Genomic DNA, 71010 nt, shown 5'->3' with positions numbered 1-71010 from the left:
TGTACATGGATGAGACCACTAGCAAACCAAGAGTTAGCCTGTGCTCAAGTTGGGGCCTCCTAGTCCAAAGTTATTCCTTCTTCCATTAACGTTGAATTGCATGCATGTATGTTGTCACCCACATCTCTTTTTCTATTGAAACCCATCTCAATGCACGACTTGGACAAAGCTTGGGCAACTATGACCCCTAGCGTTGTAAACACTAAATTTTGCACTTAATAACTTAGGTTTGCAATTAGTTTTGGAGACTAATGGGATGATTTTAAAAGTTTAAACTATTTTTTTGACAAATTCAAACTCACACCATAATCATGTCTTAAATTACTTTAAAAGCACCTTAGAAAACTTTTGCTTCAACTCTACAAAGGTATCTTGTTTCGATCTTTATAATTTTTTTAAATATAAAGAAATTGTACATAGTTTTATATGATTGAAAAGTGAATTCAAATATCTGTTATATATATACATATTATAGACTCAAATACAATAAATATTTAAAAAGATATAACTAAAATATGGAGCATGTGTTGAAATTTGACATACTTTAAGTATTTTTAGAATATATGAAAAATACTTGAATTTTGAGTGAAACTAGTTTCATTTGAAAGTAAACTTTCTAATGGTTTCAAAAAATATTACACAATTCCTACATGTTAGGGAAAATTCATGCAAGCTTATTATAGGCACAGTGGAAATTTAAAACTTTTTCCTCAGATAAAATCATATCTTGGTTAATTAATGTAAAAGAAAACTAATTAAAGGAATAAATTGTTATACCTTCAAGATCTTGGAATCGAAATCACAAGGTTCTCAAGTACAAAAACTAAATCCTTTAAGCACCAAGCTGGATTGTAGGAGACTACAAGCTATCCAAGTGACAACTTCCAACAGTAATCCACATGAATGATGATTGCATACAACTCCAATGAAGGACGGGGATGCTTGTGCTTGCACGACCTAGTGCTAGCAAAGGGAGAGACCGTTAGGATTAATCACTCTTTCTCAAAAGGAACACAAAAGGTCAGCAAGGAGGAAGAGGGAAGAAGAAGTAGATATTTAGGACAGGTAAAGAAGAAGACGACACTCAGAGTTTCTTCTCCAAACCAATATCCAGGGCTAGCAACCTTTGTCAATTTCTCTTCTCTCCTTTCTCAAGGTTTCAAATGTGAATAGTGTCTCTCATGTGCAGCACAAGCATTATATTTATGGAAAACGTATTAATTTTAACCCTAATAATATTTGCATAATTTTTATGTTAATCGCAAAATTACCTTTAGACTAAATTGAAACTTTCAATTTAGTCCTTTATTTTAGATATATGCTTTTATTATTTATCATTGGTTAATGGAGTAAAGGGTCTTTTATTTTAGCAAAACTTTTATGTTTTTTGGTTTATAAATTACCTTGTTCAGATGAATAAACAACAAAAGTTTAGCTTATTTTTCTTTGTCTTGTAAGTGCTCCGTGTTCTACCATTTATGTTTGTTAAAAATCTTTTGAGAGTTATCTTTTTTAATTACAACTGGTCATCAAATATTTTCAAGAACTTCAATCAAAATTATATGTCAAATTTCTAGCCAATATCATCTTGCATTATCATTTACAATTGCATCATTAAAATTTTGACAAATGAGTTGAAAAATTACCTCTCCTGTATCATTAACCTAAGCTAAAGTTGCATTCATTGATGAGAGAAATCTAGTTGACAATGTCTTAATGGCTTAAAAATTGGTCAAAGGATACCATAAATCTAATCTTTCACCTAGACGTGCTTTGAAGATAGATCTTAAAAAGGCTTTTTACTCCCTTAATTGGAGGTTCATACTCAATGTTTTGGCTGCCTTGGGATTCCTAAGTATCTGTATCTCTTTGATAAATGCATGTCTTGTCTCTTTGTTAGGATTTTGAGATCAAATTGAATAAACTTTTGCCATCATTTTGTTGTGAATGACAACACGTGAAAAATATGGTTTTAAGAGCAGTCATGCTATCGATAATGCCAAGCTATCTTTTTTTTCTTTTTTGTATTGGCTTATCAAGCAGACTTAACTTATATATAAGTTGTGATTGGCTAATATAGGAGTTAATTTTATCTTTTGTTCTCTATATGTAAAAACCAAGTTGTAATATATATGAAAAATGGCAATGAAAACCGTGGTGTTCCCCCTGTTTCTTTCTTCTCCCTCGTTTAACAATTCTCTCTTTGTATAACTCTCAATGTTTATATAAATCTACATGGTATCAAAGCTTCTCTAAGTTCTTAAAGGGTTAACTAAGCCTCATCTTCCTCCTCTTAAGTCACAAAACAAGCTTTCTTCATCAAAACATGGTTTCAAGTGGTAGCACTTCATCTCTTTCACCACCGATCTTCAGTGGTGACAACTATGCTATTTAAGTAATTTAAATGAAGGCTTTCTTAAAAGATTTTGACCTTTAGGAAGTAGTAGAGCAAGGAAGGGAGCCTCGCGTACTAAGAGCTAACCCCACCATGAATCAAATGAGACACATAGTGAGGAAGTGGCCAAAAATACAAGGCCTTGTCATTTATTCACACTGCTGTGACAGATACAATATTCACAAGAATCATGCCTTGTGAAATAGCTGAGGAAGCTTGGGACAAGCTCAAGGAGGAGTTCCAAGGGTTAGACGAAACTTGAAAGATGCAAATTTTAAACTTAATGAGACAGTTTGAAGTGTTGAAAATGAAGGAAGATGAAGTTATGAAAAACTATGTTGATAAGCTAATGACGATAGTCAATTAAGTTAGGCTTTTAGGAGTTGAGCTTTCAGATGCTAGGATAGTGGAGAAAGTGTTGGTAAGCATTCTTGAGAGATTTGAGTAAAAAATCTCAGCTCTTGAGAAATCAAAAGACCTAACTGCTATGTTTTCATAAGAGCATGTCAATGCGCTTCAAGCCTCAGAGCAAAAAATAGCCATTAGATGTAATGATAACTCTATTATGTAGAGTTGTTTTGACACATTATGGGGACTTAAGTTTTTAGACCTTTGAGTTTTTAGGTTCATATTTTAGCATTTTAAATGGTTTTCTAATTTAAGTTAGATTACATGTTGAATACTTAAATTAAGTTATTTTAGTTCAATGTTACTTTATTTTGTTTTAATTTACTATAAGAAGAGTTAATGTCGATTTCTCTCATGGTTTTGTGCAGGATATGTGATGAGCAAGGTGTAATTGAGTCATAATAGCGTAAGTATGGTGAAGGCTTCACTCATATATATTGTAGTAATTTAAAGATAACTTGAGCTACAGAGGTCTAATTGATGTGGTTTTTGATCCATTGGAAAGTTAAGAGAATGAGATAAAACTTTCATGTTTACCACATTGCCCAGTTCAGACTAGATTGAGGTGAAATCATGTTCGAAGATGATAGATAGATGTAGTTTTGCACAAGGCAGCATGATGACCGAGGTCGTTGCTTTGAGTTACTCATGGCTGCAGTGCTGAAGGAGCTACCGCCTCAGCACTGGGAGGATCATGGTCGCGACGTTGAGCTGGTGGGGTTCACTATACAAATGACAGAGAGCAGAGTGCCGTAGAGCCACCAATGTTGACACAGTGTCAAAGAGTCAAGGCCACAGTGCCATCCTGATTTCCAAAAGTAAAATTTTGATGGAAAATTGGAAAGTAGGGCACCTTGCACTTATTTAAGGGACTTTTTGAGAGCATTCAAAACAGAAGATGGCAGTAGCTTTTCTGGAGAATTAGAGTTAAGAATCATGTAAGAAATCAAGAGCAATTGAGAGAGATTCTAGATCAACCAGGCTTCAACATTAGTTTATTTCTCTCCTTTGTGTTATTCTTATTTTCTTGTTTTGAATTCATGGCTAAATTTCTTTGGATAGTGTTTTATTTAGATATCATGAACTAATTTTCATTTTTAGGATTGTGGTGGATTTCAACATGTTGTCTGAATACTTGTTTTTTTGTTATTTATCATGAATGAGTATCGTTTTACTTATTTAAATATGTTCTTCATTGCCTAATAAACAATTAATTGATTTGTGAATCTAATTAAAACTCAACAAAGAGGTTTTAAGTTGGACTAAGATTCGAATAGTGTATGTTCATATCATTTAAGTAATCTGATTCGCGATTTGGGTAGACATACACCAATTGTCATATATAGCCAAATTAGGACATTTTCTTAATGAACTTAATTTAATTGATTCCTATAGACATATAGTGAACTAATTAAGTTAGATATTTGTGCAAGCATCTCGATGGAGACTTGTCCATAGCTTTGGATTCTATGTTAGTAAAACCACCCAAGAAAGATAATAACAAGGAAAGTTGATATCAAATGAAGTGTTGAATGAACCCATGATCTTAGGTCTTTAATCTACCTTTTTTTCTTAAGATATTTAATTTTTGTTGGTTAATTTAGTGTTTCTTTGAAATTTTGTTTTGATTAGCTTTTCAATTTTCGATTGCTTAAACAAGATTAATTTGTTATACAATTTTAATACTTAGTGAAACTTTATAAACAAATCCTTGTTGAAATGATAATTTGGACTTATTGTCATATTACTTGCTCAATACGTATACTTGCGTGTGCAAAATTGACAATAATTTTTTGACGCCATTGTCGGGGATTTTGTTGTCCTTATTATTTGCTAATATTAAAATTTTATAGATTAGTCTTAATTTAAGTTTTATTCCTTTGTTTTGCAGGTGTGTTCAAATTTGCAATTCAAGTTTTTATACTTAACTTCTCATCAGAAAAATACATATAATATACTGTTGGAAAGGTAATACAAAATTATGCATATCTATTGGAGATTTATTCATAATAAATTATACATTGGTAGTCAAAATTAAGCACAATCATGTTGGGTCATAATCCAAAACATACTTTCAAAATATTAAAACTCAATTCAAAATTCATCAAACTACACCAAACTTTATAGGCAGATTCTAGACATAATATTTTAACATAAACTTTACAATACAAAATTTAAAAATAAAAAAAATACCATTGATGACCCACCAAAAATAAGCAAACGTTCAAACATAAGAATGCATATAAATACTTAATACACAAATTAAAAAGATGAAAGCAAGCCAAAACCTGCCCTAATTTCATTGTTGGGAGGTGGGCCACTTTTTGGATGAATTTGTTCTCCTTTTCGAATCAAAAAGCTTGCTTTATAAATCATCTTTCATATTCCAAACATGTATACTACAACTATACAACAATATCTTTGTTCCCGTTATTATGGAGCGGCTACTAGAATCCTCTATGTTTAATTACAGGTTCTAAAACCCTTAAGTCTCATTGATGGTGCCTCAAGAATGCAAAGAATGAAAGAGTTTATGTTTCTATTTTTCTGACTTACTAAAGAACTAACGTTCTTTATTCTTGTATTTATTATATAGAGATAATATCTCTGTGGATACAGAGATACAATATTTCTGCATCTTAAGTGACTTGAGATTTTATTCTTTATAGTTAAGATATATATTATTATATAGATAATATTTATTTAAATTTAAACAAATTAAATTCAAATTTATATCCTATTTTGATTTTCTAATAAATTTTTTTTCCAATTATTTAATTAAAAAAAATATTATAACAATATTCAATATTAATTAATTAAATATTTATTAATTATTAATAAATAATTAACATAGTTTTATGTCATGTGGACGCACCACATCTAAATGCAACATATACAATACTATTATTGAATTAAACTACAATACCTTATTAGAGTTATATTATAATATTATTTGTTAATTAGAGTTAGACTATGAATAAGATTAGGATTAGTCGTACACACACACACACACACACATACCTATGTAATATACATAATTTAGATTTCTTAATATATAATTTAGATTTCTCTGTATTTTATTCAATTTGATATAATACAAGATTTTCTCATTTTCTAACATAGTATCAGAGCCATCTTGGTTGTTGGCAATCCTTGTTTCACATGTTCTACGAATTGACAACTCATGTCGCATGCTCTAGTTGTCCATATATTGACGTTTTCTACCACTGTAGTTTATGTAACACGTCCGATGCCACTTGTTTTCATAACATCATTTGTATGTCAACTCTTTTTATCATGTTTTGTCATGTCACTTATCACGTGTTTCACTACGTTTATTTTTTATGTCGTATTTCATCATGTCATCCTTTGTGTAGTGTTTTATCATATCACTTATCACATATTTCGTCAAGTATATATTTTATGTTACACTTCACCATATCACTTATTACCTGTTTCACCACGTTTATATTTTATATCGTTATTCATTACATCACTTATCACGTGCTTCACCATATTTTATCTTTTATGTCATGTTTCGTCACGTCATTTTTTGCACTATATTTTGTTATGTCATTACGTCATGCAACCTTTGGTAGATTTTAAAACTTAGTTTATCTTAGCTCTTAAACTCAAGTTGACATGTACCATAACATCTTGAGTTTAAGTGAGAGTGTTAAAAAAATTAAACAAATTATTTAATTAAAGTTATTTTATAATACTATTATCGAGTTAGACTAAAATATCTTTATAGATTTATAGTATATTACTGTTAGTTAATTAGAGTTAGACTATGAATAAGATTAGGATTAGCCATATACATATCTAATATACATAATTTAGATTTCTCAATATATAACTTAGATTTTTTTGTATCTTATACAATTTTATATAATACAAGATTTTCCCTCTTCTAACATAAAATTTAAATTATGTATGCTACATATATAGATAAATATATATAAAACTAATCCTAATCTTAGTCATAGTCTAACACTAACTAACTAATAGTATTATAGTATAACTCTTAACTAGATATTGTAGTATAATTAGTTATAATATTGTATAATAACTCTAACTAAACGATTTGTATAATTATCTAAACACTCTCCGTTAAACTCAAGATGTTATGGTCCATATCATCTTGAGTTTGAAAACTAAAATAAATAAAGTTTCGAAATCAATTAGCAACTGCATGACATAGTGAGATAAATGTGGTGAAATATGACACAAAAGATAAATGTGGCGAAACACGTGGCAAATGATGTGACAAAACATGACATAAAAGATAAACGCGACGAAACACATGATAAGTGACATGGAAAAACATAAGATAAAGAATGATATGGCGAAACACAACATAAAAGATAAATATAACAAAACATGACATTAAAGATAAACGTGGTGAAACATGTGGTAAATGATGTGGCAAAACACGACACAAAGGTTGAAGTGACGAAACATAGCATAAATAGTTGATATTCAAATGATATAACAAGAACACTTGGCAATGGACGTGACAAACAAACTGTATGTGAGACCTTGAATTTTTAATATAAGAATTAATTTGGAAAAGTTCCTTGTACCCAAGCCACATGTCTTGAAAAACTACCTTAAAACCCTTAATTGGAAGACCTTAGACTTATTTGGAAGTGTGAGGATAAATAAGGAGTTAAATGGATGAGTTTTGGAATGAATAAGAAGAATCTGGGAAAAAAGTATCGATACCTACAAGGAAGGTATTTATACTTATTCTTCAAAGTGCCTTGAGGAGCATTTTGTGTAAAAGTATGGACACCTCAAAAGGAAGGATCGATACTTAATACCCTGAATGCCTCAGAAAAGAATTCTATATGTTAAGTATCGATACTTATGCTAAAAGTGTCGATACTTGAGACGTGTGAATTTCAATAAGTATAAATGGGTGGCCACGATTTTGTTACTTCATTTTCTCCTTTCTCCCTCATTGACTCCCAAACCCTTTTTCCCTTTTTTTCCACTCTTTTCACACATTGCCTAATTTCACTTTGATCTAAGTTCATAACTCATTTATGGTAAGAATCCTATCTTTAAAACCTTCAAGATTATGGTTTTCAACTTAAATTCTCTTTTTTGGGAAAAGTTTCATTTTCTTTCATGTGTTAAGGTCTTCTATTTAGATCATAGAAGATAAGCTCACCAAGGTAAGTTCAAGTTGAAAATTGAGTAAAAAGTGTTATGAACTATGTTTAGAGGTAGTTGATGAGTTAAACCCAAGTGTTGGAAATAGGTATGAAAAATGTAAATAAGTTGAGGTAGACCTAAATCTAGAGGAAGAATTACTGAAAGTTGTTAGTTTATTAGCTAAATTTCAAGTTTTAAAAGAATGTTAGATTTTGATTATGAACCTTGGTTGTGTTAGGTTCCATTGTAACTCTTAAAGTTGATAACTAAAAGAGCTTGGCTAGATGGCCTTGGAATTATGTAAGTAACATACAATTGAATAGACTTGCATTGAAAGTTTTTTTATACAAGAAAAAGTATGAATAAATGATTTTAAATGATGAATGTTTAAGGATACGTATTGAATGATAGTGCTCATGATGCTTAAGTGATGTTGGCTCCCAAATGTTAAAAGTATGGTATATGTCATGTTACATACACACACACACATATACGTATGTATGTACGTATGTATGTATGTATTGTATAGGAAGCAAGCTCTTTTAAAAAAGAGTTCTATTAAATTTCAAGTATGTTGACACGTATGAAAGGTTAAAGTTTGATGTGTTGAAATTTATGATATTGTGATAACATAGTTGAGTTACATGTTATATGTTTTGTGCTATAAAAAATGTGAATGAGATGGAATGTTTTAGGAGGACTAGCTTTCACAAGGATGGTGGTGTTGTCCCACCTTTGAGTATCTTGATGGGGTGCACCTTAATATAACCTTCACAAGGATGGTGGTGTTGTCTTACTTGTGAATGGTAAGCAAGGATTGTGGTATGTGGGGATAGTGGCGTTATCCTCTCTGTGATTTTCGCTCGCACTGATTGAATCAAACTTAATGATTAGTGGCCTTACTAAAGGTGTTGAGTGCTTAATATGTTTTTTTTTTTTGAAAGGTGAATTTATTAGCCTCAAAAGCCATTAAATGCCATTGTTAATCTAAGGTTGTAACTGCCTAAGACTCCGTATGGCATTAGAAGATCAGCTCAAGCAAGAGAACTTGTACATTTGGTCAAAAAATTGTCTGTTTAAAGGTTTTTTTAACTATTTTACACAAGTCCTTCAAACAAACTCAAAACCTAAGAGTGTTTGCACTTCCTTAAACACAAAAAGAAATACAAAATAGAGTGTATGCAAATATAACATATCAATCTGAATCAGTCAAAGAGGCCAAACAATATATCATCAAATCAAAATGCATTAGAACCTCTAAAACTAACAAAATGAGACATCCATGAAGATAAGAGATTGTCGATCTAACGACTATTTCTTGATATAAGAGAGAAAGAGAAGTTGGAACCAACAGCAAGCAGTAGCATGGCAATTGAGCAACAAGCGTAGTGATAATCAGCCAAAGGAAACCAATCTAGGGGCAACCAAGACAACAATAGAGTAAACCAAGAAAACCATGATTAAGCTTTCAATTGCACTTCAAAACAAGGCCTCAAAGCCATGATCATAGCATAAGGTCTAAGAACATCATCATCCACACCCAAGACAAATCACCACCCTCCAAAAAGAATTTCGATCACCAACTCTATAGCCACTCACTCATGCTCCCTCATCTCACCCTCCCCCCCACCAAAATAAAAAAATGAAACTACTTCTCTATGTCAAGCAATCCTTTCCCCCCACGTTGTCACGTTTCCATATCAAAGCCCCCCTCCTCCTTACCCATATGACATCTCCCTCACTTTCAACCTTCTTTCAAAAAACCCATACAAACCTCTCCTTCATAAATCCCCCTCAAACCTCCTCACCCCTTCTTACCCCTTCCCACCCATCAACCACATTAATTCACCACAAATGAAAAAAGCAATTACAATTTGAAGTAGGGAAAACACGACAAAAATAATAAAAAAAACTCACCACTAACACTTTATTTCAAATATATTCAAAAATATTTAAATTATCCTTTTTTTTCATTTTTCTATTTCTCTTTTTTCTTTTTTCTTTTTTCTTTTTTCTTTTCTATTCCTTTCCCTTTTTTTCCCTTTTTTTTCTTTATTGTTTTCTTTTTCTTCTTTTTTTTCTTTTCAAAAATGTCCTAATAGGTACTAAAGAACACCCCATGGCTAACAGTGGCAACAGAAAGCTCCCTTTCATATCCTTCTATGATGGGTTGTTCCTAAAGTCCCTAAAATTGTCTTGACTCGTATCCTAAATCCCAAATTGTCTGATCACTCCCTTAAATCTTAGACACCCCCTCCCCCTCAATACTACCTTACAAATAACCCAATCCACATCAGTAAGAACTCTTAAAAAACATCTTTGATTCTCCATTCCTATTGTAATCCCTTCCTCAGCAAAGCACAAACAAAGAAAATCGACTCACCAATTCAAACTCAAGCAAGCAAAACAAAGAAAGAAGAACCTATACCTTTTTTTAAAAAAACCTATACAAACCCAAAATATTCCAACACTCCATTCCTTAAATCCAAAATCCTTCCGCTGCAAAGCATGGTTATCTTTAAAAAAAATGAAGCAAAAACATCTTTTTACTAGAAACAAAAAAAAACTCAATCATAGTCAATATCAGCAAAAACATTAAAAAAGAAACAAAACAGCCACCACCGAAACTTACACACATCCCGACTAGAAAATTTGTTTTCACGACTCAACCACTTCACTGTTGGGTTAATTTCTTTAAATTACTTTTTTTCTTTTTTCTTTACTTTCTTTTTTTTCTTTTATTTTTCCTTTCTTCTTTTTTCTTGCTTTTTTTTTCTTTCCTCTAATACTTACCTTAGTATCATTATAATGGAACCCTCTCAAAATCCTCTACTTTGGTACTCCCTTCGTTCCCTGCCAAACTTGCAAAACCTATTTAACACTAAATCAAAGAATTAGTGAATCATCTATGCAGTAGACAAAAATTGAGGCCCACCTAACCCTAAGAAAGTGTGTTTGATATGTTATTTGCATCTATGGAATGATTCAATAGATTGTTTGGGTAGAATGAGTTTCAAGTATGTTTGTAATGTTAATTACCTTGTAAAAGAATGTTTCTAATAGAAGTTTATGCTAAAGTGTCTTGGTTGAGAGTTTTAAGCTTGAAAAGTTGGTTTTGGACTTACAAATGCAAATTTATGAATGAAGTATCAATACCCTTGCAAGGGATATTAATACTTGTTCTTTAATATAGGCTCCAAAAGTGTTTTGGAGCAAAAGTATCGATACCTCCAACAAAGGTATCAATACTTTCAAGCCAAAAAGGTTCAAAAGGTCACTCTATGGAACATGTATCGATACCTATAATAGGAGTATCAATACCAAGAGTATAATTTCTCAAAATTCATGTGTTTTCAACTCATTTTAACTCAAGTATGCTTTCACACTTGGAGTAAAATCCTAATTGCTTTTGGAAATGATTCAATAACATTTGAAATAATTCGTTTATATGTTGTATTACATGAGTTTATTCATAGATTTCGTTTCAAGACTAAAAGTGCGTGGTTTTAAAGAAATGGCATAGTTTTATAAATCTTCCACTGTATAATTACTTGTTCTCTTCTAATGTCCTTCACTGTTTTCAAAATTTATGTTCTGGTTTTCAGATTCGGAGGTTGCTAGATCATGGCTTGAGGAGGTTTATTCATATCCTCCTTTTGATAGGTACAGTACCATGGCATTCATTAGCAGTTACCCCACACTCAAAGTCACTTTGTTGTGTAGTCATGAGTTATTTTGTATATGCTAGTTGTATAGTCATGAGTTACTTTGTATATGCTAGTTGGGCAGTCATGAACTATTTTGTATGAGTTTAGATGTTCAACATGGATATTAATATAGCCACTAGTTGGTAATGTAATGAGAGTTATGTAGATGTTGTGTATTTTGGTATACAGTTTATGTATATATGTATATACCATTTTAGAGTTGTTATACATATAACCAAACAAGTCCACAATCATGTACAAATGGTAATGGTTTGACAGGTATATAACTAGAGATTTGCTTGGGCTTAATCGGCTTTGTCTATTAGGTCTATGTGTTGATCATGGCTTGAAATTGAATCATGACACTGTAGTGGTAAAAGATGTCAACACATAGACAATTGTAGTATAAGATAGGAGTTGTCGACGCGTGGAGCACGTGATCATTTTTCTAATAGATATGAATCAATTACATTATATGATATGGTGAAAGTTGCATGCCATCTTAAATAAGCATAGGGTAAACACTATCATCTAGTATTGACAATTGATTTTGTTTGAAATACTCATAATCAAATCAAATAATAAAATTATTTAATATTCATTACTCAAAATTTCTTTTGCTAATTAAATACTTCGTAATTGAAAAAACTTTGTGAATACTCAATAGGAAAAAGTGTGTTACTTTTATAATTGATAATTCTATTTTATAGAATTATTTTATTCTAATTTTGTTATTAAATATCAGCTAAGTCCTCAATTTTTAATTATAATTTACTTATTTTTAGTTGTTTTTATAATTAGGTTACTTTTAATTTAGTTATTTTAATTTTATGTTATTCATGTTAATTTGGTTATTATTTATTAGTTTTTATATTTCTTTTGTAGGATTAAAAGTGATTGGGCTTAATTTTGGAAAGTAAGGTGTAGACAGACCCAAAATCTGCTTGCATATGCTTCAGTATTTTGGCCATATCTCGAGCTACAGGACTCCAAATGATGCGATTCTTAGACCAGTGCAAAGCTAAGAGACAGAGCTACAACTTTTATGAAGATCACTTTACTCAGTTCTGCTTTAAAGATAGAGAAAATCGCGTCAAAAAAATAGCTAAATGTACTGTGCCGGGAATTGAAAATTGTAAAAATTGATAATTGATTTTTGGGCCTTTTAGTATACTTTTAAGCCCAATTAAACCTTAGGTCAGCTTAAGGAACTTTAGGTTAAGTTTATTAGTATAAATAGGATATGTTTAACAACATGAGGAAGAGAACTTTTGAGAGATTCAAGAAGTTACAAGTTGAGGCTAAAACTAGGAGATCAAGGTGGAAAAATATTGTTTTGTTTTCTTCCTTAGCTTTTATCTTTCTTGATACTTTCAATTGTTGAATTTTATACAATGTTATTTTATTTTGCAAGTATGAGTAGTTAATTTTCTTTTTCTATGATTGCAATTGAACTCACATGTAGTCTAAGTTTTTAACCTCTTTCTTGCTTATTTTAATGAGATTTGAATTATTTATTTCAATTTGTTCTTACTGCTTTTAATTGCCTGATCACTAATTAAATTGACCTAGGACCCTAAACAAACTTGGAAAAGGGAGTTTAGAGTAGACTAAAATTGGGATAGCATACGATCAAATTAATTGATTTGCGTATAGGATAGGGATATACTTATAGGCCGTATGTAGCCAGATTAGAGCTTGAACTTAAAGAGTCTGTTTTAATTTCAAATCACATAGGGATATAATGTTTTGATTAAAATAGATATTTTTATAGGTTGAGTCAGGAGACCCTTATAAATAATTTAGGACTCTAGGTTAGTAATTCAACCCATTGAAATAAGTTAAGTAAGAGAGGTAAGAATTAGATGAAGTGTGAGGAATATTGTAATCCTAGGCTTGTTTGATTTGATATTATCTCAAGTTATTATTTTGATTTTTCTTATTCGTTTTAATTTTAGTTTTAATTAATTATTTAATTTTGATTATTTGGATAAGATTAAATTGTTCTAATTTTAATACTTAGTAAAGTTTTAGATTAATTCTTTGTGGGATCGATACCTTACTAATATATTATCTATTCGATACGTATACTTGCGTAGTAAGATTTTAACTGACAATAATAAAAAAAATCAAATAATACATTTAGTCTATGTACTCTGTTAAAATGATAAATTTAATCTTTATGCAATAATTTATTAAAATTAAATCTTTATTATTTTTAAAAATTGACAATACCAATCTAATCATTAATGGTGTTAAAATTTCTCCATTATTTATATTGACATAATATTTGTCTATATTAACATAACATTAAATTTGATGGCATAACATCCAAGAATGATGTAATAATTATTATTTAGGAATTAAACCTATTGCTTTGATAAAGCACAAAGATTAATTGCATGATTTGACTTAAAATAAATAAATGTTGAATATCATGAAACAAATATAAATTTGAATAAAAAATAAAATGAAAAAGCGAAACCCAAATGAACATATATTATACTAAAAAAACGAATGAAGGGGTGGGTCCAGAGTGGAGAGAGAGGTCAGAAGCGTGAAGACTTCGAAAGAGGGAATGAAACACGGACACCGACACATGTTCAAATTCTAATGATGCTCCAAAATAATGTGCAAAAATTGATTGCGTTGCAGATCACAAAAAACGGGGACCCACGAAATTTGACATTCGATCTCTCTTCTCAAAGGAATTTCGGAATATCTATCAAATAATGCCACCCAGTTTGGAGATCATCAGCAGCAGCAGCATAATATCATCAACAATTTTCAGTTTGGAGAGCTTGTTGAGATCAAAAGAGAGATGTTTGGGTGCAAATGCTTCTACTGGAATAAAATGGACCAGTTGTTCCCTTGTGAGCCTGAAACCTTCTCGCTTCCAGCCCCGCTTCCCCAATGGCCTCAAGGTACTCAATTTTCCATTTCTAAAACAGTTTTGCGTTTTTGAATTTCGAGTTTTATTTGTTTCCAGTTATTTGGCTGATGACTTCGCTTCTTCTTTTTTCCTTTCTGGGTTTCTTTTTGGTTGATTGGATTTCTGGGCTCAAGTTTTTGTTGCATTTTTCTGTGATTGATGGGTGATTCAGGCATTGATTTTTTACTTATTACCAGAATGAAGAAATTATAACTAAAAAGAAAGAAAATTTGACCTGCAACGGGGCCCTTACATTTGTTTCGTTAAAGATGCAAATTGATGTGTGAGTAGATGGCATTCGTGATCAGTTTGGGTGCTGGAAAGGTGGGATACTGTTTACCCTTGTAGAATGAATTGCAAAATTCAGCTTGTACTTCGGAATTTGAGTATAGTTTGGAGCTGAGTTATAAGTTTTTTTTTTCCCTCCAATACTTGAATGATTTGATTTATTTAAAAGAAAGCAGGAGAAACTTTGCTATAGTACGTAAAAGGAGCAGCAAAAGTAGAAGCAGAAACTGGAAAATACAGCCAACAACAAGATTGAAATGCCTAAACAAATGACAAAGTCAGAGAAACTTCTCAAAGAACAACAACCATTTGCCTGCTAAGATTTAGAACCTAGCTCTACCAAAGAAGTCTGTTTGGCTAATTTGCCACATTTGAAAAGCAATTGCGTTTTACTCTAATGGTATCACCGATGGAATCTTACCATACAGGCATATGCTATTATGCTTCTCCTTTCAATGATATAAGTTTAAGGACCAAGAAATCTTGAGAACTACAGCTTTGAAAGATCTCCCTTTTGAAAAAATTTTATCCCCGTAGAACTCTGCTTCCTAATCCCCTGCTGATCTTTGTATCCGAGAGGCTGAAATAGTCCTAAACTTTACCTCTTTTGAGCAAGGGTGGGAAAATCATAAATGGCTGGTTCCTAGTCTCTTTAAAATTGCTGCAGAAAAAGTAAGCAGTGCTTGTGACAGAAACAACTCAGATATAAAACCTGTGCAGTGTAGGAAGTCTATCTAATATGGTTGGACAGTATAAAAAAAACATTTGATGATTTGGTGCTGGAAACAAATCAGTTTTTTCCTGTGAATTCTTTGTAGCTTATGCTGCAAGGACCACCAAAAGTGTACTCTGATTATTCTTTCGTATTTTGGTTGAACAATAGCAAATCTAATTTCCTAGAACTGTTTCATTTGTTATTTTGTTTTCTTTTCCTTCTCTTTATCTGTTGCTTCTATTTTCTATTTTGTTTATTTATATTTTAATAAGCTAAGCTTTAATAAATCGTGTCTGTCTATGAAATATTGTTGACTTCTTCAATCCTGTATTATGGTCTTCTTTTTTTTCAAAGAACATTTTTCATTGTATGATTGTTACTTCAGTGGCTTTTCTTTCTTTTTTTTTTATTGCATTCAAAGTAAACAAATATGATATGTCAAGTGTTTTTCCACAATTATTTTTGGACTTTCCTCTTATGTTTGAGTAGCGTTTCTTTGTTTCATCATTTTTGACTTGACTCTCCTTCCCTTAGCATGTCAGCTACATATATTAGGGTACATTATTGAAACTTCAGTGTTGATGTGATGTTTATATGCTGCAGAGTAGAGGCTGATAAAATGAAATGTTAGAAGACTTTTGCTTTTCAAATCAAAAATTCACTTGGGCTGATGTGGTTTAGTCTTTTGTTATCCTTTTGAATTTGATTTATCATGTAAATGTCTTAATTGCCTGCCTCCATTTTCAGGTCAAGGATTTGCTTCTGGAAAAATAAATCTTGGAGAACTTGAAGTTGTTAAAATCTCAAGATTTGAGTTCATCTGGAGCAGCAACCTATTACGGGACAAGAAAAAAGGTGTGACATTTTATGAACCAGTTGGAATACCTGATGGATTTTATAGCCTTGGGCACTATTGTCAATCTAATGACCAGCCTTTAAGAGGTTATGTTCTTGTTGCTCGGGAAAAGCCTTTCGAATCAGAAGCTGCTCATTTCTCTGCCTGTGTTGCCTCACCAGCCCTTAGGGAGCCCCTTGATTGTTCTTTAGTTTGGAGTTCAAATGGCAGGAGTGAGGAAAGCTTTGAAGGATGTGGCTTTTTCTGGTTGCCCCAGCCTCCCGAGGGTTACAAGTCCATGGGCTATCTGGTCACTAACACTCCTAAGAAGCCCAAATTAGATAAAGTGAGATGTGTTCGAGCTGACCTGACAGATAGATGTGAAAATTATCAAGTTGTACATAATGGCCATATGAGATTTTCAGAATTTCCATTTCAAGTTTGGAGCACAAGACCTTCTCATCGAGGGATGCTGGGGAGAGGTGTTTCTGTGGGGACTTTTTCTTGTGGTAGCTTTTGGACACCTGGGCAAGAACTGTCTATTGCATGCTTGAAGAATTCAGATCCTACACTACATGCAATGCCAAACTGTGATCAGATTCATGCACTAATCAACCACTACGGACCTACTGTCTTCTTTCATCCTGATGAGATCTACTTGCCATCTTCTGTTTCATGGTTTTTTAAGAATGGAGCACTTCTGTTCAAAAAGGGGGACTTGGAAGGTGAGTGCATTGATGTTAATGGCTCAAATCTACCAAGTGGCGGAAGAAATGATGGGGAATTTTGGATAGACTTGCCAAGTGGTGATAGGAAAAATAATGTCAGACTAGGGAACTTGGGAAGTGCTAAACTTTATGTTCATGTGAAGCCAGCACTTGGTGGGACTTTCACTGATATTGCTATGTGGATTTTCTGTCCCTTTAATGGACCTGCAACACTTAAAATTGGTATTATGGATATTGCACTTAGCAAGATTGGACAGCATGTGGGTGATTGGGAGCATTTTACTCTCCGCCTATGCAACTTTACTGGAGAGCTCTGGAGCATATACTTCTCTCAGCACAGTGGTGGTGTATGGGTGAATGCTTATGATTTGGAGTACGTACAAGGGAATACAGCTATTGTTTACTCATCAAAAAGCGGACATGCAAGCTATCCTCATCCTGGGGCTTACATTCAGGGTTCTTCAAAACTAGGAATTGGTATTAGAAACGATGCTGTTAGTAGTAATTTCTACGTAGATTCAAGTACTCATTACGAACTTGTTGCAGCTGAGTATCTCGGAGATGGGGTTATAGCTGAGCCTGGCTGGTTGCAATTTATGAGAGAATGGGGTCCAACTATTGTCTATGATTCTAGAACTGAGTTGGATAAATTTATTAATATTTTGCCTGTGATGCTTCGATATTCAGTGGAGAATATTTTTTATAAGCTTCCGGTTGAGCTGTATGGAGAGGAAGGCCCTACTGGGCCTAAGGAGAAGAACAATTGGGTAGGCGATGAGAGAGGCTAGTTTTGTGGTGGCCTCCAATCTTGATGAAATATTGTTGTTATTCATCTGCTGCTGTTGCGGTCACACTACAACCAATAGTAAATTATGTTCATAGCAGGTACTATGATTTTGTATATTTGTCTTCTTTTATACGTATTTGAGATGATAGTGTCGGGCTTCTCTATGTGTACTAGTAATCCAGATGGAGGAAAGAGATTGCGGGTTGCTGTGGGTTTCTGTATTTTGAGTATGATGATGGATATGGATTGGAGTTCTGGAGATTTTGTTTGAATCACATAGAAATAGAATTATTAGAATGTTCCAAAATACTATTCCAAAATGTATCTACAACTCTTGTATGATAGCCAACAAGGGCTAAGAAAAGTATATATATATGGACTTTGAAATTCTACAGGATTGCTCCAAGTGATTTCCTCGTTCTTGTCTTAATATTGTTTACTTTTTCTTTCTACAGTGCAGCAAATGTTATTTTGTTTTCTCATATCAGTGGATAGAAGGAAGCCCGTGCTGGAACAAGTTCAACCTTAAAGAGTGTTACAACTTAGGATCGAGAAGCCTTTTTATTGGGTTGATTTATGTCATGTAATTGGGAGAAATTATCTTTCAAGTTATTCTTTACGTGGTAGTTGGGTTCATCTGATGCTGCACTTGATTAATCAACTATGCAAATATAATTAGAATTAACAGTGGTGTCTCCGACACTGGCCAAATGAATTGGATGAGAGGTGCTAACAGCCAAATTTCTTAAATGATATGTATCGTCAAAACTCCAAACCAAAAATCCTACAATAAAAAATTGGTGGACAATAAACAAAGATTGGGTCCTAACTCAGCCTGTTGCAACTAATTTCACAAGCCCATTGAGCAAACAACGACAAGTCGGGAGCCCAAGCTTCCTTCTCTGAGTTTGTACCGAGTCGAGCTATCCATTCGAGTTGACTCCAAGCAACATTCCACACGGTCACACCCAAAACAGAAACAGAAACAGAAACGAAGGACAAGCTTTTGAGAAGGGTTGCTGACCCATTTTGGGGGGCATAACAAAGAGGGATATGATGGCAAGAAGGTTGGTTTCTTTCTTCAAGAATTCTCCATCTTCGAAGGTCTCAAGGTACCCTTTTCGCCTTAGCTTTTTCACTCACTTTCTTTCGTTTTGAGTTTCAAGTTTTAGCATTTCGTTTTTTGGATTGAGTTAGCCATTAATGTTAAGTACCCATTAATCTTCATCGAGTTTTTGTCTGATATTGAAATTGCATTAGTACACAAAACGGGGGAAATCGAGAAACTTTAATTTATTTACACATTGGTTTGTTGATAAAAAGCTTGCCCAAAGTTGCTTTTTAGTCTCAGTTTCATATCCAAGACTGAGAACTAGAAATTCAATGTTCATATAGTTCCTTTTGAATTTTGTGTTGTCACACTGGTTTTCGGTCCATACAAGTTGAACTTTTTGTTCAAGTAACCTTAACATTTTATGTAAGAGATAAGTTAAACTTGATCGTTGGTGACTGCAGCACTGGAAATTCGGTGAATGAAGAAAAGAGCAAGTCTTTTGTTCGTAAAGCAGTGTCTTTTGTCTTGATTACTGTAACGGGTGGTGTCGCCTTGAGTGCTCTTGATGACCTTGCCATCTACCATGGTTGTAGCAGGTATGTTCCATTGCATCTGGAACTGCTATTTAGTTTTATTAAGGATTTTTCCTTTTCAAAGGTGGAAAACAAGATTGTCACATTTGGCTGAGCATGAAACAATGTAGCTTTCACTATGTTTTCTTGGTTAGTGCTTACTGTATTTGTGGTAATTTTAATATGTAGATTAATCAAATATGAATTGCTACAGTGAGAGTTAATCCTTGCAAGACCTATCAATGATCTTTTAGTGGCCATGATGAGATGTTACTGCATTTTCTTTTTAATTTTGCCTTGTGTTTTCTCCCTTGATACCATCTTTGTTGTGAAACTGAAAAACTTGATGGTGCATATTAGGGTTTAGATGCTCAAAAACTCTCATGATTTGTCCTGGTGGCATGTGTGTGTGTGTTTGTGTTTTTCTAATTATGAGTGTTGAGTAATGAGTATACTTGCCCTACATGCTTCTCCTAGGTATTCATTTACATTAATACATTTAGAAGACTTAGGACAGCATGTTGTAATAGTCATTGTTGCTAGTGATTGGTTATAGCAACACTCTAAGCCTTATACAGCCTCTGTAATTCTTGTTACACCTTGTTATTCCTTCATTGTGGATGACTTGGTTTTATTGAAGCTTTTTCCCTATGAGGTTCTACAATATAGTTTTGGATAACATAATATGCTGTTGAGTCATTTGTGGCAGAGAATCAGTTGATGAATGGAGGTATATCTTAAGATTTCCTTCAACCGTATTCTCATTTAGGTTTTGAACTCCCACACTGAACATAGGTTGTGAACCATAACTTGCAGCAATAGACTTGTACATTAGGTTCATACAGAATTTTTTCCTTGAGACTAGCAGAATCTGTCATATTATGGTTGCATGATCTTGAAAAGTGTCAAATTTCTCAGTTCAATTTCCTACTGTAATAAAGTTAAAATAACCAGAGATTTATAATAATGGTGGTATTTATTCCATAATGCAGGAGGATTAGAAATGCCTTATGTACTTATGATGGAGGATTGTGTTCAACATGCTAATTTTTTATTCTCTTCTGGATGTAAACAGAAGAAGAGAGGAAATTCATTTGTGTCTTATCACACAGATTTTATGATATGAAAGGAAGTGTCAATGGTGCACCTGCAAAATTAAGTGTACCTTGGATCTATTGTGGGCTCAGAAAATATACGCTGAATGCTTAAGTACTTGAATGCTGTTCTGTGTCTTAAATTAAGTGATGAAACTATCCAGATGGCTTTGATAGAGATGCCTGCATATAATTATATTACTTTTTTTTGCAGAACAAGGCATCAGTACATTCTTTGAATTAGATAGTATTGTTGCTTATCTTCTTGTTTTATGGCCTTGTTCTGCATAATGTTGTACTTGAGCCCCTGCAACATAGGTTTGGTGGACATAAGATATTGTTACAAGATTGGACAAAGGGATAGTTTCTATTTTCTTATTATTTCTAGTTTCTAATGAAATAATGACTTTGTTCCTTTTTCTTTTTGTAGTAATAACAAGTCCTTTTTCCCTAGTGTGACACCTCTTTGTCTTTGTTTAGCAACCTCAAAGGGTGCATGTTTTATTATTAACTATCAGTAAATTGATGTCTTATATTAGATTTTCTTCACATTCTCACTTTCCATTTTGCCTAATAATTTTTCAGCAAGGCCATGGAGAAAGCCAGTAAGAATCAGGCAATTATAGATGCTATTGGGGAGCCGATTGAGAAGGGACCATGGTACAATGCTTCGCTTGCAGTAGCTCATAAAAGACATTCTGTATCTTGCACATTTCCCGTCTCTGGACCACAAGGCACTGGAGTATTACAATTGAAGGCAGTTCGCAATGGAGGTTAGTATCATCTGCTTCATGAACTTGCGTACATCTTCTGTCTTTTTTTTCTTGTTTAAGCTCTCAAATCCCACTCATTAATTACATGCCTAAAAGCCTAATCCCTAAAAATCACTCACCTTTGATGTATCATTTATTGGTTGGCTTGCAAATCTAATTGGATTTACTCAAATTCTTAGAGGAAGCCTTGTAAAATAGCTTCCAACTGGAAAGTGCTATATTAGCAGTTTGTGTTTTTCTGAGCAAATTGTCAGTTTAAACTCTCTTAGTCCAAATAATTCATTAGTCGGAATACTATTCTGTTTGAACCTGATGCCATTTTGAAATGGGGTTGTTTTGCAGATGATAATTGGTATTCCTATATTCTGCCTCAGGACTGGGAAATCCTAATCATGGAAGCTCTCCTTCATGTTCCTGGAAATGAAGAGAAGCAGCAAACATTACGAATTAGTCTCTTAGAAAAAACCCCTTCTCCAGCTTGCATAGCATGCACTGAATGCAGGCCTCAGCAATCTGAGAAGAAATGAGAACCAATAGCAAGGAAGTAGTGAACTTTTTTCTTCCCTTTGGAGTCCCCTCTCATTGTCATGCTGGTATCATCAGTTGATGAGATATCATAAGAAGACATCCATATCTCATGTGTCCCTGGAAAAAATAAAATTTGTTAAAATTTTGGCATTCTTTTTGTAGCATAAAAAATATGGTAAGAGAAAGACCAATTGATTTTCATCTTCAGACAGACAGAATTCATTAACATTCTTTTGAGAGGGATTCATTTGTCTGTTGAAGGTGCAGTGCTAGTGCCGGGGTCACACAACCCTGAAAGGCAAAATGTTGAGTCCCTTGTGATATTTGAATATGAAAATCCATTTTTTAAACTATATTTGCAATTTTCCATATTCCTCCATTTTTCATTTTCTGGGAAGCTTATATAAATAATGTTTGAATGCAGCGACTGTTACCCTCTGTAACGAATTCTCTCTTTTCTTTCTATTGAGAACATTTTGTTTCTCTCACAGAATCATTAAAATAAAATAAAACAAAATAAAATGGTGGGTATGTATGATCCTTTATTTTAAATTCTATGCAAGTTAATCATGTTCTAATATAAAATAGTATTGAGATTATATGACATGATTTTTTTTTTTTTTAAATGTTAAATATAAATAAATGTAAATGTTCCTTGTAGTTGTATAGGAAATATCTAATCCTATTTTATTTTGTTTATTTTTTTATTGGAAGTTTCATAATTGTGCTTTTTTTTAATACTTAATTTTCTTTTTTTTTATGATTTTCAATTGTATAAAAAATAATATTTTTTATATTAAATAAAATAAAATCGAAGTTTTTGTTTTAAATTTCACAAAAATCAAATGAAAAACAAAATGAAACAGAATGAGTATTAATTTAATATGTAGAGCTAGATATTTATTTTGTTCATAAGATAAGATTCTTAAAAAATAATAATAATAATAATAATATATGTATTTTTCTTAATATTTGTAATTACCAAAATTTTGTCATAAGTAGGGACCATATCTGTTGATTTGTGAACATAAATTCCCCGTTCATATTGATTTCCATAATGACAGAAAACCGCCTTCGCTTTCCAATTAAATCTGATGCTAACAAATACCAAACCCAAGACAGGTGTCACAATCAGAGAACTAAAGCTGTCACGTGGCAGAGAACCAGCAGGAAAGGCGTGGAAACATATAATGATTCGAATGTATTCAATCATGGCTGGCTTAACTCTCTCCGCCATTTTTCCCCCCCGGGTCCCACCCTTTCGAACCGCCTATCTAACATAAAAAAGTAAAATGAAAATCTGGGCCAGCGTGGACTCTGTCTCCTGGCCTCCAGACACGACCGTACGCCGTCAATATCAGACAAAAACTACTGACTCCAATCAGAAGAAAAGCCAGTGTTCGATCTTGCATTCTTATTTTTATGTTATTTTCGGACCTGAAAACCATCTATAAATCGGAACTCAAACCTGGTTTATAAAAAGAAAGAAAGGTCTGTATGGACGTTTGATGTGGTCTATGTCTGTGTCGAGCTGTCCCTGTATTTTTCATTCAAAACCCGTGTGCTTTGCTTTGAGTTTGAGCTTCTCAGGGTTGGCCCTTTTTCGGTGTGGTCCCTTACTTGTGATAAATACGGGGTGGGGTCCCACGCTTCCAACGTGTCGAGCCTTCTGATGTTTGGTCCCACCTTGTCGGCTTGTCGTTGGGTGCTTGTCGGACATGGCCCCATCTTCTCGATGCCCATCCACGGACTCTACTCTACAGTCTTCTCTTTTTCATTTCTCGCGATATGAGATATGCATTTCTTGGGTATATAATATAACCATTATTGATTTTAAAAATAAAAAAATAATACCTTTGAATAAGGAATTTATTCTTTCCGATACAATAGATTGTACAGTTGTTTCTTTAAAATATTTAAATTTTTATCTTATAGGTGATCATATGTGATTATATTTACATTTAATATCTAAATAAATCTCTAAATTATTTTGAAAATTTTAAATAAATTATTATTTTTTTATTATCATTCATCAAGTTATTATTTTTTTTATTTTTAATTAAATAAACGTTTACAATTAATGATTGATTAACCATTGTTAATCAAAATATCACTTGACATATTAATTTATTATAATAGATAATGACGTAGCACGTTAATATAATATTTTGATATTCACTCTTCATATCAACGTCATATTAGTACCACATCAGTATAAAGTAATAAAAGATATTTTGCCAAATAGTAATTAGTTAACTTTTAATTATAAATACTTATTTGGTTTAAAATAAAAATATAAAAATTTAATTAAATGTAATAAAATAATAATGATTTATTTAAATTTTCTTTAAAAATTTAATAATTTTTTCAAGCATTATGTTTTTATTTCTTTTATTGAGAAAAAGAGATTTAACGCAACTCTTTTACTAAGAAATACATGCATTGACTTGAATATTCACATATCAAATTGCAATTTTATATTTATAAATAATTTTTGTTTGGGCTACTTGAGTTTTATTTTACATCAAAATAAATGCAAGTAATTTGAGCAAGTAGAATACATGCTTTAATGTTTTAGGTAATTTGACTAAAAAAAATAAACCCAAAATTGGGGTGAGAATGTGGTGTGATTAATGAAGAGCTATCATTTTGTATGGCTATTTAAGGTTAAGCAAAGTCTATGATGACCATTTCTTCTTATACCAATAAAGGTAGTGTTGAGAAAGAGATCATAATAAAAAAGTGATCTTGGTAATAGGTATGCACTGACCACAAAACACGGCTCGTCTGGCCTTCTTTAGTCATAGTCTGTGGTAAGTTCTGAAGTGAGGTTGAGTTCCACAATCTTCTGCTTTTTTCTTTCCCTGCATATGTACATGTCTAGAGAGAGTGCCTCGAGGTCTGTATCACAGTGTCTTTTGCATGTTACACATGGTGGCTTTATAGAGAGTTGTGCAAGTTTATCTTCATTTATCTCTCCATATTCCCAATGGGAACCACTCATGAGGATTAGAGATTCTTTCATTGTATTCTTTTAATGCTGCTTTTATTTAATCATGATATGGTCTAAGTGTCTTGGGGAAATAATCCCAAGACATTTATGCTTCCAATGAAGGCTAGATATGATCTAGAATAGTATTGTTATGTTGGCATATACACTTTGAAATGTTCTGTATTCTTGATCAAGTTCCCTGATATTGCAATGGAATGATCTGTATGCCCATGCAGAGGGGAATGTGCCAAGCTGGGTGGTTTTTCCATGTGTGACAAAATACCAAGGCTTGTAGAGGATAAATATGACAACATATTTTCTTTTTCCTGCCTCTGATGTGACTAATTCCTTCCAATATGGGAGCAGATAAAACCATGTGAGGAAATCTACAAAGTCCTTTCTCCATGTTTCTATTTCTTCTTTAATTGATTGTTCTATGAATTTCAAAAAATCCATAATGTGGAGTTGGATACCAATGTGATATTTATGGGTCAAGTACTAGAATATCCATTTTAATTTTTCTAAAAGCTCCATGAATTCATAGTAAAAAGGATGGATAAAGGGATATTTTGGGTGAAGACCATAAAGTTTGAGGATAAGACCACCATACTTATGAAAGATTTAAATTTGGTATTCAAAAATTAGTTGTTCAATCTTTTGGTGGAATGTTCCTACCTGTACTTGTTTAAGTACTTCATGTGGGTAATCTAGATAGAGATTTGGTGCCACTATGGTAGAGGATGAGGAAGATAAGGATGACTCAGTGATATAAGTGCCTGGTTTAGGTGTAAACTTGAAAGGTTTTAGCCTGAACATTAGGATTTTAAGGTCTTAAGATAGTCTGGACAGAAAATTTGTAAGTTTATTTTTGTCTGCTTTGATATGTTTGGTATCAAAAGAGTACTTTGAGAACCATTTTGCCCATCTTAGCAACTGAGAATGTGGAACTGCCTTCTGTTTGCACTTGAGCATATTTTGTGGAAATGAATACATATCCATTTCAACCACAAAATGGTGTCCAGTTAAATGGAACTTGAATTTAGAGATTGCCCTTATAACTGCCAAGATTTCTTTGAAGGTCAAATGATAGTGCATTTCAGAATTTGAAAATCTTTCACTTTTGTATGCACATATCTATCGCTTTCCTTCCTTTTCTTAAAAAAGTACTACTCCTTAATACTTATCATTGGCATCTGTTTGAAAGATTCTTTACCATTGGAAGGAATTTGGAGAGGTTTCAAATTCTGTAGCCTACTTTTGAGTTTTTGAATGGCCTTGATTTGGGAGATTCCCCATTCTAGAGAGTTTTTCTTTGGCATTTTTCTTAGAGGGTTAATGTATTTCAAACGATTTTGAACAAAATCTCTGAGATAGGTAACAATTCGAAGGAATTGTTGAACTTACTTTTTTGTGAGGTCTTGGTCTAAAAATTTGATTAGTTCTTGAGCAATGTGAGGGTTTGGCTGGTATTTTCCTTGGTTAATATGCATTCTAAGGAAGTCGATCTCTTACTTGAATACTTGCATCTTTTTTTTTTAAGGGCATGATTCCATATTTTAAGACCAATTTGTGAAATGCTAAAGGAATTGAATGTAGGGTTCTTCCTCTAGGCCGAATAAAAGGATATCATCTATATAAATAAGAGCCTAGTCCATTATGGGATGAAAGATTTTTATCATTATCTTTTGAAACAGTGATAACGCCGTTTTGAGCTCAAAATGGTAATACAATCCATTAGTAGTGATGGTTAGGTATGAAGACCCTATTTTTGGCCTTTCTTCAAGACAAATACCTAATTGCTAGAAACCAACATTGAGATCAAATTTTGAGAAAACTCTTGCATTGGCAAAACTTGAGAAAATGGAGTTTCTATTATGCAATGAAAATTTGTCATCAAGGAGGAATTGATTAAAAGGCTGGTACTTGATGACTAATTTCAATATACGTCTAACTTGTTTAGCTCTCTTGTTAACATACAAAGCCTGGCATGCCATTGAGAATTAGACAGCTCAATTAACCCTTGCTACTATAATTGTTTACATTCTTTTTCAGCTAGCTTCTAGTGATCTGGGTTCATTCTTGAATAACTGGCTTTGGTAGGATTAATGTCTTTATTAAGTTTGAATGATAGCTTAATAAAGAATTCTTCGTTCTTTCATAAACAATTAATGCATTTGAGAAGGAACTTTGAGTGAGAATTAGCACATGTTTTCCCTTAGAGCATATCAACTATCATTTGGCCTTGATCTGATGGTTGCTGGAAATAATAAAATCTAAGAATTTGTACAAATGGTTTGAAAAAATATTTGTACCTTATCCTTTCAAGAAGAATCTGTAAATGTTGACACTAATAATAAATGTCAAAACCTATGATGATAACTTTACTAGGTAGTTCCGACCTATGAACCTGGGTAGTGATAAAGCATTGGAGAAAAAACTGGATAGTAACAAGCTTACTGATCAGATGTGTAGTGAATGTTTGATCTAAAGTAGTTTTGAAGTGTCTTTCATTAGGTATCCAGAATTTTGGGAGAAATATTTGAGAATCCATTACTGTTTCTGTTGCTCTGGTGTCGAAGAAGGCTATTGCTAGAATAGGTTGGCTATATTTTGAAAGGTAAACTAAAACAGGTATTAAAGGTACTAATGGTTCAATAATTTTTTGGATTTTTAGCTGAGGAGGGAATTTGTCTTGAGGTTCAATCATGTAGAATTCTTATGGTTCTATTTCTTTATCTGAATTTAAGACGAAGGTTTGAAAAATAAATAAAGTCTTATTTATGGGTTCTTCTTCGAGCAAGAAAATTGACTCGAGGTCATCATCTCTAGATCGACTTTTGTTTTCTATTGGATTTCTTGGAACATCTTTGCTTCTTTATTTTTATTGGCAAGACATTGTTTGGTAAAGTGTCTTTGCTGATTGCAGATAAATGACTTGGTTGTTTTGGCTCTACGGCCTGGTCTTTTTTTCTTGAGGTATCTCCACTTTGTTCCGTACTTCTGTCGGGGAGGTAATCTCTTGGAAAACTTAAATTTTCTAAAATGTTTTTTCTTTTTGGTTCTACAATCACAAATTTGAGCTTTTGGACACTTTATTTGCCAATCAGGTTTATCACAGGCTTTGTCTAATTCTTTATTTCCTACAAGGTAACTTTATACCACTTTTCTTCTGTGATAGATATCTTCAAGAGTAATGTGGATTTCTTGTTGTATTTTTCCAAGGGTTAATGACAAAATTTCCTTACTCTATTGCTAGAGAGCCCTTGTAACTGCTGTTTGAATAGGATTGGGCAATAAAGAAAGGAAAACTTGTTTAAGACTTGGAGAGGCTCTAATAACATAAAAGAGTTTGAACATCTTTTGGAAGTGTCTATCAAAATTCGACTTTTTGTATGAGCAACATTTTCTTTGGAAAAACTCCTTCCGTTGTAAAGATTTGATATTTTTAAGATTTTCAAGAAAATACTTGTCGAGAATTTGAATGACTTGACCATAGTTTTGTAGAACTAAGAACTGCATTTGGTCCATTTGGCTAATAGTATTCCACCAATTTCTCAAGACTCTAGTGAATCTGGATTTGAATTTCACCAAAATGGTGTGGTGGCTTTCTTCAGATAACCTTCTATTTTCTAGCCATGCATGGAACTCTTTGAACCTTTCTGACCATTTTGTTAGTGAATTGTCATCAATGGTGAATGTTAATTTTGATACTATTGGTGCTGCTGAATGTCTAGGAGCATAATTTGGTCCTTCAATATCATCATCTATATCCATCTTTTCAAGTTTTATTCCCAAACTGTTTGCCATGAATTGAGGCTTTTCTGGTTTTGACAATGATTCTACTTCAGAATGTGTTTCATCATAGGTGTTTGATAAATATTCTGAAGTTTCAAAAGAAGTTGAGGATGGAGAGCATGACTCATGATTTGGAATTGCTTGAGTTGAGAAGATCTTTGGGATTGAATTTTCTCTGTATTCTTTAAGAAAAGAAGTCAGAGAATTTTCATGTTTGATCATCATCACTTTAGGCTCTTCTTGGACTTTGATCATTATCCCTGATCATTGTTTTGATTGTGGGACTTCTACTTCTTCTTGTATTGGCTTTTTTTTTCTGTGCCTTTTTTGTCAACTTCTCAGAAGTTTTTTTGCCTTTTTTCTTTTCCTTTGTTTTTCTTCTTTTTTTTTTTCTTTTTGAGCTTTAAGCATTTTGTAAAGGGCGAAAAGAGTTACTTCTTTAGATTGAGGTGGAAATTCGAGGCATGGCCTTGGTGGTTCTTTTGAGATTACTATTAGAGATCATATTCTAGTTGATAATCGAAATGGGTCATTTTTGTTTGGAGATAAGATTCGCTTGTTTTCTTGGAGAAGCTTAATTTGAGCTTTAAGTTTATGAATCTCTACCTTTTTTTGTTCCATATACAGCTGACGTGGAACACCTTGTTCTAGAACTTCTTTTGTGACTTGTTTGAGTCTATTTTAGAGAAGTTTGATCATATCATCTACAACCTTGGTATGCTCATCAACTTTATCTTCGACCTTTCTGATTCTATCTTGTACAATAATGACTTTATGGTTAATTCCTTTAAGTAAGGAATTCTAAGCAAGAGAATTTTCTGTTTGCTAATTCAATGTGGCTTTTGCTGCATTAAGCTTGGTTGGTCTTTCCATAGCATCTGCTTGAAATGGAGTAAGAGTTTTAGGTGCATGTCTGTATTCTTTTTTTCCTCTAGTGGAGGAAATTCATGATCATAGGAAAAATCTTACGGTTGGAACATGCAAACCTTAGGAACCAAAGGGCGTTTTTAAAGTTGTTGATAGGTCTGAAAGCAACTTTACCCACTTTCGGATCTTTTTATAGCAAAGTAGCATAGGTTTTGGAGAATTTGGAGGTAGTTGCTTTTAAAAAGATGGTTCTAATAAGTTTTGTTTTGGTTGTGTCCATTTTGGAAGAAAATATTTGACTAAATATTGGTACTTTCCTCCATTTTCCCCTAAAGTTTCTATTGAAATATCTCTTTCTTGGTATCTTCTATACATTTCTCTATTAGAACAACTTTGCTTTTTCTTTTTTGACCTTTTAACTGACTCACGATCTGGTTCATAGCCTGTTTTTAAGCTTTCTTTCAAGCATCTTTCACAGTTACAATTGATGTCCCATGGACAATGTTCAAATACATCTGTAAAATGAAAAATAGGTTTTCTTTCATGGTCAAAGCTTTTGATGAGGGCTTGTTCTGGACCAGGCTCATATTTTACTGTTCCAAGCATAAACATTGTGGTGAAAAAGAGTGGTGCTGAAGGTTCCTTCAAGTGGGAATGGTCAAATTTGATCTTTATGGTCCCAACTACTTTTATGGTGAAATAGGTTTCAGTGGATTAGATAGAACTTGTTGTTTTTTAAGAATGTTTTATGAGGGCTTTTATGGATTTATCAGGGGAAAAAGATGGTTATGCATAGGCAGAATAGGGGTTAGTAAGAGGTATCTGAGATGGTTAAGTTTTTTCTTTTTCTAGGATATATTTTACTTCATATAAAAAATCTATTTTAGAGGTAAAAGATGAGTCTGGTCCAGAACAAGCCCTCATCCAAAGCTTTGACCATGAAAGAAAACCTATTTTCCACTTTACAGACGTATCTAGACATTGTCCTCTGGATATTAATTGTAACTGTGAAGGATGCTGAAAGAAAGCCTAGAAATAGATTACGAACTAGATCGTGACTCAACTTAAAGGTCAAGAAAAAAGAAGCAAAGTTGTTCTAACAAAAAAATGTATAAAAGATACCAAGATCAAGATCCTTTAATAGAAACTCTAAGGGAAAACGGAGGAATGTACTAATATTTGGTCAAATATTCTCTTCAAGAATGGGCACAACCAAAGCAAAACCTATCAGAACCCTTTTCTCCAAAGCAACTACCTCTAAATTCTCCAAAGCCAATGTTACCTTGCTATAAAAATATCCAAAAGTGGGTCCAAAAACAAGGTTTCTCTTAAACCTATCATCAACTTCAAAAACCTTATTGGTTCCTAAGGTTTGTATGTTCCAACCATCAGATCTTTCCTATGACCATGAATTTCCTCCACTAGAGGAATTCCCAAAAAAGAAATACAGACATGCACTCAAAATTCCTACTCCATTCCTAGCAGAGGTTATGGGAAGACCAACCAAGCTTAGTGCAACAGAAGCCACACTAAATTGGTAAATAGAAAATTCTCTAGCTTAGAATTCCTTACTTAAAGGAATTAACCATAAGGTCACTATTATACAAGACAACATCATAAAGGTCAAAGATAAAGTTGATGAGAATACCAAGGTTGCAGATGGTATGATCAAACTTCTCCAAAATGAACTCAAACAAGTCTCAAGAGAAGTTCGAGAACAAGTTGTTCCACTTCAACTGTATATGGAACAAAATGAGGCAGAGATTCAAAAACTTAAAGCTCAAATTAAACTCTTCCAAGAAGACAAGCGAATCCCATCTCCAAAAAGAAATGAGCCATTTGATTATCAACTTAAATATGGTATCTAATAGTAGTCTCAAATGAACCCCCAAGGTCACTCCTCGAATTTTCACCTTCATCTAAGGAAGTAACTTTTTTCGACCTCTACAAAAAGCTTAAAACTTAGAAAAAAAAGGAAAAAATAAAGGAAAAGAAAAAAAAAACGAAGAAACTTTTGAGAAGTTGATATAAAAGGCATGGGAAAGCAAGCTAGTACAAGAAGAAGCAAAGGTCCCATAATCAAAATAATGATTAGGGATAATCATCAAAGACCAAGAAGAGCCCAAAGCGTTGATGAGCAAACATGAAAATTCTCTTACTTTTTTTCTTAAAAAATACAAAGAAAATTCAATCCCAAAGATCTTCTTAGCTTAGGCAATTCCAGATGATGAGTCAACCTCTCCATCCTCAACTTCTTTTGAAACCTCAGAATCCTTATTAAACACTGATGATGAAACACATTTTAAAGTAGAATCACTGTCAACACTAGAAAAGGCTCAATTCATGGCAAGCAATTCGGGAATAAAAGTTGAAAAGATGGATGTAGATGATGATATTGGAGGACCAAATTATGTTATTAAACATTTAGTAGCACCAACAGTATCAAAATTAACATTCACCATTGATGACATTCCACCGACAAAATGGCCAGAAAGGTTTCAAGAGTTCCATATATGGTTAGAAACCAAAAGGTTATCTAAAAAAAGCCACCACACCATTTTGATGGAATTCGAATCCAAATTCACTAGAGCCCTAAGAAATTAGTGGAATACTATCAGCCAAACAGACCAAATGCAATTCTCAGTTCTACAAGACTTCGAACAAGTCATTCAGATTCTCCACATGTATTTTCTCGGGAATCCTAAAGATGTCAAAGCTTTACAACGGAAAGAGTTTTTTTAAAGATTATGTTACTCATACAAAAGGTTAGATCTTGATAGACACTTCCAAAAGATGTTGAAACTCTTTTATGTTATTGGAGCCTCTCCAAGTCTTAAACAAGTTTTCCTTTCTTAGTTGCTCCATCCTATTCAAACAGCAGTTATAAAGGCTCTCCAGAAATAGAGGAAGGAAATTTTGTCATTAACCCTTAGAGAAATATAACCAAAAATCCACATTGCTTTTGAAGATATTTGTCACAGAAGAAAAGTGGTACAAGATTACCTTGTGGGAAATAAAGAATTGGACAAAGTCTGTGATAAACCTGAATGGTAAATTAAGTGCCCCAAAACTTAAATTTGTGATTGTATAACCAAAAAATAGAAACATTTCAGAAAATTTAAGTTTTTCAGGAGATTTTTTCTCCAATAGAAGTACGAAACAAAGAAGATATACCTCAAGAAAAAAAGACCAAGCTGTAAAGCCAAAACAACCAAATGTTTTATCTGCAATCAGCAAGGACACTTTACCAAATAATGTCCTACCAATAAAAAGAAAGAAGCAAAGATGTTCCCAGAAATCCAGCAAAAAACAAGAGTCGATTTAAAGAATAATGACCTCGAGTCGATTTTCTCGCTCGAAGAAGAACCCACAAACAAGACCTTATTTGCTTTTCAAACCTTTATCCTACATTCAAATAAAGAAACAAAACTAGAAAAATTCTACATGATTGAATCTCAAGACAAATTCCTTCCTCAACTAAAAATCCAAAGACTTTCTGAACCACCAATACCCTCAATACTTGTTTTAGTCTACCTTTCAAAATATAGCCAATTTATTTCAACAATAGCCTTCTTCGACACTAGAGCAACAAAAACAATAATGAATCCTCAGATACTTCTCCCATAATTCAAGATACCTAATGAAAGAAACTTTAAAACTGCTTCAGATCAAATATTCACTGCACATTTGATCAGTAAGTCTGTTACTATCAAGTTTTTTCCCTAGTGCTCTATCACCACCTAGGTTTTTGGGTCGAACTACCTGGCAAAGATATCATCATAGGTTTTGACATTTATTATCAATGCTAGCATTTGTGGATTCTTTCTGAGGGGATAAAGTACAAATTTTTTTCCAAGCATAGGTGCAAGTCCCTAAATTATATTCTTGCTAGTAGCCATCAGATCAAGGCTAAATGATAGTTGATATGCTTAAAGAGAAAGCATGTGCTAATTCTCACTTAGAGTTCCTTCTCAGATGTAATAATCATTTATTAAAGAACTAAGAATTCTTTATTAAGTTATCATTCAAGTTTAATGAAGACATTAATCCTACCAAGGCCAATTATTCAAGAATGAACCCAGATCACTAAAAGCTACTTGAAAAAAAATGTAAACAATTATAGTAACAGGGGTTAATTGAGTCATTTAATTCTCAATGGGCATACCAGGCTTTCTATGTTAACAAGAGAGCTAAACAAGTTAGAGGTAAATTGAGATTAGTCGTCAACTACCAGCCTCTTAATCACTTCTTCCTTGATGACAAATTTTCATTGCCTAACAAAAACTCCATTTTCTCAAGTTTTGCCAATGCAAGAGTCTTATCAAAATTTGATCTCAAGGCTAGTTTCTGGCAATTGGGTATTTATGTTGAAGATAGGCCAAAAATAGGGTTTTACATACCCAACCATCACTACCAATGGACTATATTACCATTTGGGTGTTCAAAATGGTGCTATCACCATTCCAAAAGATAATGATAAAAATCTTTCATCCCATAAAGGACTAGACCCTCATTTATATAGATGATATCTTTTTATTCAACCCAGATGAAGAAGCCCACATTCAACTACCTCAGCACTTCACAAAATTGGTCTTAAAATATGGAATCATGCTCTCAGAAAAAAAGATGCAAGTATTCAAGTCTTAAAATATGAATTCATGGAGTTTCTAAAGGAATTAAAGTGGATGTTCTAGTACTTGACCCATAAGTATCACATTGGTATCCAACTCCACATTATGGATTTCTTGAAATTCATAGAAAAGGCAATTAAGGGAGAAATAAAAACATGGAGAAAGAACTTTGTAGATTTTCTCACATGGTTTTATCCACTTCCATACTGAAAAGAATTAGTCACATCAGAAGTAGGAAAAAGAAAAAAGGTTGTCATATTTATCTTCTACAAGCCTCAGTATTTTGTCACACATGGAAAAGCCACCCAGCTTGGTGCATTCCCCTCTGCATGGGCATATAGAACATTCCATTGCAATATGAATGAACTTTGATCAAGAATACAGAACATTTCAAAGACGTATCTGCCAACATAACAAGACTATTCTAGATCATATTTAGCCTTTATTGGAAATAGAAATGTCTTGGGATTACGTCCTCAAGACACTTGGACCATATCATTATCAAATAAAAGCAACATTAAAAAAATACAATGAAAGAATCCCTAATCCTCATAAATGGTCCTAAGACCCTTGAGAATAAGGAAAGATAAATGAAGATAAGCTTGCATAACTTTCTATAAAGTCATTATGTGAAACATGCAAAAGACACTATGATACAAACCCTGAGGCATTCCCTTTGCACATGTACATATGCAAGGAAAGAAAACAACAGAAGATTGTGGAACTCAACCTCACTTCAAACCCTAACACAGACTATGACTAAAGAAGGCAATAATTTTCCTTTATTAAATAAGCTTGCACTAAATGTCTTTTATCTTGTCTTTTACTTTAAGTATGCCAGATAAAAGTGTCAATTTTTTCATTATGGTCAGTGTATTGTGTAAAACATGTGTCTTTATCTTTTCACTATAGAAGGTTTGTTGTTTCCTATTCCTTTGTCCATAAAAGGAGATGACCTCTTGTATTGAAGGGCAAAACACCCTAGAGTAATAAAAATCGAGTGTTTCTTCCAACATGACTTTTTAAACCTTTTTTTTTTCCTAATAATTCTTAAGGAAAATGTAAGAATAGATCTCGCGTGAGTTTAGATCCTTGAGTATGCTCTACACTTGTCATTTTTAATGAACCCTATGCATCGAAAAAAGATTTGTTCTCAAAGACATCTAAATATTAGTATTGATAGGGTTGAGCAAAGAAGATGAATTACTCAAAATATTAAAGTTATATCCTTGTAACTAAAAGGCTCGTGCCACCCTAAAAAGTTAGAAGAGTCATATTTTGTGGCCAATGCATACCTATTACCAAAATTACCTTTTTATTCTGATCCATTTTTTGATTTTTTTCTCAACACTGTCACTAATGGTATAAGAAAGGAAATAAATAAGAGAAGGAAAAGGAAGGTTGGCTTGGCATTTTGCTAACCTTATCCAAACATTTAATAATGTACATAACAAAGCATAGAGAGATTCCCATTTTCCAAGAAGATATCCCACACATAATAAGAACAATAAAAACAAAAGGGTGAATCATTTATTAGCATTTTGGTTATATTTTTGCTACAAGCAAAGCAATTTCTCTGTTTGTGTGTTGCCGAGAAATTGAAGATATATTAATGTTAATGGTAAATGAAAAGAGAAGTGAAGGTCTAGAAAGCAAAGCAAAAAAGAAGGTTTTAGGGAAAAAAAAATCATTGATGGAGGCGCATAAAAGCAGACAAGGTAGGCCCCAACTCATCACTACAAACACCAGCACCAGCACCAGCACCATTGCCCAACACCCGCACCTTCCCAACCTAACCCTTCCTTTTCTCCCTCCTCCTGGTTTTCTTTTTCTTTTATTATTACTATCAGTTCCAGTTTCCCAATACACACCAAACATTTGCTTCACACCCTCCTAAAATCTCCTTCCTTGTTCCTTTTCTTTTCTTTTTACCATTTCTCTCTGCCTACAAAGTTACAACCTTTACGTGTAATTAATCTCCTGTTCTTGACTGTAAAGTTTGAAACTGTGGTCCAACCCAAGGGGTTTAATTTTCAATGCAAGGAGGTGTTGTTATTCGTGTTGGTAGTGGTGGTGGTTCTGAAAGTGGGTCAATGTCTACAGTGTCAAGGGAGGACAACATGGTGGTGTCCTCGGAGGATTCTTCATACCCAGATGAGTCTGAGTTAGAGCTGGGTCTTGGCTTGAGCCTTGGTGGTGGTTTTAAGATACAACAAGTTTCGAGGGGTGGTCAATATGCTAGGATTTTGACTGCTAAGGATTTCCCTTCTGTGGTTTCTGCTGATGCTTCTTCATCTCCTTCTCCATCATCTTCGTCATCTTCTTCTTCATCTTCTTTAAGTAGAGCTAATGTCACTGCTGGGACCAAGAGGTCTGCTGATTCTGTGGCTGCTGCTAATGGCTCTAGGTATGCTCTAATTTCAGCCTGATTTGTGAGTCCATGTAATTGCGTTTTTGGGTCCCTGCCATGAGTTTTATGTCCTGATTGTGCTTCTTTTTTATTTCTGAATTTTATCTGCTTTCTGTAATTCTGTTATAGTACTTGGTTACCTTCATAAGATATGTTATAATCGATTACAAAACTTTGGTACAATAAACACCCAGCTGCCAAATTCACAAGATCAGGAGAAAGAGATTTAAGGAAGAAAAGAAAACTAGAATCCTCCAATTAGGCTCGAAAGAAAATTTAGCAGGATGTACTTATGTTTACAATTACAAAGATATTGCTTGCATGATTAATCATTCAGAAAGGGATTGGCAAGGGAGACAACTTTATTCTTAGGATTAGGTATGAATTAAGGATGCTTCCACTCTCATTACAATGGGTCATGCTGGCGGGAAACAAACTATTTAGTGCTTCTGCTTATTTCGAAGATGTAACATCAAATGGTCCTGATCTTCAATAACAAATTCAATATATATTCCTGTTTGCTTGCTAATTTTAATAATTATCTTTGAATCAGATGATTGGTTATCTTTCTTTGCCACTCTATCTGTTAACTATGTAAAGCAGTAAATAGGAGATCGTCCCAGTGTTATATAATTGATCAAACTCCAAAGCTCCCAACCAAAAAAGGATAATTCTTTGGGCTGAAAAAGTGACATGATTCCATACACCAGTTTATAGAATGAATAGGCTCCATCTGAGTCAAGGCACAAATCCATGCAATCAAGACAGTTTTGATGTGTACAAGTATTCTTTTGGTATAACTTTTCTGGTATTTCCATAAGCAGCTGATATCGTTAACATAATTTTGAGTTGCGGTGGCCGGGTGTTAATTACTTATTGGCAGCTTTTGAACCTTTTCTTTGCTGTTTTTCCCCCTGTTAACATCTGTTATTTGTCCTTGAATTTGTAACAGTCAAGTCGTGGGGTGGCCTCCTATCAGAGCTTATAGAATGAATAGCATGGTTAACCAAGCAAAAGCAGTGGCCACTGAAGGATTTAACTCAACAATGGAGAACCATAAAAATGAGACCTCTATGGTTGAGAAGAGGACCATTGGCAGCTACCAAAACAGTGGTAATGCTAAACTCAGGAAATCCCTGTTTGTGAAGGTGAATATGGATGGAATTCCAATTGGAAGGAAGGTTGATCTGAATGCCCATGAATCCTATGAGAAGTTGGCAAAAACCTTGGAAGATATGTTTCTCAAAAACACCACAAGTGTCAATCCAGTAGGTGAGGTTTCCTAATTTGTTTTGTTTTGATTTTCAAAAGATGAGTTAAGTGCCCATTTAATTACTGATCATAGGGATGTCTTAATTTATGCAAAATCAGAATGTGAACATGAGTTGTCATGCAAGAAAATTTGACAAGCATCCTACGTGTCTTTTCAAGCTTTGTGTCAAAATAGGAAACATTAGACTGGAAACATTTAGACCTTTCTAAGTAAAGAAATGTTAAACCAATAGAATTATAGGAGGAGCTGAGATTGAAAGCCTTTGAAATTCCACTGTAAAGAAGGTCCTGATTCAAACAAGGTGAAAGACTACATTTTTCTCTTTGATGATCATCAAAGCTTGTTTCTCTTCTCCTAATCTTGTCATGATTTTTGTGATTAGGATCAAGGGTGCGGGAGCATGAAGTGGCAAGACCTTCAAAACTGCTGGATGGATCATCTGATTTTGTGCTTACTTACGAGGACAAGGAGGGAGACTGGATGCTTGTTGGAGATGTTCCTTGGGAGTATGTATAATTTCATTTTTATATATCACTTTACTTTTTAATTTTTTTCTAAAGTCTCAGTGTCTCACATGACGTTTCTAAAATGAACTTCTGTTTTTACTGCCTGGAGTGAAAAAAAAGTAGATCCTTAGGGAGTTTCTCAGTGTATATATGTATAAAACTTTTTTAAACTATCAAAGTGCGCATTCTCCTTTTAGCCTTATAGGCAATTGCATTTATATTATGTATTAATCAATTTTTTGGACAAACTGTCAATTATTTCGGAAAAAAAGCTGGGGAGAGTTAAAGGAAAAGCTTAACATCTTTATTGCATGTTCCTTTCCCTTACTGCCCCTGAATTTAATATATTCCCTTGAAGAATTGATTGCATATATCTCTGTGGTCATCTTGACTGGGTTTCTAAGGGAGGACATCAGTTAGGGGACACCATAATATAATGCTATGTATGGACATCTTGACATGTGTGTGTGTGTCTGTTTTAAATATACACAGAAGGGGGTTGACGTAGAACTTTATGACAATAAGGTGAACAACTTGAAGAGGCTAAAGCTAAGCTTATTTGTGGAGTAGGAAAGAACTAGATGTGAAGATGTATTATGGATTAAAGCTGTCTCCTTTTAACACTCATTATGAATGTTCTCTGATTTGATTCAGGATGTTCGTTAGTTCTGTGAAGAGGCTTAGAATCATGAGGACATCTGAGGCTACTGGATTGGGTACGCATATTCATATTCTCGTCTGATTCTTGTTTAAATTGCTTTTTCCATTCATATCTTAGGTTACTTCAATTCATAATTTACAGCTCCAAGGTTACAAGAAAGGAACCAGAGACAACGAAGCAAGCCCATCTAGAATATATCTCTCTCAAGCCCACCATAAGATGAAAAGGGCATGCTAGCAACATACAATGCAAAAAAGAAATACATAATAGTTAAAGCATTTTGACTGAGTAAAGTTTGATCCTTTGTGGCTCTCTGTTTGTTTCCATTTGCTGTTATTTTCTCACATGTTTTCTACTTTTCTTAAATCTCGATTACAGTTCCAGGGAATAGTCACCACACGTTTTGAAAGGCACCAATATCTTAGTTTTTAATGTAATATATACAAATTACCTAGTAACTGCTATATATATATATATTTTTTTTGTTGCTGTAAATAACAGAGCCATTTTACTGTATTTTTTTATTTTTGGGACCTCAAAATGAGAGTGCTTTCCTTATCAATGGCAAAGTTTATTGTTTGTGTCTTGAAACTTCTGCACTTGTAATTTTCTGCTGGTGTATTCTTCTTTATACCAAACTGAAATCTCATCCATTGCATATAGCATAAGAAGTGTGCTAATTGGGAGCGTGATTGACATGTATGTCAATACAGCCATCGGGTCATCTTAGATTATGGTATGTATGTCATGGTGGCTCATCTATATCAAGTGGTTTCTGAAGGGGTTTTGAGGATAATCTCAAAAACTCTGTGGAACAAGTCAATTTTAACCAGGATTGGCCTTTGTGTCATCTTTAGGTTCTTCTTAAAGAAGTATACTAGCAGCAGGAAAATTGATTAGGCTTGTGTAGAATTTCTAATAGCAAAAGAAGAGGAGAGGTTTCCAAGAATTGATCTGTAGATCTGTACTATTACAAAAAAAAAAAAAATAACATTTGACAATGAGAGGTAACAATTTCAGGTACAAGGGATTTATCTGCTTGCCTGACTCCCCCATGGAACTTTATTTGCAGGAGAAATCCAGCTGATATACCCGTTAATTTTGTGGACAACCATATGATTCAGTGATTACAAGCATTAACAAAAACAATGCTACATACAAACAAGTATTTCTAATTTTGACAAAATAAGGGGGCCGGAGAGGGAACGCTTCTCTGTTCCTACACGAGGCCATTTACAGGTGATGTGCTGAAGACTGGCACTGGCTTCTCTTTGCTAGACGCATTACCGTCATTGTTGCTAATGCTTTTTCTCCGAGGCTTTGCCTCACCAAGCATCGTAATCACATCCCTCATGGATGGTCTGTCCCTGGGGAGCTTGGCAGTGCAAAGAAGTGCTATCCTAACAACTAACAGCATCTCTTCTTGAATATGCTTACAGTTTCCTAAATTGGGATCTAATACCTCTTCTAGAGCTTTGTTGTCTCCAACCTTTCTTCTAATCCATTCCACAATGTCTACAGATTCTCCAAACTCGGGATCTAAAGGCCGCTTTCCGGTTAGAAGTTCCAGTAAAACCACTCCAAAGCTGTATATGTCAGTCTTTTCATCAACCTTCAAGGTGTAACCATACTCTGTCACACAGTCATTGTCAAATAAAATGAGCCACAATCTATAAATTAGCATTATCATATTAAACAGAGAATCAAATCTATAGAAGTGAGATGTTAATTGTAACTTACCAGGAGCTATGTACCCGTAAGACCCTGCCACCATTGAAACTGTTTCATTCTTTCTGACCATCATCCTTGCCAAACCAAAATCAGCAATTCTTGCCTCAAGATTTGCATCAAGCAGTATGTTATTCGACTTGATGTCTCGATGTATGACAGGTGGATGACAATCATGGTGGAGATATGCAAGCCCTTGTGCAACTCCGAGTGCTATGTTATACCGTGAAACCCAATCTAGCAGCAACCTACCTGCTTGTTTGCCATGCAAGGCTTCTCCTAAGCTACCATTTTGCATGAACTCATATACTATCATCATGCTATTATCATTATGAAGAAATCCTAGTAACCGAACTATATTTCGATGCCTTAGCTTCCCTAGGAGATTCACCTCTCCAACAAAATCTCCACTGTTTCCTGTTTCAATGTCAGTTCCTGATCTCCACAACTTTTTAACAGCCACAACTGCATTTGATTGTGGCATCTCAGCCTTGTATACAACCCCAGTGGCTCCCATTCCAACCACGTTTGACTCTTTAATACAGGCTAGGATGTCAGCAGCTGTGAAACCAAGTCTCTGGAATGCCATTAATCTCCACGGCCATTCTCCACTGCCTGCTTCAAACCTTTCCTCGAAGCAACCGCCACTTGAATACCACTTTTTATATAGCAACCGCCCACCGATGAGTAAGATTCCAGCTGCTAAAACTGATGAAATCCCAATGAGCCATTCAGCAACAATATGCTTTGCGCGCAAGCTTCTCTGCCTCGATGAAGTTGGTGAATATCGGTCACATGGACGGAGAACACCGCCACAGAGACCAGCATTGCCCGCGAGGTCATCTGTGTTGATTGTTCTTAGCACACCATTTGCAGGAACTGGACCCTCTAGTTTGTTGTATGAGACATTGAGCATTTCTAAAGCTGGCGAAGTTCCAAAATTATCAGGTATCCCACCTGTTAGAGAGTTGTTAGATAAATCAAGAACAGCCAAAGTGGGCATCATGGCAATTGATTTCGGAATATCTCCAGTCAATTGGTTATTCCTCAGATTCAATGTAACTAATTTCACACACGAAGCAATGCTCTTTGGAATACTTCCTGTAAAATGGTTTGTTGAGAGATCAAGCACAGAAAGTGAAGGGCAATCCTGAAATTGATCTGGGATTTCACCAATCAAGTTATTGTTTGAAGCAATAAATGTTTGCAGACTTGGGATGGAAAGAATGGTAGACGGAAGAGAAGATCGGAGGTGATTACTAGAAAGATCAATAAAGGAAAGTGATGTAGAAGAAGCAATATCATTCGGGATTTCCCCAGTGAGACTGTTATTTGCCAATTCTAGCCTCTGTAGCTTCCCAAGTTTGCCTAGTCCAACTGGAATTGTTCCGGAGAGCTTATTATTCTGCATTCGAACACGAACAAGTGACAGACAAGTTGACAAGCTGACTGGCACTGGACCTGAAAGAGAGTTGTTGAATAGAATGAGCTTGGTGAGATTGCCCCCATTGCACAAGGTGGCCGGGATTTCACCAGAGAAGGAATTGGACGATATGTCCAACCACTGTAATGGCGAATTCTTGCCCAGATCAATCGGCAGTGGGCCTGACAAGGAATTGTTCCACAGCTCAAGCACCTCCAATTGTGCCAAACCTCCGAGTCCCGCAGGGACTGAGCCTGATAATTGATTGCGCATTAGATTCAAGAGTTGTAAGTTCTTCAGCTCGGCAATCTCAGCAGGAATCTCTCCAGATAAATCGTTATCAGACAAATCCAGCAGCTGCAACGAAGTAAGGTTGCCAATTGATGGTGGAATCTTGCCTTTAAAATTGTTCTTGTACAAGAAAACTGTTTCTAGTAACTTGAGCCTCCCTAGTTCAGCTGGAATCTCACCACTAAGACTGCCTACTGCCATATCAAGGTACTTTAGACTGGAGAGGTTACCAAACTCAACCGGTATTCCACCTTCAAATTCATTGTACCCCAGAATTATAGTCTCCAGCGATGAAAGCTGCCCCAGCTCTCCTGGTATCTGACCAGTGAGATTATTTCCAGAAAGGCCAAGAAATTTCAACTTTCGCAAGTTCTTGAAAGATTTTGGAACTGAACCCTGGAAGAAACTTCCTCTCAGGTCTAGAGTATCCAATGAAGTTGCATTGCCAAGATCCTCAGGGAGAACTCCTGAGAAATTGTTGCTGGAAGCATTCAGCAAAGTTAGTGCTGAAGCTCTTCCAAAACCCACAGGAAAGCTGCCAGTGAAGAAATTCTGGCTCACATCAATGCTGTCGAGTGATGTGAGATTGGATACGGATTTTGGCAAAGTAGAAGACAGTTCGTTGCAGCACAAGTTGAGAGAAGTAAGGCTTTTCAGCTGTTGGATATCATCTGAAACTCGTCCACTGAGATTCATACGGGAGAGATCAAGCTTTTCAACTGCACCGTCAGAATTGCACCATACTCCAGTCCAGTTACAGTGAGCTGAATACTTGAGAGCTAAACTGTCAGGCAATTTCCAATCCTGAAGGCTATTCAACGGATCAATAAGACTAGCCTTTATGGATAATAAAGCCGATACTTCCTCATTCAATTTGGTTTTTTCAACCACATTGGCAAGACCAAAAGAACAAGAACCGATGCAGTAGCAGAAGAACAGCAACAAGAAATGGATTTTCAACTGCATATTCTTCTCCTTAACTGCCATCAGTCTCTTAGTACTCCACCATTTCCACCTTCAGGAACTACTAGGGAGAAGTTGGGCAAAGTGGGGTGATTAGTGTGGAGCAAACTTGTGCATATGTGTTGAATTTTGATGAGAAGCGATGGGGAAAGAAGACTGATTGATGTAAAAGTGTTGGTATATAAATATTAAAGAAATGGCGATTAGTTTAATTTAGGGAGAGCTCGTGAGATCTTGGGTTCTGCAACAGCTTTTAATCAGCTAGTACTGACGGGGAAGCTTTTGGAGTTATTGGAAGTTTCTCCGACAGTAAACGTGGGGAAAGAATGTGTTTCTTTCTTCTATTTCTTGTATTTGATAGTCAACTAAAGCAAGTAATGATTGATATTTTTATCTCATATTCTCATCTGTGATGAAAATTACAGCTAAGTACAATATTCTACTGTTATAGACAGCATTTATTCAATGCATTCTTGGTAAAACCCCATATCTCTCTGCTCATTTGGAGAATTTTAGCATTTATTAATTGATCAAAATCCGAGTAAGACCCAATTAAATTTAGTTACTATTTTCACGGTTGTAGCAAGAATATGCACCAATCCAGAGGGGCAGTTGGGATTTGCATCTATTCTTCCCCCTATCAAAGAGCCCAAAAAGCTTTCCACCTGGTAAACCTTGTGTACAATATTGTCAAAAGCTACTTTCAGTAGCCTTAATAATTGAAAAGCTGCTGCATATGCTCAAATCATTTCAGGTTCAAACCCCTACTTTGGCACAGATGAAGAGAAGGGATAGGGTAACTTCTAAGTATGACAAGGATTTAGGAATCATGATACTGATGTACATGTGACTCCTCCCAGCATCAAACCAAAATGATAGTGGGAATTTGAATCCCATTATTTTAATACTTAACACACAACCCTTACTCTTGTGTTATTAAGCTCTAATAAATCCAAACAAAAACTCAATTATGGTAAACCTCCATTTGATCTAACAATCCACATTGTTTTTGGGTTTATTTTAAAGACACACAGATCAGCCCCCATCATGTCCTAATAAATTAAACAGTGTGAGTAGGTTAGTTATTCGTTATGATTGAATACCATGGAATCTTTCCATGTTATGGGCTAAGTAAACAGAGAAACAAAGACAAGATTAAAATAGCCAGCTTTTTGCTTTTGCCCTTTTTTTCTTCTTTCAGTACCAAATGTGCTTATAGGCATTGGCAATGAAAAATCAAATTTACCCTTCTGGCCAAATGATCATAATCTCAAGCTAAAAATTGTTTAAGCAACTCAAAATTGTAGATTTAATCCTTGATTAAAGGCCACCTTCTTGATTAATGTATATCTTAAAAGGTCGTAAACAAAAACTTAGAATCCTAAGTACATGACGATTAAAAACTTTTAAAGAGTAACGGGAAAAGCTTTTGCATGTGGATAGGTTTGTCCTTTTAGAGAGAGGAAGCTCCCAATTGCATCATTAATAAATACCAAAAGACATTATAAGGAGAAGAAAAAAAAGGGGGGGGAAGCAAAAGAAAATGGGAGGAAGTGTTTGCACATACCATCAATCATGGTCTGAGTGCAGTCCACTAACCGCCATTTCCTCTTTAGAAAAAAACCATTAAACTATCAATAAAAGGCACTGATCCCCACATGCTGACATGTGGGCTGAAACGGTGCATTTGTTTTTTTTTTTTTTCTGTTTTCGTATTGGGTGATTGCTAAAGTAGATGGATGCCATGTGAACTAGAAGGCAGCAGCAGATTACTAGGGAGAAGTATTTCCTTCCTTCCTTTCCCATTATTAGAGAGAGAATTGAGATTATGAACAAATATGGATATAATATAGTTCAATTTGATTACTAGTGTTGTATCTGAGGGAATTTATGAGGAAATGAAGGCTGACGTGCTGCCCACATGGTTTCATGCCCTGAAACTACACCTAAACCAGCCTTTCACAGATGGAATTAGATCGGAGAGAAAGAGAGAAAAGCATGTCTAAGAACCATTCAAGTTCATGCAATACGGACATGTGGCACATGCTTGAGCTGTACTTGTATTAAACTGCTAACAAATCTTATTGGTCCAACTATGGTGTCACGGGGTCATTACTTTCTCTTTAAGAAGTTAATCTGATAGAGTGTACAACGTCACCGTTTATAAGTTTTTCAAAATTCTCTTATTTATTTGATATGAGATTTTTAGATGCACTCTACTTATTTTTTTCCTAAAGTGCTAGACATGACATCTTTACCTACCCACTTCGATACTACTTAGTGTGAAATCGAGTTAAGGTCGGATTTATTCTGATACTACTTGTTACGATCCATTACTCTCTCTTAAAAAACTAACTTGATGGAGTATACAACGGTCACTGTTTATAAGCTTCTCAAAATTCTTTCAATGTGAGATTTTTGGATACACTGCCTATTTTCTTCTTGAAATCTTTCTTCTTAAAGTGCTAGGCGTGACACATGGAGTTCACTTCTGCTTATAAAACAGAGGACAAAAAAAATGGCAAGAAAGAGAGGAAAAAAAGGGAACAGAGGAAGGATGCTATTTTAATTTTTCTTTCTTATTTAGTTGTTTGTCTCCCCATTTCTATATTCACAATTTTCAATATAAAATTTATTAATAATATATCAGTCAAGATGCTAATTAGTGATCAATTCAACATTTATATTTCAATATATACATAAGAGCTTTAAAAGCTTTTCTCTTAATAGAGTGGTTTTAACAGTTCAAAAATAAAATAAAGCATGTACATTCGAGCTGGCCATGTTAATGATGTCAATAAGTACCTTATCGTAAGATATTTTATATTATTTAAATTGATTAAATAAGATTAAGATATTTTATAATTGAATTCAGATAAGAGTCTAGTAATAAAACTACTAGTCGCTATAGATTCAGATAAGATTTGAGTAATTGTCTTAGAATATCTATTATTGAACGTGATTATAAATAATAAATTTAATATTAAATTTTAATTTTATACATAATATTTTTTATGTATAATTTTTTTATAATTAGTGTAAAACTTAATAAAATTCATTAATTGTTATAAATATAATTTTAAAATTTTAATTTATTTTTATATAAACTAAATTTAATTATTATTAATAATATATATAAATAATGTTAAATTTATTTTAATCATGTATTTAATATGTAGTATCTAAGTTATTAAAAAACAAATTCAAACAATAATTTAGAAATTTATTGGAATATTCTATCAAATAATCAAATTCAGATTAAAGTATTTAGCCAGTGACGCATCTTGTTACGCCCGTTACTTCCCAAGTCTCCCCATTCATTTTGACAGCTTTTGCTGTTCTGAATTTTCTGTTTTTAGCCTATTTTCTCAATTGCTTGGTGCCAATTTTTGACAAGCTCTCAACTCTGAATTGCTAAAATAAGGAAAAAGGCAACCTACATAAATCAAAGAAAACCACAGGCTGAATAGTAAAAACTCCTGCTATGAACTAGAATGAATTGCTTGGATGAAACTGATAAACACTAAATATGCAAACCAACGACCAAAAAGAACCGATAGCATAACAATCATACATTTCCATCCACTGTTGTAAATGAAATTTTATCTCGATATTACAACAAATTTTGAAATTACTTTGCTTAAATGCAACCAAATAGAAAGGTCGAAAGAAAACTGAAAATGGCGCTAGGCCATGTTTCAGTAACTACACAATTGCACCTGTGATAGCAGGCGGGCTCTGTATATTAATTTCTGTATGACAGTCCCTATATAAAGAAAAAAAGAATCAGGGCTGACCTGTGGCCCTTCAGAAAAATTAGCCACAGTTGAGATTCTATATATCCTACAGTAAATTGCTTCCTTTAATTACCATTGGAAGCATAGAGAGGGTTTTATGATCATGAACCCAGAATAAATGCATGTATCTCATCCCAGCTAGAGACTGTATATAAAGTGCCTGAAAGCTTTTTCCAAGTAGAAGAGCCAACTTCAACCACTTCTCTCTGTTTCACCACCAAACCAGAGAACAACGGCATAAAAGAAACGCCAAACTGTTCTCCCAATCTTCTCAGGGTGGGACTTGAACCCATCACAATACCTATGTCTGCTTCAAGCAAGCAGAGTAAGTCACCAACTGAACCTCCAATATAAACCGTCAAGTGCTGGCAATCATTGCCTCTGCTGTTTAATATGTTATTGAATGCTTGAAGCTTTTCCATGGGAGACTCTAACTTCTTAGTGATCTCCCCTGTGGTGATGGACTCTTCACAAGCTAACTCATTGGAGTGCACATTCAGAGCTTTTAGATCCCCTGCTAAGTAAAATAGGAAGAGGTAAAAGCATTAAATTTCAAAAAATTATTACTTCAGCAACTGATGGTCTTTGTATTGAAGTAATCCTAGGTTCTAACTATTATAGAGAGCATGAAGGCATAATAAACAATCGGCATACTTTGGATATACTTCCTGATAAATGATATTACATTATATGCTACAACATCTAAAATCCAAGTTTGTCTTCTAATAGAAATTTCTCTAACAATTGGGTGAAGAACAGATCTAGTCATCCTATATGTTATGTCTAGACTCTAGATCTTTTATCCGCATCTTCAAAATTACTATCAACTTGTGTGTGTGTGTGTGTGTGTGTATTTATATAACTAGCATGACTTGTCTGTGTTCCAGGGATTACCTGATGAAAAAGCTGAACGAATGAGATCCCCACACCAACAATAAGAAAGTATATGTACAGCAGCAGTCGGATTTTCAACTTTCATGATTTTCTGAAAAAACCATTTACAACCATCTTGAAGGATCAGACTTTGGCCAGCCCTTTTTATATCCTCTTGATTTAAACCCTTAAGTACTCCTGACTGCACCACTCTTGAATTTGCCTTCTTCTCAAAATCTGCAAATTGCTGTAGGGCTTCACAGAGACCTTCATAACTGAAACTTTTCACTGCACAAGTAGGGGGATGAAAGGTGCATTACTTTTAGTAATATTTCCTCTCAACAGCATTAAGTCATTACCAGTTACTTCCACAAACATTTGTACTAACAGGGTATAAAAATCAAGAAGACTACCAATCATTTATCAAACCTGTCTCAGTTGGTGTGATGCTTTCTACACACTGCTCAAACTCTTCAGTATACTGGGCAGAAAGAGCATCCCATGTGCTCCTCAAATCAGCTAATGACATCTGAGCAAGTTGGGTTTCAGGTCCATCAGGTTCAGCCTTCTGCATAGTTATAATTGCAAGCTCTGCTAAAATAGCAGAGGAATCCAAAGCAGTGCATGTCAAGTCAAAGTCACAAAATATGGTGAGTTGGCCACCCGCAGCAGGGTCTAGCATCCGAGACAAAGGGACCACTGCTTCCTGTATAATCGGTTGAGAAGAGAAAAAATCTACTTCCAGTCTCATAGATTGATGGTAGAGCTTTTCTATGACATCCAGCTCTTCGCCTGTCAAAGATATGCTTAGTGTATCCAGCAACTCTTCAATTCGAAAAGCATAAGCCTGAAATCAGAACTGAGCAAAGTGACATTCTTTTCCTAACAACCAAAACAAGTATTCTTGTTTGATCAGCAAAGTATCAAAAAAACACCACGGAAGAAACTTAGTAATCAATAATCTGGTGAACCTCAAAATTTTGAGAGCAATAATGATCAATCCACTTCTTGTAAATGTGACTGCTATCATTAGGGTCTAGAAGAGCTTGGATCTCTTTATTTATAAAGGCAAAGAGCCTCATGCAAGGTGCAATAGCGCCAAGTGTATAAGCGGCAACTTTTGTCTTCTCAAAAGGGGTTGCAATTTTACCAGGAACTTTTTCTCCTTCAATTCTACCCGAGGCTGTTGCCAACAAAAAATCTGTATACTTGGCTGTTGCATTTGTTGAGCTACTCTCTTCTGGGAGTTCAAAGCCCCATTCCTGCAGCAAGGTCTTCATCAGAGTAGATACTTAAAGCAACCACCACTATGAACACGAAATGAAGAAAGAAGACACAGACATTGCAGTTACATATCTGTCTAGTCCAAATGGTTACCGGATTGAACAAGAGGAAGCCAGTTCAAAATCTATTCTTGAAATATACTAAATCCTATAAGGGAGGATCTCAGCTGAGAAAGTATAGAATTTAGAGAAAGCATTATTATCTTGCGCACTGGTTCTAGAGTTTAACGACTCGACAAGCAAATTTATATGCTTGCCACATGTCCATTATACTACAAATAAGGAAATCAAGATTGAATTACTTATGTTAGCATATATAATTATTAATTAAAGAAACTGTGACAATTAATCAAACCCACTTGTGGAGCTTCTAAACTTCACAACCGATGTATAAGGCAATAATCTTTTAGCAAGTCATAAACTTGCATACCATGAAATATGGCCAACATGGCAGGTTAAGATTAATAAACCCGAAATCACTCCTTGGGATGAGATTTGAAGATTTAAAACATTATCATATGTATTAAAAAAAACAACAACAACAAATCAATAATCAATAGGAAACAAAGAAAGTATTTGTTTGTCACAATTCACACTAATTCATATCCTCTTCACTTGTTGCTGTTTTTGTTGCCATTGTGAATCCAATTCAAATATTAATAATCATGAGCTCTGCTAATAATGAGGACCACAATTTTAAGGAAAAAAAAAAACTGATGACGTTTCTAATGCCTGTTTATTTTTACAGAAAAAAGCACTAAAATACTAAATAAAGAAGAGAAAAATTGAGCTTACTCGGACACGAGAATCGTGTGATTTAAGCTTGTCCTTAACGTGTTTCCTTAACTTTCGTATTGCCTTCTTGTCTTCCTCATCATCAGCACACTCCTCCGCTAACTCGTACCTGAAAATTCCCAAAAAAACAAATTAGGGAAAGAAAAAAAAGATAAACGGTCTGAAGACTTATAGCGAATCCATTAAGCTTTGTAAATTAGAAAAGACTGATTCAAAGGATTCTCACGCGTTAGCAAAGGCATTGAGCAAATGAACATCTTGAGATAGATAGTGCAGAAAAGCGTCGGCGTTTAAATTGCCGGCGGCTAAGCAAACGAAGAAAGGAGTGTAGTTAACAAAAACCGATTCGCTCCTAAACTTGTTCCATAACTTCCTCGCGATTCCTCCTTCAACGTCCATCCCTCCCATTCCTTCGTCCGCCACGCTGTCGTTTCGATGAAATACGGTTGATCGGATCGGAGGAGATGGTTTCGAAGTAAAGAATGTTTCGAGATTTCGACTAAGTAACAAATAGAAACTCAACAAATGAAAGGAGAAGAGTTGGTAAATTGATTAATTTATACGTTTGATTTTTATTTTTTATTTGGAAATATAATATTTTATTTTTTAAAAAGAAAAAGGCCAAAATAAAAAAAGTCTGAAAGAGCGGAAAGAGAAGAATTTGATTAGAGGCCGGCGGTCAACGGGAAGAAAACATGGAGGCCTCGTGAGAGAGAGAGACTGAGTCTGGTCTAATTTCTTTCTCTACTTCTTCTCCGTAACACTGTGTTTCCTCGGGAGGGACGGGAGAAAAGGGGTAAAAGTATGCCACGTCCTCAATTTTAACAATGCCACGTAGGATAAATGAAAATTAAGAATGGAAGAGAAATGTGGGATCCATTCATCCCCCATACACGTCCTCCCTCGTCTCCGTGTGGGGAATGCATTGCAGCTTGCTTAATCTGTGGCACGTCGGCCAGGTCTTATTTAATCAATCAAATTAAAGGACACGGCTCTTTGACCATCTTTCCCGACCCCAATTATTCCAAGATTGCTTTTTCTTTTTTTAGAATGAAAGGGTTGCAAGTGTGCTACCTCATTAATCAAGTAAAATAAAAAATCTTTAAGGATCAAAAATTAAATATTAAAACATTTGTAATAATTAGTTAAACGAAAATTTTTATTATGAATATATATGTGGATGTTTATTATATCACGATCCAAGAGTTCAGATTAGATCAAACAGTTAAACAAGTTAAATAGTCTAATAAGCTCGACATATGAGTGTAATTTGATTTAAACTCTTATATTTGATTATGTATATCTAGAATTGGATGTAAATTACATTATATTAAAATTTGAATTTAATCTATCCAAATCAACACCCTTAGCATTATCTTTATCTTGTAAATTGTATCTAGATAAGAATTATTAGCCTATAAATAGGCATCTTTCTTTATTTGTAAATATACACTCTTGAATAATTAATATTTTTTTTTCTCATAGATATTCTTTTAGGTTATATTTCACAACATATTATCGATACGATTTTCTAATCTCTCAAGTTTTGGTATTATTTAGTTTTCATCACAAATTCAAAACGATTTTAAATTTTTTAATTTTTGGTTTTAACAAATCAAGTAAGTGGCTTAATATCTTTTGGTGTTTTCATCCCTAAAAATCAACTTCAATGTGAATTTTGCTATCTTATATAGTATTTATCATATTTTGTCCTTTGATTTATTAAATCAAGTTAAATATGAAAACATATATAATATTATATGATTTATTTGTTCAATTCCAACTACGATTTTACCCAACATATATAAATCTATCTTTGATACTAAAAGATTTTGCATATGACATCTTGAGTTAAAACATATGAAAACTTTGTATGATATCTTTTTTTGTAACAAGTGGAAAATACTATACTTTGGTAATTTGAAATACGTTTTGTTTTAGATTTCATATCTTTTTGCGATTGAACAAAATAATGAGCTACTAATGAAAAATTAGGAAATTCATCAATTCCTTAAAGTGAATACGACATAATTTAATAATTATAGTAATAGATGTGGAAGAGGTCGCTATAATAATTACAATCATGGTGGTTACACTGATCACTATTCGAAGAATTAATTCACCCACCAGAAGTGGATGGATAATTTTACCCGTCAAAAACCTTTACCCACTACGTCAAAAACCTTTACCCACTAAGAGTGGATAGATACCTTTACTCATACCTACTAGGAGTAGGTGGATATCTTACCTTTACTCACCAAGAATGGATAGATACTTTTACCCATTAAAAATGGATGAGTAGCAAAAAGTAGAAGAAAAAGACAACAGTGGACAGAATAAAAAAAATATAGAAAATGTGTGTCATCGATGTGGCATGAAAAGTCATTGGTCACGTATTTATCATATGTCAAAACATCTTGTTGAATTTTATCAAGCATTACTAAAAGTTAAAAGAAAAAAAAATACCGAAACAAATTTTATTCAAGAGATTTTAACCATCGCCAAATTGATATAACACATTAGATGTTATTTATTTTCTTGTCTACCCTAAAGGAGGAATTGATCATGTGATTAGTGATTAAAATATACAAGAATAAAATTTCTTAAATGATTTGTTGGTATGTTTTAGTATAATTTATCATGAAGATGTTTTTATATGTTCTCATTATATTTAAATGATGTATTTTTATTATGTGTTTTAATAATAAATTATATATTTAATGTTATCTTATGTTAACTTACAAGTTTCTTATTATATATGTATCATATTTTATTGAAAAAAAATATGGATATTTATATAGATTGTACTATACAAATATTAAAATGATTGAAATTCATACTATAGTAAACCAAAAGTTTACTAATAATTTTAATGTTTGGCATGATCAATTGGGTCATCTCAGATCACTAATGATGAAAAATTATTGAAAATTCATGTAGTCATATATTGAAAAATCAGAAAATTTTTTAATCTAATGAATTCTTATTTGTTGCTTGCTCTAAAGGTAAATTAATTATAAGGTCATCATCATCATCTAAAGTTGAGATTGAATCCTTTACATTTTTTAAACGTATTCAGGGTAATAAATATGGATCCATGCATCTGTCATATGGACCATTTAAATATTTTATAATTTTAATCGATGCATCAACTAAAATGGTCACGTGTGCTTATTATCAAATTCAATTTGGCATTTGCAAGATTACTGATTATGCAATCAAGACTATTCATCTTGACAATGTTGGTGAATTTACATCTCAAGCATTTAATGAATATTGTATATTAGTTAAAATAACTATTGAACAACCTATTGCTCATGTTCATACACAAACGATCTAACAAAATTGTTTATTAAACACTTCTAACTAATTGCAAAGCCATTGCTTATGAAAACTAAATCTCCTTTTTTGCTTGGGGGCATACCATTTTGCATGCGGTAGCAATTATACGCATCAGGCTAACGAGTAATCATAAATTCTCTCATATACAATTGATTTATAGTTAGGAACTAAATATTTTAAATTTTAAATTTTTTTGAATGTACGGTGTATATCCCAATTGTTCTACCACAATACACAAAAATGGATCCTCAAAGGAGGTTAAGAATATATGTTGAATACGAATCTCCATCTATAATTAAATATCTAGAACTATTTACAAGAGATTTATTCATGAAAAGGTTTGTCGATTGTCATTTTGATGAAATAGTTTTGCCAAAATTAAGGAAAAAAAGTAACTGAAAAAGTAAATTTCTTGAAATGCATTATCATTATCTAGTTTTAATCATTACACAAATCAATGTGAATTTGAAATTTAAAATATAATTCATATGCAAAATATAGCAAATCAGTTGCTAAATGTACTTACTGACCTAAAAAGAATAACTAAATCTCATATATTGGTTGCAAAAGTGATAACTCTATGATATAGAGTTATTTTACCACATTTTGGTTATAAAAAATAAATAAGTTCTTGTATTTTCAAGTTAATTTTAGGTAATTTTTATATTTTCCTTTATTTAGTTTAACACATTGGAATTATTTTTAATTTGAGTTCATTTTCATATCAATAATTTTAATTTAGGAAATTTCTAATTTAGTCTCAATTTTGAAGGTTCTCAAGTGTTAAGAACTTCATGGAAGTGACATATGCAAGATGGTTAGGTGTAGAATTTGTTGAGCATGTTGTGGTCTTTTTACTATAAATTTTTCTACTGAACTTTAAATGAAAGCTAAGAGAAAAGGCTACAACTTTGCTGTTCATCATTTTGCCCAATTCAGAGTGAAAGGTGATCCAAATTCGTGTAAAAAAAAGAGTACTGCAATAGGGAAGCAATGTGAAATAGAACACTTGATAGTTGCAGCTCTCAAAATGAAAGTCGCAGTGCTGAAAGGCAAATGGAGCAAATTTTTAAAACAAAATAATTGAGAGTCGCAGCTTTGGGGCTTATTTCCATAAAAAAATTTCTGACGAAAATTTGGAAATTAGGTTAACTTGTGCCTATTTAAAGGATTTTTTCAGAGAGTCTTAGTGGAGGCAACAAGCAATTTCTTTGAAGAAAAAGAGCCAAAAACAAAGGAAGAAAGTAAGAGAATTTGAGAGAGAAACAAGATCACAAAACTTCAACTATTAGTTTTCTTTCTTTACTTTTGTATTTTTCTTATTTTCTTTGATTTGATTATGTTGCGACAAACACCGTCTTATTCGGTGGTTCTTGCGTGTGCAGGAATTGTACATGAATAATGCCTTCATGTATTCTTGTTTTTAGGAAGGTCTAAATCTAAAGATGAAACCTTTTACATCATTTCATTTTGCGATTAAAAAATTCTCATATTTTTATTGTATTAAAAAAAACTATCATCTTTTAATTTACATTACATAAATATCTAATTTTAAGATAAAATTAATAGTCAATCAGTATCAGTTGATATTTCTGTTTACGTAAATAACAATTGAAGTGACCACATAACAGTTGACGTGGAATGAGTGAACATTTTCCGTGACTAAATGGTTCTCTGATTTTTATTTAATATTTCTCGTGTTTATTATTTTAAATTAACTTTTTTCTTTTTGAAAATTTCAAAGTAGGATGCTTTAATATCTTATTTTCTTCTTCTAGTGATATGATATGACATACTTTTAATTGTGTATCATATGGTTCCATTACCTTAGGCCCTAGTTTTGTATTTTCTTTGGGTTAGATAGTGCCCCTAACCCTATGTTCAGGAAAGAAAATAGAAACAAAAGGAGAGGGTAGGTTTCAAATTTTAAAGAGGAAATGATAGTTTTGATTAATGCAAAAAGAAGAGGAAAAAAAGGCAATAGAGAGATTATCACGTATCTTTTGCTTAGTTAATGAGTGAAATTTAATTAAAAAATATATAAGTAGTAATTAATCTATAATATATAAAAATGTATGTATGTTGGAAAAACTTTTTAATTAAACAAAACGGTCATATTTGTTTTTAGATTTATAAATTGTTATTTTAAATATTTTTATTATTAACATTAATAAGATTTGTCAAATTAGTAATATATAAAAATTCTAATTGCATTAAAAGAATTTCATTAAAAACATTTTTCATAGCAAATATTAATAAGCTTTATTTGATTTGTAAGTTATAATTCTAAATATATTGGATGTTCTCATTAAAAAGATTTATTTTTCTAATTTTAACAATATTAAATAATATTTAGATTAATATTACAAAATTTCAATTATATATAATTGAAATATGAATTGTCTTTTATATATAATTATCTTTCAATTATAATTATATTATATTTATACACAATTAAGTTTATACTTTAGAAATGTTTTTATTTGATAAACAAATGCTATTTTAAAATAAATATAAAAATAAGTATTCTTGTGTAATGCATGTGGCTATAAATATTAATGTTTATCAAATATACTTTTAAAGATAATAGTATTTGTTGTCCCGTGCGTTTGCAAGTGAACACTTATTTTTTATTTATTTCTAAATAATAATATATATTTTTAAATATAAAGTTGGAAATATAAATCATTAAAATGATATTAATTTATAAATTATTCAATTTTAATGAAAGGTATTGAATGCAATTAGAATTCTTATTTACAAATTGTTAAATTGTATTAATATTTAAGATAAAATATTTTTAAATAAAAGTCTTTCAATACAATTGAAATTCTTATTTACAACTTAAAATGATAATTTAGAAATAACACGAATAAACCGTCATCAAAACTTAGCACGAATTAATAATTATTGTTAAAAATTGATTTACTTAAAAGGTGTATGAAAACCATGTTATGCATTATTTTTAAGGTTCACATAGCAGCCTAGTTCGATGAGTTGCGTGGTCAAATTGACGAGGGAAAAGGAAAAAGGAAAAATGAAGTGACCCAATGCACAATCAAAACATGAAACAAATTAAGGCTAATTAGCAAGAATTAGCCTGACAAAGTTGGAAAATAGTATCTCTAATCTCAAGCATTAACTCTATTTTATATGGTTCAATATACATCGTGTTCGCAGCTGTCTTATGTCGTAGACAACTGGTAGATAGGGACACAATACACAAAGGACATACAACTCTTTTCAGCTTTGGTATAATATTTAAAAAAAATTCTAAATTATATAACAAAATTTAAATAAATCTATATTCTTTTATTATAATTAATTAAATTCTTATATTTTTATTTTAAATCAAATAAATTTTTATAATTAATTATTGATTTACTGTTATTAATCAAAATATTACTTGTTATTTTATATCATATTGTGTTAAGCGTTAACATAATATGGTAATATGTTATAAATGGATGATGATGTATCATATTGATATGATATGATAACATGATCATATGACATCTTTCGTCTTTCACATTAATGTTATGTTAATATTAGGTAAGTATAAAATGACAAATAGCATTTTAATTAATGATAATTAGTCAATCGTTAGTTATAAAAAGTTATTTGACTCAAAATAAAAATAAATAAACTTAATTAAATATAATAAAAAATAATTTTTTTAAATAATTTAAAAACTTTTTTAAGTATTATGTTTTCAATCTTTTGGTATCTTTGCTTCAATTTCTCAATTCCAATGGTTTTTCTCTTTTTCTTTGTTCTTTATAAGACTTTAAAACTTAGTATTTTGCATCTGTAGTTGTAAGTAGTCAAACTTTATGAGACTTTAACTATATATGTTTCTTGTGTATACACATTCATTAACAATTATAAAGAGTTAATGAATTTTCAAGTTCAATAATTTGTATTCATATATGCAAAATGGCTAAACAAGTGATAGTTTGAACTTAAAATTAAGTGGTAACGAAATGATGGATTAAAATGTCTTAAATGCAATTACAATGATAATAATAATAGTATTACTATTTTGTAGTGTAAAAGGCGAAGGTAGGGATGTGTAAATTCAAATCTAGCTGAATCGAAATGAATTCGGTTATTTCGGTTTGGTTAATTTGGTATTCGATTATTTCGATTAATTAAATTCGGTTAAAATGGTTTAATCGATTTGGTTTTTGGTTTGGAATTTTCCCAATTGAACTAATTGAAGTAAGTAATACTTGTATTATGAAGGGTAATTTGGGGTTTTCTTAACTTAGATAATTAAAGTATAAGATCAAGGAAGATAATATTAACTCCATATTTTTTATTGGCAATACTTTACTTAAAGGAAACAATTATATTGAGGGCGGATACTATGTTAATATATTTACCTGATGAAGATAAGTGAGCTTTGAGTTCAAAATACAAAATACAATTCTTCATTCTTCATTTTTTATTATTCAATTAAAAAATAAAATAAAAAATCTCAATAATTGAAAAAACAAAACAAAAAAAAAATCTCAACATGAGATCCGGTAAAAAATTGCCACATGCATTTTTTCCCACCATATTCATGAGTTCGTTTTCAAAACCAAATTGAAATAATCAAAATAATTTGGTGTTTGGTTTTCCGATTGCTACAATTGTTTTGGTTTGATTTCAATTTTTTTAAAAAAAGAGTTTATTTTTTTATTTTAAAATTTTAAAAATTAATTTTACCGAATTAACCGTTTCCATAACCCTAAGAAAAAGGGTACAAACAAATTGGAGGCTTCTTGAGTGTGAGGCATACAAATTGGAGGCATTGCTTGCATATTTTTATGGGCTTTTGTTGAGTAATAAAAGAAGCCCAAAGTCCTGACCCACTGATTTTTCGAATAGTTGGGCTACGAGGCTGAGCGCTGTGCTATATTTGTGTTGCCTGCCAGTGCCAGTGCCAGTGCCAGTGCCAGGCATTGCTTTGCATGGACACACTATGCCTGATGTCGCTTCCACTAATCCAAACTCTCAAGTGAATGGCTCTCCTTGCTACACACCATCCCTGTCCATTCACCACACCAACTCACCAACTAGTATCTCTTTAAACTATCTTCCATACCCTCTTTCCCTCTCTCCCTTCTCCCCACAATGGCAACTCTTCATTCCCTGGCGTTTGCCTCTCCTGTCTCTCACACCTTGCTCAACCAACCGCGTTCTCTTTCAGGTACCTACTATCCTCTTGTTTCCTAGATGCAATGAATGATGACTTGGCATATGGGAATGCTTTAATTTGATTTGTGGTTGCATGAGCGTTTCGAGGACTTGTCGAGCGTTGTTTCCTTTAAACTTTTATCTTTCAATTACAAATTTCATACATTCTTTGAGTTCAACTGTTATGTTTGCCAGTTAATTTGATTTACTGATTTATCTGTTATATATGTTTATGGATAAGTTTGGTTAAATGCTGGTCTTAAAATCCAAGTTTCTCAAATTTTTCATCTTAGGCCGCGACTTATTATTTTGTCAGAACAAAATGCAACATTTTTTCTTTTATTTTTTTAAGAGAATTTGATGGTAAAATTTAGTAAATTAGGATTAATAAGATTAAGAGATTCAAATCCATATTTGTTAAAAATTATCTTTATGTAGTAATGGGTAATCCTATTTATTGTATATATTTTGTCGAACTTTTATTATCAATTTTCCTTAAATAAATAATAATTTTTTGTTATTTTAAAAGGTTCTATCATACCTGAAATGAAATATTTGAGGAATGCTAGATCCTAAAATGAGGGTTTAACATTTACAACTGGCAACATATTCTTTCAAACCAATAGAATTGAAGCCTGGAGAGATGGATGATTCATTGTGAAAATGACAAGAAGTAGGTCGATTCCAAATTGACTCTGTTCTTGCTCATGTTGAGAAACAGAAAGTAGTTGGCAAGGGATGAATATTTAGATTTAACTATATAAGATTTTAATTGTTTATTTCCTTGAAGGGTATAGAATGCAAGATTCTTAAACATGCTTGGTAGCGCACTGGAAAACGTAACTCGTGTAAGGCCTTTTAATATTATGTAGGAATACCATCTTGGATTGTTCACCGGAGTGCGAATTCGCTCTTCAATGGGCAATCTTTACAATTGGCCCATTCACAGCTGTCTCCAACAAGATGGAACTCTCAGAAATGTGGACCAATAACAATGATGGTTAAACCAACAATTCAGTTCATTCAAGGAACTGATGAGCAGACGATACCGGATGTGAGGTTAACCAAGTCAAGAGATGGTACAAATGGCGTTGCTATATTCAGATTTGAGCAACCGTCCGTTTTTGACTCATCGGGTGAAGTTGGTGACATCACTGGTTTTTACATGATTGATGAGGAAGGGGTTCTTCAGTCAGTTGATGTGAATGCCAAATTTGTAAATGGGAAGCCTGCAGGAATTGAAGCAAAGTATATAATGCGTTCTCCCCCAGAGTGGGACAGGTTCATGAGATTCATGGAGCGATATTCTAATGAAAACGGCTTGCAGTTCATCAAAAAATGAGGCAATGTATATTCTTCTCTTGTCGTACTCTTTGCTTCCCTCAGTTTCGTCGTTGGTGTTGTGTAAGTTTTGTCAAGTATAACTTGAAGCCTGGGTTAAATCCCATGTAGGTTTTATGCGGATGCCTTAATGGGTTAGATCCTATGTAGGTTTCATGAAAATAACTTATCACTTCCTTCTAGCCAGCAAAGTTTTGTGGTCTGTTCTATCTTCAATTTGTACACTTCATTTTCATGTGTGTCAAGATGACTGCTGGTAATTCTTCATTTGATAACTAACTAGGATTATGTTATCAGAGCTGGATATCTCAGAAGAGATGTTTTGCGGGTCAGTTACATATTGTGCTGTTGTTAGATGAACTGCAGATCACCAAGGAGCTCAATCAGGCATTTCTTAACAATTTCTCTTCCTCCTTCTTATTGATTGACAGATTTAGTTGTTGTACATGAACGTGGAAATAACAGCCAGAAATGCACTGTGTGGATGTTTCTAAGTAACAATGTTGTTACTTAGTAGTTCTTGATAGATGACTGTTCACAGGAAACAAAAATGATATGGAAGATGTTTAGTAAGGAAGAGCTCGAAAGTCCAATTGTATGTTATAAAATGGAAGTTATTATTATCAGTTCACTCTTCATTTTGATGATGAAGAGGCTTTTGCCAATATTTTTTTTTCCAATTTTCTACCCACATAAACATGGTATATTCTCAACTCAAGTATTGATAAAACATCAATTCTTTCAAGCTATCCCAATAAGAAATTAAAATAAGAACTAGTAAAAGTAGCTGCTGAGCTGCTGCTACTTCCAAGTGACTGAAATGGGACTTCGAACCCTATAGAAGTTATTGTGAGCATTCACCCATGTCAACTGCCCTTCTGCAAAGCTTATCCTCTTTGTTTTTGTTTTCTTCCTTGATATTACCCATATTCTGTAACTCAAACTTTCATTGATATGCTCGAATATTAACCTCTGAGGTTTGACTTTCACCTTGACTCCCTCAGGAGCCTTCACTTCCACTGAGTAGACGGAATGAGGACTTCCCACATTTGTAAGTCGCCTTGTGATCATCTTACTCTTCATTCCCTGCTTGAAAGCTACGGTAATGGAGGGGTAATTGAGGGTGAAACCCCTGTTCATACGTAAAATCTCACTGCAACTCACGTTCTTGTGCGTGATTGTAAAAATTTCTGATCTTGTGTATCCAAGTGTGCAAAGATGAATAACATATTCATCTGGCCTGATATCATATATCAATCCTGGATCGATGGCCCTATCAGGGTTCACATGTCCAGCTCCAATAGCAAAAACATCAGCCGGTTTGTTTCCATCCGTTATTGGTTTTCCCCTATGGTCATTTGCGTCGGCAGATGTCATTAATGCAGACTTGATAGCTGCTGGGGTCCATGTTGGGTGTGCTGAGTGAATCAGAGCTGCAATTCCACTGACATGAGGACATGCCATGGAAGTACCGGACATGACTGTGAAATTAACTCTTCTAGCATCTTCTGGAAGACCAGTGGGACCTAAATTCTGAGGCCAGGCAGCAATGATGTTAACTCCTGGAGCAATCACATCTGGTTTGAGGATTGAAGAATCATATAAATTGGGCCCTCTGGCTGAAAACAGTGCTACGGTTGGTGCTCTTGACCTTCCAATAACAGTTCCACCAAAAATGATTCGAGCTCTAGGACGACTGGTAGTGTTTATGTAAGCCTTTAGACGTACTGCCTCTGCATAACCAATCTCGGTTGCTGGCAAGACATGGGCATCGACTGAGTCTTCCTCGAGGTTTATCTCTGTATTTGCTAATATCATGGCAGCACCACCGGCTTCTTTGACCGCTATACCTTTTTCTGCCCTTCCATTTACACCTCTGTCACAAATAACCATTTTGCCTCCTACTTTAGCCCTTGGGAGAGACCCTCTGAAACAAAATTCACTTCCGCTGTCCCCACCGGTGACGTAGACCAGTTCAAGTTCCTTTTTGGCGCTCCGTAACCTGTTCCCTGGGTATACAGATTCTCCATAAATGAATTCTCCATTACCCATCCGAACTATGGCTGGAAACTTTCGGTCAAGTGTGCTAGCACCAATGGTAGCAATCCAGGGAGCTATATTGGCTACTGAGCTTTGAATTGGGCCATTGTTTCCTGCAGCACAGATTACTGATATTCCATGTTCTACTGCTCGAAAACTGCCAACGGCTATGCTATCATCAAAAAGTGGCAATGGGAAGCCACCTAGTGAGAGTGAAAGCACATCAACTCCATCCGCAATTGCAACATCCATCGCAGCTAGGATATCAGAGCTATAACAGCCATTAAACCAGCAAACTTTGTAGACAGCAATGTGGGCTCCAGGGGCCATTCCACGGGCCACACCAGCACCATTACCAAGCACACTTGCCATTGGAACAGAAACTCCTCCGGCTGTGGATGATGTATGAGTTCCATGTCCAGAGGAGTCCCTGGGTGATAAATACTCCTGAATCATGTTTGCTGAACGCGACACGGAGGACACATGATGACCTTTTATAAAGAACCTAGCACCGATTAGTTTACGGTTACAATTCAAGGCATTGAAACTTTGCCCTTCTTGGCAAATCCCTCTCCATTTCTTGGGAACAGGCGGCATTCCTTGATCATTGAAACTAGGACTCTCTGGCCAAACTCCGGTGTCAAGCACTCCAATAATTGTTCCCCGACCCAGTCCAGACTTAAACCAAGCACCATCTCTAGTCGTACTAAGCCCCAAGAACTTGTAAGAATAAGTAGTGTGAATCTGGAGCAGCCGGTCAGGTCTGATTGCAACAACATCAGGCAAACTTCGCAACAACTCTAGCTCAGTTTCACTTAGCTGAGCTGCAAAACCATCCATGGCAGAACCATAAGAGTAGAGAAGACGAGAAGAAGGGTCTTCCTCGGAGGAAAGAGTTTGCTCAAGAAATGAGAGATGCCACTGAAGCTTAGTAGGAAACAGTGAGCTGGTTACACCATGCGGATGCAACTGAACTATGTAAGTCTGAAGAGTGTTTGCACGGACAGAAACCAAGTAGAGAAAAAGGGTTGAACAGAAAAGCTGTATTTTAGCTTCCATGGAGAAGTTGAGACGATGCTACTTGGAATTCGATGAAGGATCTTGCAGAGGAGGTGGGGGGTATTTGAAGGAGCAGAAGAGAGTTCAAACCTGGTTTGGGAGACATGCTTGAGCTCTGGGTGAGAATATGAAACTCGTGAAATATAAGAGCTCTTCATCACGAGGATCCCTTGTTGTGGCAGGGAGAGATGGCTCTGCTGGGTTTTTTGAGGGAGCTGAAGCACCAGATCTCGGCCTCACGAGATGTTATGCTTCGTTTTAATACATATAGTTTGCGCATATAGCCGTTAAATTCTAAAACTATGAACCATTTCAATATGCTTATTGCTTCAACATCATTCCATCAGTGAGTGAGCCTTCTTGAAAGGGGAAAATATAAAGAAACAGAGTGAGAAAGTTTTAAGTAAAACGTAGATAAAGGCCATTAAATGCTAGCAGACGCCATCTATGGCTCCCTCTCTTTTGCCCAGGATTTATATTCCTTTGTCTTTATTGCTTTTGTTTTATTTGGGTGGTTAATTCCTTTATTTTAAATTCTAATGTCCTAATAAGATATGCTACCTTCAAACTGAATACCAGTAAAATACGTAAGTCCAGGTTATTGACACCAGAGAAGAAACTTGGGTGTGAATTCATCAGTTGAAGCAACGGGGAGGCTCAGCAGTGTGCTGTGCTGTCAGCTTTGGACATTGACAGTTGAATCACAGCTTAAACCCACATTTTTTTCATTTGTTTTTTTGTTCTTTATAATTCCTTCGGTGGGACGCCCAAGTGAACCTTCAAGGCTGTAAGCAAGCAAGCAAACTCTTATTTAATAAAGGAAAGAAAAAAGACAAAAGACCTCAAGCAAGTCTAAACCTTGGGGAAGATGTGGGGCGTAAGGCCCATATGTGGATTTGCTGGCTCCAATTATTTCTTCATCTAAACCACATGCATTTTTCATTTGTGTTCTTTTTCCGGGTTAATATAATTCAGTTACTCAAAACAAGATATCCCACATGGTAGAATGCCAAGGTCAAAAATAGTGACAGTATACGATGAACAATCTCCATGAAAACATGGGGAAGTTTATCCTGATTAACTTGATGTCCTTCAACAGCTTAACGGTTAACAAATATAATAATCTTGTAAAAATTAACTCATATAGCCAATGCTTAGGTTTATAGCTTTGCAGCAAAACGAATTCAATAAAATGGTTGACAGTACAGAAAAGTTTATTCGCAAATACCCATGATGAAGCAAAAACCACCAGTTATTAGTTATTATTTCTTCTATGCATTGATAAGACAGGAACATAGACAGACAAACTGACAAAATCTCAGCTACAACAATACGTTTTAAAGAATCACTACGCAAATGGTAGCTCGAAAGGAGAAAATTCTTTATCAAGGGCTGTGTTTGGTGCAGAGAATATTTATCTATGTTTTAGTTTGAAACAAGGATTCGGGCCTGATATGCTTGGTGGCAGTATCTGTAGTTGATGCACAATAAGGCCTTCACAAGGTTATACCTGCAATCTACCCAACTCAAAACAGTAACTCTTGCTTTGAGACTCGGAGGGTGCATTAAGCTTCAGTTCAATTTATATACTGCTTCATGACTTCCAATTATGATTTATCTCTCTGCTCAGTCTTCCAAGAATTTTTCGCAGCTTCTGCAGATCGATCTCTCTGCTCATTCTTCCAAGAATTTTTTGCAGCTTCTGCAGATTGATCTCTCTGCTCATCCTTTGGTTTTGAGAAGAAAGGATCCCATTCATGAGCTCCAACCTCGCGCTGTCCTTCATCTAACAAGTCATATTTCCAACTATTTTCCTCCACAAAGTTATCATATTCTGTACGACCTTTGATAATGTTCCTCCTCAACCTTGTAACTTTGTCAATGACTGCCTGTACAGCAACATCAAAAGCATCTTGAAGAGTCTCCAATTTAGAGCGAGGATCTGCATATATCAGCCTTGGAATGAGATTTATGACCGCCTCTCTCATGATCCTCACTTGCTCGGGAGAAATTTGATTAAGCCTCTCCTCTATGCTAACATTCCTTTTACGAATATCATCCTCTGGGATAAACACTGAATATGTAGTATAGTTTTTAGGAAGATGCCAAGTATACTGTGTGTACGCCGAGCCAGGATGGAAGAAGACAGGAATACAACCAGCCAACATTGAATCAAAAGCAGATCGCCGTGTGTATGAATCTCCTTGGGGTTGTAGGCAGAACAGGGAGCTCTGGAACATCTGCATTATACTGCTTGGGGAATGACACTTGCTCTCCCCAAAATCACATTCCAACAACTTGCACACTTTTGAATTCTTACATTGATCGATGATCTGCCCTCTTATTGACTTGGGGTTTCCAGGACGTGGTGCACCAGCAAAAGAGAACAGCCACTTTCTCTCCAAATTTCTCATCCGATTTTGCCAGACAAACACTTCCTCATCCTTTGCAGGATGGAAGTAGGTCGGATATGGAATGCCAAAATCATTTGCGTTCCAGGGACTTGACTCAACCACAAGCATCGACATATTCCTTGCAGCAGGTAAAAACAGAAGCTTATTACCCCAATCAGATTCCTCATCAGTTAATCTCCTGAAATCCCATGTAATCCTCCCCGCCACCAGAAAATGATCCTTCCCTCCCATTATACCCCACTCAGGCCTCTTCATCAGCCAATCAACCAAATCAAGTGAAGCAGCATCCCTCCTCGAGATATCGTATCCCCAAAGATACCTTGCTATATCAAACCCCGCATAAAAGGGCACAAAAATCGCAGCTGCAATCGAAGAATCATTCGTCAAGCACTCATACTGCTTCATCCGATTATTGAATATCACATCCACTGCAAACTGATTTGTGGCATACCACCCGGTATTCTCAAACACCCCTTCCACATTCTCAAGTGGGGGACCAAGCCCTTCATTACTGGTAAACTTACACATATTAGTCCAAAGACTCAAACTCTTACACTCCCTAAGCATGTTCTCATTAAACCTCGGAGGAAGATTATGCACATAAATATACCTTCCCCCGCATGGATCACTCTTGTTTTCCACCGTCCTCAAAGCTCTCATAAACGGGTAATTCACCACCCTTTCACCAGCTGTATTCCTAACGGGTTCCACAGGTGGTTTCTCCTTCTCTATACGGGCATCGGTCACCCGAGCAGGGATGGAATCAACATTAACAAAAGGAGATTCTAATTTGACTGGTTCTGATATAACTAATTGCTCAACTGCAGTGCTGCCTCCCAGAACTACAAAATGGAAATACAAAAGCAAAATCCAGAAAAAAGCTGATAAAGAAGCTAATAAACAGAGCCGGGTTTGTTGATTCTTAGGGGAACCCTTCTCCATTGCTTCTGAAGTAACCAACGCCACTGGGCGGCGTCTCATCAGAGTTCAATCAAACGCTAATCAACAGATCCCACACATAAAAAAACCCAACTTTCTCACTTGATTTCAGGCTATCAAATGAAAAAGAAAATTAAAAACCCCAAAACCCTAAATCTCGATTCTTCGGCTTAAAATGAAAGCTACAGTAAGTCCTAAGCTTGAAAACAGATCACCAAAAAAACCCCAAAGACTGGAACTGCAGAACTTAATAAATACACTAAAATGGCATGAAATTGAATCTAATAGTTAAAAAAAAAGGGAAAAAAAGAATATTTAGAGTTGAGAGAAGAGAGGGAATTTATCTGCAAGAATCAGAAGGAGTCAAAAATGAGAGATTATCTTGATCTGGTTACGGATCTTTTGGATGAACTTAATCAACGAAACGAAGTAGAAATATACAAGAGATAATTCGGATTTGGAGCCAAGGACTGGCTGGGGATTTTCTTTATTTCTTTCTTTCTTTTTTGGGTGGGAACTTTCTTGGAAAATATTTTGACTGAAATAGGGAGCTGGAAAATGGAAGGAGGGATGGAGAGCGCGTATTAAAGGGCAAGCAGGGAGGGCGGCGCAAATTAGCAGAGAGTGCGCCGAGGGGTTGTCTGTTGTCGGTAGCCGCTGGGATCTGGCCACGTGGGACGAGGAGAGGACGTGTTGAAATTGAATGAATGATGTAAAATTCCTGAAATTACGCCCGCATGGAAAGTGAGGAAAGGGGTCCTCCGCTTGGGGTCTGAGCAGGGACAGTAGAAGACGAAACGGTGTGAGGGACGCGTGACGTGTGGAGAAAAGAGTGGATGCCTTAGCCTTACATGGCTAATTTTACCTTGATCCGAGTCCAATTGGAGAAACACAGACTTCTTCTCTCTCGGGGGAACCAAATCTAGAAGTTAGGAATTGCAAATATTGATGCATTAAAAGGCATTTCCTCAATTTTACTTCTTATGATCAAGATGGTGCTAATTTTGATTTTAAATTTTAATTTATTTTTCATGAACTAATTTTAATTTATTAATTTAATTTATATTAATAATATACATATAAATCAATTTTTAATTTATTTTAATTGAGTATTTAACGGGTACGGATATTTAATGGATAGTATTTAGGGTATTTGGGTATGAGTTCAAGTAACAATTTAAAATTTTAATCGAATGTTTCTAGAGTTCAGGTACTATTTTGAAAAAATGTACCAAATTTTTTTTTAAAAAAGAAGTATTTTACCCTTTGATATCCCTTATTTTGCCAACTATACAAACAACAAAGAATGGGTGATCAACATTTGTTTCTTTCGTACCAAAAATTGTTAGATTTACATCCTTATATAACATCAAATGTATTAATCTATGAAACTTAAAGGTGTAATTTTTTATTGAAGTAAAACAATAGAGAGATCAACCTAACTTTTAATGATTCTAAACATGAAATAACCCTTTCTTTTTAAGTAGAACATCATAGGTATTATTTAATTTTTTTAAAAGTATTGTTTTAGGAGCATTATAAAATATTTAATTTAAGTAGGTACATTATTATATAAATTAAACGCAATGAAATGAAGAAGTAAGGCATAGATTAGTGTCCTTAAACGGTGTAATAAAGGAGGAGAAAGCTGTGGCATGGATGTAAAGGGTGGGAGGGGGCGCAATTGGTGCCGTCTTGAGGTGTGTGCGAGCCAAAGCCTGCAACCGCATGTGATGAGTGAAAATGGGCCACCTTTCACAACCCACACGCCAACAAATTTCTATTTCAACAATTTACATGGCTCTCCACATTACCCCTTGTCTTCTTCTTTATTATTTTTTTAATCAAGTTTCCAACTTAACTTTTTAAAAAAAAAAATACAAAAACTTACTAATTAACTAAATACTTATACCAAACATTTAACTCAATAATTGATACATGATTTAAAGAACACAGTTCGAATTCCTCTTCTTTCAATTAAAACAATTAAATGTTATATCATTAATTATTTATTAAATTGCACCTTATCAAAATTTTCAGTTCTTCCCAATGGTATGGTGCTATATATTAAGGATGACACAGTGTCCTATGTGTGTGGTACTAGGAAGAAGAGAATTCTTAGTAAATCTCGAAATATATACTTACTAATACCATAGTAAAAGTACTTTGAACATGAATTTCTCTTTCAAGTAGGAGATAGTAGGTGCAAACCTAGATTCCCATTTTCATATTGCATCCAATAGAGGTTGCAATTATCAAGCGCATAGGGATATTTTTATGTAGGTTTTTACTCCATCAACCCAAAAGTGAAGAGTCAAGACTTTGTTTTAAGGGGAACATTTACAATTTTTTTTTACTACAATATTGCAAATATCTACTTATAAGAATTATGTAGAGGTCCACCTTTTATAAGTATGGGTTTTATTTAAAATTTTGATGGATCTTATACAATTCATGATTGTTATTGGTTAATTGTAATGTAATAATTAGAAGATATATGCTCCTACTTTACATACCTTTAAACGTTGTTGGAGAAAAACCTTATGTGAAAATTGTCATATGCCTATTAAACAATGACATCTTTCACTATTATAACTATTGAAAAAAGTCATGCAAATTAGTATATATACATGCATAGAAAAAATTTGAAAACTTTTCTCTCAAACTAGATCAATAATGATTGTTTAATATAGATAAATCCTAGCTAGTTTGTAGAAGATGTTTATACTTTTAAGATTTGATGTCAAAATCAAGAGACTTGATTAGTAATAGCATCAAGATCTTCGTCCCATAAAGTTTAGGTTGTCAAAAATCTCAAGCTGTCCAATTGTCCAACTTCTAATGGTGATCCACTCAAACTACAATTAGAATAACACCAATGGTGATTTGGGGTCTACTTTTATTGTTTAAGTCTAGTGCTACCTAGGATGAGGCATTGTAGGTTTCTTACTTTCTAAGAAAAATCGAAAACACAAAAAAAGGGAAGAGGAAGATGAATAGGTGTTGGTTCTTATGGCTAGGATTTCTTAAAATTGATCACCAGGGTTAACTACCAAATGTTGTCGATACTCAAGCGGAGGACTTATGGTTGCTAAAATCTCTCCTCACAATTCCAAATTGCCTCTCAAGGTTTTTTGTGCTCAAGTTATGTCTCTAAAGTGTAGCATAAACATCTTATTTATTGGCATACATGTTATTCCTCATCCTTTTAGGATTTAAAAAATTGCCTCAACAAAATGAACCCTTTCAATTATGTCCTTATAGTCAATACTTCTTTTCAATTAAGTCTAACGTAATCCTCAATTTTGCATTCTTACTTGCAATCCTTAATGTGTGTCCCATTAAATGCTTAATGTTAGCAATAAATATAAAACTATAATTGTACTTTGATAAAAATTAGAAAAATTAAACAATTAACATTCATCACCAATTTTCTAATTAATTAGTTCATATTTATAAGTCAAGATTGACATCTAATAATGTATCATGACTATCTAAATATTAAAAAGAGTCAAAGAGTTTTGAAAATCTTGTTTGGGTTAGAAATATAATGCTTATTTATTATCAACATATTAAGAATCTGATGGGTCACATACACAAAGAATGACAACGTGAGAGATTAAAATGGGAAATTAAGTTGGACTTAATTGTAAAGAAGTTTCGAATTTCAAGAATATAATTTAAAGGTTCAATTAGATTAGGGTAATTTTATAAATAGTACAAAAGTTACGAAAATTTCCTATTAGGGTTAGGATTAACTCAATTGCTTATAAATATATGTCTTTAGGTTGAAAATATGAACACATAAGAAAGCTTAAAGAGAAAACTTGGCATTCATTGAAAGGTGAAAAATCAAGAGCATTCTTATCCTAGCTATCATTAGACCTAGGCTTAAAGCACTCCTTTTCCCACTTAACATTCATATGGATAACTTAACACATACACACACACACACACACACACACACATATGTATGTATGTATATTTTTGTTTCAACACTAATATATTAATATTTGTAATGTAAGAGTCTTTATGTGAACCCTTAAGGATACTTCAACAGTCTAGAAAATATGGCAAAAACTAGCAAATATCAATTAAGGGATCTGTTAGAGGACAAGTGCCTCAAAGCACAAAAAGAGGTTAAGGTTTCAAACATCATCCACACCAAAAGGATGTTTTGTGCCTGATCATTATAAAAGTTTAGGATGCCCTCATCGATAATGTTTAGGGCATCGATGAGTGGTAGAATCGATCTAGAAGGCCAAGAAGAACCGTCTAACAGAAATAAAAGGTAGTATAATGAAACAGACAAGCAATTCTTTACCATTTGTCGTACATGCTAAGAGAATGGTACATGTTCTTCATTTGTGTCACATCCCATTTGTGATGGAACATGACCAGTGCATGAAGCTAGGCAAGTATAC

The 71010-nt window shown here is 34.0% G+C and overlaps 8 protein-coding genes across 11 annotated transcripts; 4 read left to right on the top strand and 4 right to left on the bottom strand.

The window, feature by feature from the left end:
• LOC18613065 lies at positions 14221-18364 on the top strand. Its single transcript, XM_018114078.1, has 2 exons — positions 14221-14597; positions 16356-18364. Exons 1-2 carry the CDS (start codon positions 14495-14497, stop codon positions 17957-17959), a joined length of 1707 nt encoding a protein of 568 aa, XP_017969567.1. The 5' UTR covers positions 14221-14494; the 3' UTR covers positions 17960-18364.
• LOC18613064 lies at positions 18873-22348 on the top strand. The gene is made up of 4 exons (XM_018114079.1): positions 18873-19070; positions 19474-19608; positions 21264-21451; positions 21794-22348. Exons 1-4 carry the CDS (start codon positions 19012-19014, stop codon positions 21976-21978), a joined length of 567 nt encoding a protein of 188 aa, XP_017969568.1. The 5' UTR covers positions 18873-19011; the 3' UTR covers positions 21979-22348.
• LOC18613061 (auxin-responsive protein IAA11) lies at positions 35969-39700 on the top strand. Of its 2 annotated transcripts, none has more exons than XR_001929870.1 (5): positions 35969-36671; positions 37627-37946; positions 38330-38457; positions 39108-39169; positions 39256-39438. XR_001929870.1 is itself a non-coding variant. In XM_007050096.2 (5 exons), exons 1-5 carry the CDS (start codon positions 36301-36303, stop codon positions 39303-39305), a joined length of 927 nt encoding a protein of 308 aa, XP_007050158.2. In that variant the 5' UTR covers positions 35969-36300; the 3' UTR covers positions 39306-39700. The 2 variants fall into 2 exon arrangements, 1 of the variants encoding a protein (XP_007050158.2); XM_007050096.2 differs by having other exon boundaries at positions 38330-38453; positions 39256-39700.
• On the bottom strand, positions 39591-43958 carry LOC108663797 (MDIS1-interacting receptor like kinase 1). The gene is made up of 2 exons (XM_018129248.1): positions 40855-43958; positions 39591-40746 (listed from the first exon to the last, which is right to left on the bottom strand). The coding sequence occupies exons 1-2, from the start codon at positions 43541-43543 to the stop codon at positions 40334-40336; spliced, it is 3102 nt and encodes a 1033-aa protein (XP_017984737.1). The 5' UTR covers positions 43544-43958; the 3' UTR covers positions 39591-40333.
• LOC18613060 (probable aminopyrimidine aminohydrolase, mitochondrial) lies at positions 47050-50851 on the bottom strand. Its single transcript, XM_018114428.1, has 6 exons — positions 50494-50851; positions 50268-50376; positions 49161-49451; positions 48619-49036; positions 48211-48477; positions 47050-47830 (listed from the first exon to the last, which is right to left on the bottom strand). The coding sequence occupies exons 1-6, from the start codon at positions 50673-50675 to the stop codon at positions 47418-47420; spliced, it is 1680 nt and encodes a 559-aa protein (XP_017969917.1). The 5' UTR covers positions 50676-50851; the 3' UTR covers positions 47050-47417.
• On the top strand, positions 58530-60760 carry LOC18613059 (photosystem II reaction center PSB28 protein, chloroplastic). Of its 2 annotated transcripts, XR_001926192.1 has the most exons (3): positions 58530-58806; positions 59666-60462; positions 60566-60760. XR_001926192.1 is itself a non-coding variant. In XM_018113885.1 (2 exons), exons 1-2 carry the CDS (start codon positions 58731-58733, stop codon positions 60133-60135), a joined length of 546 nt encoding a protein of 181 aa, XP_017969374.1. In that variant the 5' UTR covers positions 58530-58730; the 3' UTR covers positions 60136-60472. The 2 variants fall into 2 exon arrangements, 1 of the variants encoding a protein (XP_017969374.1); XM_018113885.1 differs by lacking the exon at positions 60566-60760 and having other exon boundaries at positions 59666-60472.
• LOC18613058 (subtilisin-like protease SBT1.2) lies at positions 60342-63736 on the bottom strand. Its single transcript, XM_018113884.1, has one exon. The coding sequence runs from the start codon at positions 63231-63233 to the stop codon at positions 60936-60938; it is 2298 nt and encodes a 765-aa protein (XP_017969373.1). The 5' UTR covers positions 63234-63736; the 3' UTR covers positions 60342-60935.
• On the bottom strand, positions 64468-67153 carry LOC18613057 (xyloglucan galactosyltransferase MUR3). Of its 2 annotated transcripts, XM_018113989.1 has the most exons (2): positions 64900-67153; positions 64468-64851 (listed from the first exon to the last, which is right to left on the bottom strand). In XM_018113989.1, exons 1-2 carry the CDS (start codon positions 66626-66628, stop codon positions 64841-64843), a joined length of 1740 nt encoding a protein of 579 aa, XP_017969478.1. In that variant the 5' UTR covers positions 66629-67153; the 3' UTR covers positions 64468-64840. The 2 variants fall into 2 exon arrangements, with proteins under 2 accessions (XP_017969478.1, XP_017969477.1); XM_018113988.1 differs by having other exon boundaries at positions 64468-67153.

The sequence above is a fragment of the Theobroma cacao genome, chromosome 1, assembly GCF_000208745.1.
Source record: "Theobroma cacao cultivar B97-61/B2 chromosome 1, Criollo_cocoa_genome_V2, whole genome shotgun sequence".
Classification (NCBI taxonomy): Eukaryota; Viridiplantae; Streptophyta; class Magnoliopsida; order Malvales; family Malvaceae; genus Theobroma; species Theobroma cacao.
The sequence above is the reverse complement of the archived record's forward strand: the minus strand, read 5'-3'. Positions and strand labels throughout refer to the sequence as shown.

Bases quoted from the DNA above. Each gene is read 5' to 3' on its own strand.
- LOC18613065 (XM_018114078.1), top strand. From the start codon at position 14,495: ATGTTTGGGTGCAAATGCTTCTACTGGAATAAAATGGACCAGTTGTTC. The intron at 14,598-16,355 runs GTACTCAATTTT...CTCCATTTTCAG, and splicing joins GCTTCCCCAATGGCCTCAAG to GTCAAGGATTTGCTTCTGGA.
- LOC18613064 (XM_018114079.1), top strand. From the start codon at position 19,012: ATGATGGCAAGAAGGTTGGTTTCTTTCTTCAAGAATTCTCCATCTTCG. The intron at 19,071-19,473 runs GTACCCTTTTCG...TGGTGACTGCAG, and splicing joins CCATCTTCGAAGGTCTCAAG to CACTGGAAATTCGGTGAATG. The intron at 19,609-21,263 runs GTATGTTCCATT...ATAATTTTTCAG, and splicing joins ATCTACCATGGTTGTAGCAG to CAAGGCCATGGAGAAAGCCA.
- LOC18613061 (XM_007050096.2), top strand. From the start codon at position 36,301: ATGCAAGGAGGTGTTGTTATTCGTGTTGGTAGTGGTGGTGGTTCTGAA. The intron at 36,672-37,626 runs GTATGCTCTAAT...AATTTGTAACAG, and splicing joins GCTGCTGCTAATGGCTCTAG to TCAAGTCGTGGGGTGGCCTC. The intron at 37,947-38,329 runs GTGAGGTTTCCT...TTTTGTGATTAG, and splicing joins CACAAGTGTCAATCCAGTAG to GATCAAGGGTGCGGGAGCAT.
- LOC108663797 (XM_018129248.1), bottom strand. From the start codon at position 43,543: ATGGCAGTTAAGGAGAAGAATATGCAGTTGAAAATCCATTTCTTGTTG. The intron at 40,747-40,854 runs GTAAGTTACAAT...ACTGTGTGACAG, and splicing joins TTACGGGTACATAGCTCCTG to AGTATGGTTACACCTTGAAG.
- LOC18613060 (XM_018114428.1), bottom strand. From the start codon at position 50,675: ATGGGAGGGATGGACGTTGAAGGAGGAATCGCGAGGAAGTTATGGAAC. The intron at 50,377-50,493 runs GTGAGAATCCTT...GGGAATTTTCAG, and splicing joins CTCAATGCCTTTGCTAACGC to GTACGAGTTAGCGGAGGAGT. The intron at 47,831-48,210 runs GTAATCCCTGGA...TTTACTTAGCAG, and splicing joins TCGTTCAGCTTTTTCATCAG to GGGATCTAAAAGCTCTGAAT.
- LOC18613059 (XM_018113885.1), top strand. From the start codon at position 58,731: ATGGCAACTCTTCATTCCCTGGCGTTTGCCTCTCCTGTCTCTCACACC. The intron at 58,807-59,665 runs GTACCTACTATC...AATATTATGTAG, and splicing joins CCAACCGCGTTCTCTTTCAG to GAATACCATCTTGGATTGTT.
- LOC18613058 (XM_018113884.1), bottom strand. From the start codon at position 63,233: ATGGAAGCTAAAATACAGCTTTTCTGTTCAACCCTTTTTCTCTACTTG.
- LOC18613057 (XM_018113988.1), bottom strand. From the start codon at position 66,628: ATGAGACGCCGCCCAGTGGCGTTGGTTACTTCAGAAGCAATGGAGAAG.